This window comes from Canis aureus, chromosome 1, assembly GCF_053574225.1.
Source record: "Canis aureus isolate CA01 chromosome 1, VMU_Caureus_v.1.0, whole genome shotgun sequence".
In the NCBI taxonomy this organism is placed as follows: domain Eukaryota; kingdom Metazoa; phylum Chordata; class Mammalia; order Carnivora; family Canidae; genus Canis; species Canis aureus.
Window position 1 is genome coordinate 84,888,804 of NC_135611.1, and position 72,089 is coordinate 84,960,892.

At 35.4% G+C, this 72,089-nt stretch overlaps 1 long non-coding RNA gene and 1 pseudogene across 2 annotated transcripts; both read right to left on the bottom strand.

Annotated features, from left to right (window-relative positions):
• Window positions 1-22,364: 22,364 nt before the first annotated feature.
• On the bottom strand, window positions 22,365-39,804 carry LOC144319094 (uncharacterized). 2 transcript variants are annotated; one of them, XR_013385004.1, is made up of 4 exons: window positions 39,613-39,804; window positions 37,278-37,410; window positions 26,044-26,154; window positions 22,365-22,608 (listed from the first exon to the last, which is right to left on the bottom strand). It is a non-coding gene; the product is annotated as an uncharacterized LOC144319094 (long non-coding RNA). The 2 variants fall into 2 exon arrangements; XR_013385005.1 differs by having other exon boundaries at window positions 37,257-37,410.
• A 488-nt stretch (window positions 39,805-40,292) lies between these two features.
• On the bottom strand, window positions 40,293-40,359 carry LOC144289647 (U4 spliceosomal RNA; annotated as a pseudogene).
• Between the last annotated feature and the right edge of the window lie 31,730 nt (window positions 40,360-72,089).

A 72,089-nucleotide genomic window follows, 5' to 3' on the forward strand; every position in this document is an offset into this window, starting at 1 on the left:
GTGTCAGTAGTTCAGAAATGGAATAGAGCTAGATCCTGAGAAATGACTATAAATGAATACTCGACAGGGTTTCTGTGGTATGGGGGTTTATTCGTTTTAACTTTGGTAAAACAAGATTGGTTCTGATGCCAGTAAGAATTGGAAATGTACATGAGAACCTATCATTAAAACTTCATAAACGTTGGCTGGGAAATTGTCAAAAATTTGTTAGTTTTCTTCATAGAACTTTTCAGTACTTGTTATAGATAGATTCAGTAAAACTTATGTGCTTATTGCTGTCAGATTCTGGTACTCTGAGTGAGCAAACACCCTTATAAAATACTGTATTTTTCTTCCTTTGGTTGTCTGTTTATTTTGTTTTAACCCTTCTTTCAAGTATCACTTTGCATGGATATTCCATGTCTTATAATTGAGTTTGATCAATGTGAGTCATCACAAATGGTAGAAATTTCTTTTTTGTTATTTTCGCCTCATCAGCCCAACACTTGTTATGGAAAGATGGTAATGTAAGTGAAGAAGCTTATCTCTAATTCCTTAAAAATAGTGAAATGAAAAATAATTGGAAAATCAAAAGAAGGTTTGTATAAATATTAACCTGTCTAGTTTGACATCATTTGCTACCACTTTTATTTATTTATTTTTTGAAGATTTGTTTATTTATTTGAGAGAGAAAGAGAGAGATCATAAGCTGGGGGAGAGGCAGAAGAGGGATACAAGCAGACAACCCAATTGCAGGACCCTGAGATCAGGACCTGAGCCAAAATCCAGAATTAGATGCTTAGCCAACTGACCGACCCAGGCACCCCATTTGCTACCACTTTTAAAGGCAGCTGGTTGCAGGTGTAATTCTAAGTGCAGACACAGGCAAAATGAATACAAAGCCAGTCATTGCTTTGTTTTGACTGTAGTGCACATTTCAGAGAATTTTATGAAGTCAATTCTTGACATGGGATGTGCTTTTCTATTTCATCAATAAAAGAATAAATAAGGAACCGGGATGTATCCACTTGAGTGAAAGTCAGGATGAAAAATCAGTTGCAGAAATTGGCTGTGGTATAGAATTTGGATAATACTCAAAAGAATATCTTAATTGAATATTTCTGTTCTCCTTTATGCTACTGAATCATTTGAAAGTAATATGAAAGCTTATCATCCGGTTATTGAGCTTTATATTTGAGATGAGAATTCTAGTATCACATAGTTGATCAGTGACATGACCTGCAAAAAAGATTGACTCCTTTTTTTTTTTTTTGGTGCAAATTAAATACCACAAGATATTTCATCTCCCTTCAGGATGAATGACATTAATATAAAATAATGAAGTCTATGGAGGAGGTGCAATATAAAAGATGTAAATTTATATAACACTCAAAACATAAGGAAAAATAAACTTTTAAATAGGGTTTGTTAAATATAAATCATGTTCAGTTTATATTATCTCCTTTGTTTACTTAGTTAAATCAAAGAAAATATAAAAATTACAGAATAAAACTAAAAGGGGCTATCAGAAAGAAAGAAGAAAGGTACTAGAAAAATGGATGTAGCATAGTAGAATTAAGATAGCATCTCTTGGACTCAAGAGTTTGCATTGAAGAAGACTGAATCAGAAAGTATAGAACACACAGAAATTCTTCCAAAACATAAAAGTGAAAGACAAACAAAAGCTGTCAGAGAAAATAAGGCCCGACAGCAGCCACCAGCAACAACAACAAAAAAACTCAATACATCTAATATTATTCCTAATGAAGTTACTAGAACAAATAGAGATGGGTTCATGGTTAGCTACAATAGAGGGAAACTTGTGGAATGATAGAACTCCACATAAATTAGGTTCATGGTGAACAGAGAAGAGATAGAGAAGTGATAAATGTTAAGATACAACTTAGTGACATATTTGAATTTAACAGATAAGTTTTAAAAATCTTCAAACATCCAGAGGAAATATGGGGTAAATATTGAAAGAAAAAAAAAAAGGAAAAACAATTTTGTATCTACAGAAAATAATGAAACACAGTTTGTAGAATTTGAACAAAACAGAGGGTAATTTCTAAAATTTTACTCATGAAAGTCAATTATTCACATTTGGCTCCTAAATATACACAGGATGTCACCTGTATAATTAAAAATATACTTCAAGTGAGAAATGAATACAAATAAAAACACAAATGAAGAAATTACATGAAAGCTATGAAAAAATAATGAAAGAAATAGACACAACTATGTAAATATGGAATAAAATCTAAATGACTCATGCATATGGGTTACAAAACAATAAAGAATGTTAACAATTTCTGGAAATTAAAATACATAATTAAATAATAATGTAAAGATAAAAATGAAGATAAAGCTATGGGATATGTCAATAAAAACTTCAAGCCTGGGTTTAAATTACCTAACTTAACATAGGTTAGAGTTGAAAGGAGTTTTCTTATCATTTATATTGTGGGCAATAGAGAAATTTTAGCCCAGGGATTTTCTTTAAAATTACAGATCTTTACATCTAGAATTTAAAGCAGGCTGCATGTCTTTAAAATGACTAGCTAAAGGACAAGAAACCAGTTTATTTTGCATGTCATAGAAAACATGGGGGCAAAGTGAAGCCCCCAAAATGTAAAAATACAAAATAGGATAACAAGTAAACTATGAAGATAAAATAAAACTAAGCATATTCATTGTAAGAATACAAAAATGAGTTTATTGTACTAAAAGAGTAGGATATCAAATTTGGTCAGAAATAAAATCCAGCTCTACTAATTACAGGAAAGTTATTTAAAATAAGATTTTTAAAGAATTTTTTAAAGATTTTATTTATTAATTCCTGAGAGACACAGAGAGAAGCAGAGACATAGAGGGAGAAGCAGGCTTCTCACAGGGAGCCCGGTGTGGGACTTGATCCCCAGACTAGGATCACGCCCCTAGCCAAAGGCAGACAGCTCAAACACTGAGCCACCCAGACGTCACTTTAAGAATTTTTTTTTCAGTGTGAACAAAAATATTGGAGAAAGGTAAACAAGATGGGTAATTTGAATAGCAGAGCAAGATTTTAAAGAAACACCTTTTCATCAAGAGTAAATAATGTGAGATTTTTAAAGATGCAGAATTTTATATATCTTAAAAATATACATATATTCTGAAGAAACAATTTTATTTCTAGAAATAGCCCTAAGTCCTTTATGCTTTTAGAATATTATGTGGTGAGTATGCACTTAACTTTTTTAGGTATCATATTAGCAGTGTCAGCTGTAAGTCATCCTGTTATACCTTATATCCATACTACTCGCTTATCTTATAACTGTAAGTTTGTACCATTTGACCACCTTCATCCAAGTCCCCCTCCTCCCCGCTCCCTACCCAAATCTATCTCTTTTTTGATCATACTTTTAAAATGGTGAAAAAGTGTTAGTTTATAAATGTCCACAGTAGAGAATTGGTTATACTTCCATGTCTTGGACTATTCTATTGTTAATTAGAATGTACAAAAGTTTAATATTTTAATAATATTTGAAATATTTATGATTTATTTATAAGCTTCAGAAGTGACTAAGCTTTTTGTATATATGAATTCTGATGTAATAAGAACTCTACCTCTAAAAAAGAAAAGAAGGACTCTACTTCTAATAGTGAAGATAACCATAAGCATTTTTCTTTTCTATATGTCAGGATGTTTGGCTTGTTCCCTAAGACTACAATATCCTTAAAGAAAGAAACACAAACACAACTCTTACAAACTCAGAATCATATCCATTGTTACTTGTTCATGGTTTGTTGTTGTTGTTGTTGTTGTTTTGCGGGGTTTTGAGGGGGAGAGGCAGTGTGCAGTGGGGGAAGGAGAGACAGAATCTTAAGCAGGCTGCTCCACACCCCGTGTGGAGCCCCAGGTGGGGCTGTATCTTGTAACCCTGAGATCATGACCTGAGCCTAAATCAAGAGTTGGATGCTTAACCAACTGAGCCACTCAAGAGTCCTGGTTCATGGTTTTTAATACTAAAATTATAAGTGGAAAACTCGTTAATCAGATGCTGATTTTTTTCCTTTTTCTGTATTTCTGTCATTGTTGGCAAACTGGAAATCACCTACACTTTATGCTGTAGACAGAATGAGGTTCAAATCTACCTCCACTATTTACTGTTGGTATAGCCTTAAGAGAATTTATAAATTTCTTTGCTTCTCTGTTCAACATCTGCAACATAGGGACATTTTCCCATTGTCCTACTGGTCATTGTGTATATTAAATAAGTACTTAATGCAAAAGTGTCTGGTATACTGCAGAATCCATAATGGCTCCCTTGAAATATTAAGAACTTAAGTGGCCCAGCATAAGCAAATGCTGCAAACAGTTATCCTTCTCTGTCACTTTTCACTCTTTCCATTAAACTGTATGGGGATGAATTGAATCCTTGCCCTTTTGACAATATAGAAATGGCTGAGGAGGAAGATCATTTCTGGGAATAGACATATTTCCCAGTTGAGATAAACTGACAAGGAGGATGAAAGGTCATTCTAGAGAAACAATCCAAATGAGTTCTTGCTACCTAAGATGTCCCAAAAGATTCTATAGGAAATGAAAGTAAAAGTGACAGAAAGAGCAATGGTGTTAATATGTTTCTAAAGTAAAAGGGGTGTGCATTTCCTAATGTGTGCAAAATGGATACTCTCAGTGTAATGTCTAGCCCTCTGGTGGCTTTCAATAAGTGCTTAATAATGGCAAGGATAATGTGATTAGTTTTTCCCCCTCTGCCCTTTCAAGAGCTCTCTGAAGTGAGGGCAGTCTATAATCTCTTAATATCTCCAGGTGACTGTGTTAAGTAGCATTACCTGGACTAAGGAAAGACATGCAAACAGGAAGATCAAGGTCATGAATGGTTACCATTTGTGCTTGGGTATTTTGTCCCGCAATTTTGAATTCAGTGAGACCTCTTGTCACACAATCACCTAGAGAGCTAGGCCCAGGAGAAATAGAAGTAAGCAATTAAAATCCCGTTTGCTGCCCTAGGCTTGTTTTGAGTTCATTGTTCAGCAGATGAGCTAGTTCAAGAGTTTCACTTTCAGCAGTTCATCTGATTGAACTTGGGACCAATAAAAGCAAGAGACCAGATAAAGCAAGAGGAAATAGCTGTGGCTTGGGAACATAACTAAAACTGGTAGTGATAAAAAATAATCTATAAAGTGACAGCTCCCAGATTGCTTTATTTTCAAAATTGTTAGATGGTAGGAAGGTAGTAAGGTTTAACTTTGGCTCATCTTCATCACCTTTAACACCTTTAACCATTTTAACACAACACTTTGCAGAACACGGTGGCTCCAAGAATCGTCACGGTCTTTTCTTCCTTTCTTTCAAGCAGTGGTCTTGACAAATTGCCCCAAGATAAATCCTCTGCCAACTTTTCATGTTCTTTTTGATCTCTAATAGTCATGGTGAGCTCCTGACTTTCAGATGTGCATTTTATTGAAAAAAATATGAATAAATAAATTGGATTTGAGAAAGTGATGAGACTAAGACATATAGCATCTCATACCACAACTGCTTTATGATAGTTCAGAAGACCTACAGTACTTAAAATTTTGATGAAAAGGAAATATGGGAAGAAGATATATAAGAGAAGAAGACATTTGATATTTCTTTTTAAAAAATATTTATTTATTTATTTATTTATTTATTTATTTATTTATTTATATTTTAGAAAAAGAGAGAGAGAAAGTACATCCATGAGGGGAAGGAGGAGAGGGAGAGAGAAAATCTCAAGCAGACTCCCTGCTGAGGGAGCCTCACCTGGGGCTGGATCTCATGACCCTGAGATCATGACCTGAGCTGAAATCAAGAGTTGGATGCTTAACGGACTGAGCCACTCAGGCGCTCCTGACATGCTATTGAGTGAGTTTATGAAAAGAGACATGCTTGTTGGATAGCTCTCTTAGTATGATTCCTGGCTTGGTTTCTTGTTTTCTTATAATAATGTGTTCCTAGGTAGGACATATGATTTAATTTCATTATTTTATTATTTTAAGATTTTATTTGTTTATTCATGAGAGACACAGAAAGAGGCAGAGACATAGGCAGAGGGAGAAGCAGGCTCCATGCAGGGAGCCCAATGTGGGACTCATCCAGGGACTCCAGGAGCACACCCAAAGCCAAAGGCAGACACTTAACCGCTGAACCACCAAGGCATCCCTGATATTATTTTAAACTTGAAGAGTGGGTATGGTAGATAGCTTTCTGAGACAGCCCCGATGATATTCCACCTCCTGGCATCCACACCTTGGTAAACTCCCCTTCTCCAATAAATAGAGATGACCTGTGTAACCATCAGGATTTTGAGGAAATGATTTTGAAGTGTGACTTTGAAAGCTAGGTAATGAGAAAATATTGAGGCTTCCATCCTGCTTCCTCTTGAATGACTCACTCTGAGGGAAGCTAGCTGCCATGTGGTATCAACACTCAAGTAGCCCAATGCAGAGGTCCACATGGCAAGAGATTGGGGCATCCTGATAGCAAGTAGGTGAATGAACTAATTTGGAAGTGCATTCTTCAGCCCCAGTAAAACTTTCAGATGAGTGCTGCATTAGCCAACAACTTGATTGCAACCTCCTGAGAGACTCTGGGCTCAAACCACCCAACTAAGCCACTCCAAAATTCCTGAGCTGCAGAGAAAGTGAAATAATAAACATTTGTTCTTTTAAGGTGCTAATTTCTGGATGACTCCACAATAGATAAATACAATTGCTAATAGGAATTACAGCGTCATTTACTGAAAATAATTATAGTCACAGTTGCTTTGAAAATACTTTCATAAATTCAAGTCACTTAGCTTTATTTTTAATATACCTAACAGTTTTTTTTTGTTTGTTTGTTTTTTTTTTGTGAGATCTTTAATCCTGCTATTCCATTCTCCAGGGATGCTTTTGCAGTTTTCAAAATTCCAACTATCTTTCTTTGCTTGCTACAATTCCAAATTTCCTCTCTGTATAACCATCTGCCCAGTTCAAGGCAAGCTCATTCCTCAGAACTTTCACATGTTTCATTTTTGCATATATTATAGCCCATCATGGCTTTTAATGTTTTGTCTTCTCATCTTAGAAATAACCAGGTTAATATTCTTGAGACTTTGGACCTTGATCTCACTGGTCTTCTATGCATGGTGGTCACTAATCCTGAGAGTGCTGTTAGGTAAAAAGTAGACTCTGAAATGAGAACAAGCAAGCTAAAGCCCACTTACCATTTCAAAAATGTGAATTGCTTCATCTGTAGAATGAGCATAAAAGCAATGAGATGTCTGTGTTACTATGAAGATGTAATGGTTCAATTTAGGAATAGTACCTGGTACAGTGTTAACATAGTGTAAAGTGTTCAAAAGTAACTATAGTATTAAGCTGGGTTTTTTCCTACTTATGTAGTATATAATATCCAATATTGGCTATTTCTTGACTATATTTCTTATACATCAAACTATGTTTTAAACTTTTCATATTGATTATCCTATTTAATCCTCCCACAAATTGTATGTAATATCAGCATTCGTATGAAGAAATTAGAGCATAGAGTAGCTGCAAGGCTTACCTGAAATCATAAAACTGGTAAGTGGAAGTCTGGATTAATAACAGTTGTTCTGAGCCCATAGGCCAGAACCTAACCAATTTAACATCCCTCCCTTCTCATAAATATGAGTTAAACATGTGAACTTGCTGGGCAGATCCAAGAAGTGTGATTTACATAGATATATTTGTTGTTGTAAATCATTTATATTTTTTGTTTACTCATATTAAGTAGGAAACAAATCCATATAAAAACAAAAAAAATTAAAGATGGAGGTATAAACATCTCTTACATTTTTCTCTTGGGATAACTCTCTTGCAAATTTAGAGCAGCCAGATAGAGACTCATGGGAACAAGGTTGGTCTTTGGTGATATAGGAAATCCTTTTGTATTAGAAAGTATGAAACTATATCATTCAGTCTATTGATGGAACTCATCAGAAATGGAGTTGAGGAATGTACCACAGCAATTAATGTGTCAAAGCTGTATTGACAATCCATTTGTGAAACAGTGATAGTAATACCAACAGCTATATGGATTATTATAAAGAGTAGTTGACTAATCTTTCAAAAGCCTCTTACTAGGCTCAATCAATAAATGTTAATTATCTTATTTCCACACTGCCAATGGGCTTAGTCAGGATAGGATAGGTTATGCTTCAGTAACAAGAAACCTCAAAAATCTTAGTGGCTTAAAAATAATAAAGGTTTGTTTCTACCTCATTCAAAATCATCCACAGGTTTATGTGACTCTCTAAGCCAGCTATTGTCTATGTTATAATTTATTATTGCCCTTTTCTATAAACATATGCCTTTAGGATTACTGAGGTAGAGAAAGGAAAGTCCAACACCATCAATTAAATGTTTCTGCCTAGAAGCAACATATGCCACTTCCAATCTAATTCCATTAGTCAAGCAATGCATATAGCTATGCTTGACTTATAAGGATCTGGAATGTATAATACTTCTAAGTACCATGAAGGCAGAGAACCAAAATAAATAGTGAGTAGTTTTATCACTACCACATCATTATTGTTAAATTTGAACTTCTCCAAAAGATGATTTGCTCTATTGTTGACTCAAGGTCACCAATGGCTAGGCTCTAGCTGATACTCATTTTAACTCAATGTTTAAAATACAGTGAAAAGATCATTGCTAATTGTGTGTTTTGTTAATTAAGAAGTGAATCATTTGCTATAAATTATTGTTGCTTTTATGAGTGAAAATTTGCCTACAGTATGTGTGTAAATAAGTGCATGTGTACCCACATGCATGCATCCTCTCATTCCAAAAAGAAAAATGTCAAAGTGATGGATGAGCTTCTATAGTCTCTGCTTCCAGCTCCATAGTATTTATTAATAGTTGTCCTTTTAGAGAAAGAAAAAAAAATTTTTTTCAAGGTCATGTATAGAGATTCTCTTGCTAAATATCCATCAAAATTAGTTGGGATATCACAGATGAGTTCCTTTTCCACTGGACCAGATCTTCACTCTTTTGCTTTGCTATGTCAGAGGGCTCTACCTATGGAAGACACCTAACTGGAAAATAAATTCAACATATGTAATTGTCTCATAAAATAAAAACTAAAACATGATCTTCTATAGAATGTTAGTTTTGAATACAAGTTGGCTTCATTATGGCTTCAAACGAGCCAACATGCAAACTACATGTTAATAAATTGATGTCTTTAGAATAGGGTTTCATGTGCTTTTTATTATACATATATATATATAATTTAAATATTTATTTATTTATTTATTTATTTATTTATTTATTATTTATTTTAGAGAGAGAGCATGTGAGCAGGCAGAGGGGCCAATGGAGAAGGAGAGGGAATCTCCAGCAGACTCCCTGCCAAGTGCAGAGCCCGAAGGAGGGCTCTACCTCATGACACTGAGATCATGACCTGAGCCAAAATCAAGAGTCGGATGCTCAACCAGTTGATCCACCTAGGCACCCCTCATGTTATTTTTAATTTATTTTTTATAACTCCTATAAGCCATAATACTGTAGGGGACGAAACACTAGGAAAAATATATCCTATAACCAGCTGGTATATCCTCGACCAATGCTATTCTCTCTTGTTCCCATTACTATACTTTTCCCAGCTCTTAAAGAGCCAAACCATCTCTCATCCTTCACTTTGTTTTAGCATCTGAATGATGATGTATGAGTTGTAAGATAAAGATGAACACAAACACACATCTAGATGTATGAAGTGATTTCAATTTATATTTTATCTGGATAAAACATTGCATTTTATTTAAAGAGATTTACTTAACAAATCATATGAATTTTTTTAAGAACCCCAAGCAAATTTTTTTCATTACTCAAGTAATAAGTGTAATAAATGTGTATGTATTATATATACACACACACATATTTAATAAATGTATATGTATATATTATGTATATTAGTTGTTATATCAAATAAGTACCTTATTAAAAACAGTTGATTAATTATACTTTTAAAAGAAATTAGAGTATTGTACATCCATTATGCATGAATTACTAGTTTCTAAATAATATATAGTCATTAGGAGCAATGTGAAAATTTGACAAATTGAACTCTACTCATAGGCATTAATGACAATGCATTGTGAGTTACTTGTGCTGATTTTCTAGTGCTGTGCTTTGGAATGAAAGTTTTTTAAAGAATATTTTTGATACCCTGGTGTAAAGCTTCTGTGGGGTTATTTGACAGATGTCCTGTGAGTTCTTTCAAGGCAGGGGATAAAAGTACAGTGCTCCAAACAAGAAAGTGTGAGCAGAATGGCTTTTGGCATGTGGGTGGAGAGGCTGGCACTTTCTCAGTTCAATTAAATGGAATTTTAAATTGTGAATTTGCACAGAGCTGAAAAAAGGCAGCTATGTGGAAGTTTGTTTTCATTCTTAAAGTAGATCCTGTTCTGCCCTTGATATACTCATGCAGTACTCAGAGCTGCTAATGTAGAATCTTCCTATAATGTGAGATGTTGGGACACATGTTCACAAAGAAACATGTTTCCCTCTCAGACCGAGGTATAGAATAGCTAAAACAATTTGCTTCAACACGACAGAACTGACTTTCTAAAATAAATGATTTTTCTCTTGATGCATGGGAATTTAATATAAATGATTTTGACCAATGACTTTAGCTCTAGTCAAGATGGAGTAAGCACTTTCCACCACACCCCTCCCACTAGCTACAACTAAGATTTCGTCAGAACAAAACATGTAAAACAATTCTCAGAAGTCTCTAACAGGTAAATAGTAAAAAGTAGACTGGCTAGGGATGTCCAGTGAAGAGTTCCAGAGGGAAAATACATGCCCTTGGGTGCTAAAGCATCCCACGATTCAGAAATTTCAGTGAGCAAACACAAAACAAACAAAACAACAATAACAACAAGAAAATTCCTAGTCTCTCTGGCTAGAAGACTAAAAACAGGGGAGTCTTGAAGTACAGACCCTTTTGGTTATATAACCACGTTGGAAAAAAGCTAGGTAGATTCTCATGAAACTAAACATACATTTATTATATAATTTAGCATTACTGCTCTTGGCTATTTACTGTAAAGTAATGAAAACTTCTGTTCACACACTAAAAAATCTCATCACTATGAATGCTCATAGTAGCTTTATTTGTAAACAGTAAAAACTACTAACAAGTTTTAGTTAAAATAGAAATAATTCTACAATATTATTTTTGTGTGATATTACATTTGGACTTTACTCTTTCATAAACAATTGATTACAACAATTAAAAATATCTGAAATCTCATAGGAGATGATTTTATTATACTGGTATATTAATAAGCAACATTTTTGGATAGTGCTCAAATCTACTAAAAAATTGAAGACAGAAAAGCATTGAATCTGAAATATTGACATTTAATTAAAGTTGTAATCATCCTTTTATATTTTAGCCATCAGCATCACTGTCCAGGGCTACCCTTTGCAATAATGATATAAAATGAATAGTACTATAAAGTGTCTATTCCCTCCATATTTCTTTTTAATGGAGTTCAAAGTACATGCCAACTCAAAAGACTTATTGTCAATAAAAGGTTGTTTATGCAAAACCCCCAATACTATTAGCTTTATCATAGTTATGGCAAAAACATGCTACAAGAGATTCCCGGATGAGGAACACTGTCACAAGGAATTTTCTCCCTATAAAAAATAGCATTTATGTGCTTTCTAAAAGTATTTGCTCACTATTTATAAATGAATCTCAGCTCTTTTGTTATCTCAGTGTTACTAGTTTTGAAATGGTATGGTCAGATAGTTACTCTAGCTTGCTGTTGATAAAGTTAGTTCAGGGGGAAAGGAAGTCAAGCCAAGGGAATAGAGACAGTGCTGTAGAAATCATTGTGTTCATTTGAGAAAGCTACTACCTGCTTCCTCCTGTCTAGGACTGTTGGAAATGAATCACCAAAGTAAAATTACAGATACATTTGATTTAATTTTAAAATAAGCTGGGAAAGATATAAAGAAATGTCAGAAACCGCAACACCTGGCTAGGGTGAGGTGAGAAAGAAACTGATTTCCTTTAATAAAATTTTTTTTTCATTGCACACACACATCCCATTCACTGCATAGATTCAATCCAATGTCAGAGCGCCTGGGTGGCTCAGATGGTTAAGGGTCTGCCTTCGGCTCAGGTCATGATCCCAGGGTCCTGGGTTCCAGTCCTGCATGGGGCTCCTTGCTCAGTGGGGAGTCTGCTTCTCCCTCTCACGTTGCCCCTCTCCACCCCTCAGTTCTTGCTCTCTTTCACTCTCTCAAATAAATAAAATCTTAAAAAAAAGATTAAATCCAGTTTCATGCAAATAAATAGTTACAAAAGTCACAAGAAAACTAGTCTTCTGATGTCTAATCCAGGGCTACTGATACATAAATGTGCGATTTCTTAGATTGTTCTCACGTAACAATACTTCATTTTATATATTTTCTAAAGCATTCTTATGTTATTTTTCCTTACATTTGATCATGTCATTCTTTTATGGAAATCCTTCTAATGCCCCTCCCCTCTCATGTCATTAAAAATAAGCTCCCATATAAACGAGGTGTTACATTCCCTGCCAGCACATACTTCTCTACTCATTCCCTACCCTATGTGCTCCCTACTCATTTCCTGCCCATCTTGTCTATGCTCACTGGCCTCCTCACACCTGATAAATATGCTCTTACTTCATGGCCTTGCCACTCCTCTTGCCTAAATGCTCTTACGAACATATCCATGTTTCAGCCCTTGACTTCCTTCAAATCTTTTTAAGAATGCCACCATATCACAGGTTTCCCTCCAAAAGCATTGAGAAAGGAATGTAGACTGCTGATATTCATTTTAGTCTGGTGGGAGCTAGATCAGATTTTTGACCTGGAGAACAGGAAGATAATCAGCTCATGTTTATTTAAGCCACCAAGTTTGTGGAAATGTGTCATGACATCAATAGAAAACAAATCCAGGCCCCACACCAATCGACACATGGGCCTTTCACCAGTTGGCAAGTTATTGAAACTTTGTGGGATTTTTTTTTTTCTTACCCTCTGGCACTCATTTGTCTTACCGAGGATAAAATCAGGTTTCTAAAGTCCTGCTATCTAGTCTTCACCAAGTCCATATAAGAGCTTATCATCCATGAATGGACCAGTGTGGTATCCTGTGGACAGCAGGCAACTGATAACCTTGGAAATCAAAGTATGACAGGGCTGGTTTGCTGATATAGCTCTGAAGTAGGACTCTGGAGATGTACTGCTGGTCTTACCAAGTGAAATACAACAGCATCTGATTCAAAAGCAGAAATTCACCAGCTTGGTTCTATATCGATATATCAGATATTAGAGGAATGTGTTGATTTACTCAGGAAGCTACATGTGGAAGGACAGCTGAAATTGGAGCCACCAACTCTTTAAATTTACCCACCTATACAAAGCAATAAAAAAATTAAGTAAATAAGCAATGGGTTCAAGATATGAGAACAATATTGTTGAATTCTCAACATGGAGTCATCTAATTAGATGACATTCTTAAATGTCAGGTGGATAAGATGACCCATTGTGGCCCTTTTTTCTGCAACTGGTCATATGGTCATGGTCATTATTTACAACTTTTTTTTTTTTTTTCACACTGTCCCACATTCCTTTTGCTCTCAGCAAGCACCTACGTCGTATGTGATTTCTTGCCTGGTATGATGACCACATACTGGTCATTAATTTAGTGGATATTAACATCCTAAAGAATACCATCCCAGGGAATCCCTGGGTTGCTCAGCAGTTTGGCGCCTGCCTTCAGCCCAGGGTGTGATCCTGGAGACCTGGGATCGAGTCCCACATCGGGCTCCCTGCATGGAGCTTGCTTCTCTCTCTGCCAGTGTCTCTGCCTCCCTCTCTCTCCTCTGTGTCTTTCATGAATAAATAAATAAAATCTTTTTTTTTAAAAAAAAGAACACCATCCCAGCTTACAAGGAATTGACTCCCAGATGGTACTGTCACTGAATCTTTAAAAGCTCATTCCACACTTCTCTTAGCTCATCTACCTTATAGTGACGGACAACATAGCAGTATCAGTTAATCCTGTGGGTATTGCTGTGCTTCCTTTTTTATGTAAAATTCCTTGGTCAGAAAACAAATTTTTTCATCAGAAGTACTCCTGCGTGAAATACATGATAGTGACTAAGACAGTCAGTAAGTCTAAGGATAGTGGTTTTGCAAGAAAAAAATCTGGGCAAGGAAGACAAGTATTTATCCAGAAGGGTGTCTATTACAGAGAGAATAAAGTGTTGACCTTCCTATGATATAAGTGGTCTGATAAAATCAACTTACCACCAGATTCTGCCTGACCCCTTGGAGAATGGTTCCCTGTCAGACACTCATTGTGGATCTCCCCTGTTGGAAGTTTGGCAATTCCACAGTGGCTGCAACTAACATCACCTGGTAAGTGAAATTACCTGGTAAGTGAGTGACTTTCAGGAGAAGCTGGTGTGCTTCACCAGAGCTGAATATACTGGCTCAGGACATGGAGAAGGTGAAGGAAAGGTGGTGAGAACTGTAGAAGGTGTGGTTCTAGAAGCTGCCTCACACCAAATGAGAGCTAACAAATCAGTGACAACATGTGTATCATATGTGCCCCAGCTGTCATAGTGCCTGGGATCTTTTATCAACCAAAGCTGAAGAAATGTGGCTTCAGCTTCTGTGTTTCTAAAGTGTCTTTTGTAGCCAACACTAACTAGGAAAATGGAATTCTAGGAAATATGTTTTTGTGTTAAGTTGACAAATTAACACTATTTTACTAATTGTTTTTTACACTTACTATGCTATTTTTCCTCATTTGATGTGTCTGTTGAGAAAATAAAGAATGTCACTTTGGGTATAAAAATGATGGATTGAGTCCATTAAATGGATAGCAGTTTTTTTGGTCAGTGGCAGAAATGAGGGCCACTTTGGTAATATTTTTTTGATTCACAAAAATTATGGATTGCCACGACTGATTACTAAGATAGAGTAACAGTTTTGCCTTTGAGTAAAAAGTAAATTGTTGTGACGCCTAGATGGCTCAGCGGTTGAGCATCTGCCTTTGGCTCAGGTCCTGATCCCACATTGGGCTCCTTGCGGGGGGCCTGCTTCTCCCTCTGCTTATGTCTCTGCCTCTCTCTCTCTCTCATGAATAAATAAATAAAATATTAAAAAATAGATTGTCTTAAGGCAAGTTTTAGCAAGGTGCCTTATTTGGAAGAAACACAAGTCTGATACTTTGCCTAAGTCCTTGAATTTTATTATTTGTTATTTTTTTTTTTTAAGTTTTCTCATGAATAGATTGGAGACTATATTTTAGACATGGCTGAGATTCTGAGAAGGGGATTCTTGTGCAAGTACTTACTGAGGGAGGGAGTCTGGTGGTTTCTTATGAAACTAAATGTGTTCTGGCCAAGTGATCCGACAATTGCACTCCTTGGTATTTACCCAAAGGAGGTGAAAACTTATGTCCACACAAAAACCTGAACATAGATGTTCATAGCAGCTTTATTCATCTTTGCCAAAACCTGGAACAACCAAGATGTTCTTCAGTAGGTTAATGGATAAATAAACTGTGGTACATCCAAATGATGAAATACTGTTTAGCACTGAAAAGAAATGAGCTGTCAAGCTATGAAAAGACATGGACAAATCTTAAATTCATATTTCTAAGTGCAAATGCCAATTTGAAAAGGCTACATATTACATGAATCTAGCAATATAACATTCTGGAAAAGACGAAACTATGGACACAGTAAAAAGATAAATAATTTTTAGGAATTTGATTGGGGATGAATAGGCAGAGCACAGATGATCTTTAGAGCTGTTAAGATAATCTGTATGATACCATAATGGTAGACACGTGACATTTATACATTTTGTTTCAAACCCATAGAACACACAATGTGAAGAATGAACCCTAATGTAAACTATCGAATTACAATATATCAGTCTGTATTCATCAGTTGTAACATATGTACCCTCTGATAGGGGGTGTTGATAATGGGGGAATCTATGCATTCATGGGAACAGGGAGTATATGGGAAATCCCTGTACTTTTCTTTCAATTTTGCTATGAACCTAAAATGCCTTTTTAAAAAAATGAAGTCTTAATTAAAAACAAAGACCAAGACTCATAGACAATACTTCCACGTTCCTACATTTATAGTATCTGCTATAATTGTTTACCCCAATACACACACACACACACACACACACACCTCTTGTTGTCATGATGTTACTTATATTGTTAAAACTCTCACTTCACACCCTTTCCTCATTCCATATATTATTCATACTCTACCTAACCATTTTCAAGGCCTCAGATCCTGACATATGGTTCTACCCACTGTATCAAGTGTGCCTTGGGGAATGTGGTCAATTTTCTATTCTGACTGCTTTATTGTGTGAGGAGAACTTGCTTGGACTCTGGTAAATACTTCCCCTATCCTACTCAGTTCTAACTAAAGATTGTACTAATGCAAAGTGGGTTGAGAAGGATCTGGAAAGTCACTGGGTGTGTAGTGTTCTTAGCCACACTAATCTTCTTTCCCCTGTCATACCTCAAGAGGCCTGTCTGCATTATCTTCTTACTCTCCAACTTAGATAGAGCTTTGCATAAATATATAGCCAATCCATGTTTGTCAAATTGTCAGAACCCCTCAAACATGTAGAATCTCGAATACCATGGAGACTTAGCCTAACTTTGGCAAACTCTGATTTTTGTGCAGACTAAAAAGTGAACTGCTCCTTCTTTTGCCCAGATCTAGAGTGTTCTTTGGTTGCTGTTATGTTGGGGCAGAATCATGGTTAACCACTTTAAACAATGTGTAGGAAAAAAATAAATATTTCTTTGTGCCTATTTTGTTCCTGGTTTCTGTTTGAGAATAAGGAGACTTTCAGGATTTCCTGATTCCATGGTTATCGTCATTTTGAAGAACAGTGTCTTGTTTTGTTTTTCTTTTTTCCATCCAAAAGTTAAAAATATGCTCCTAAACTCATAATCCCCAATAATGTAATATGAACTGTGCTTCTAAGCTTCAAAATTGTTTTATTTTGTCATTTACAAAGTCATCCTGGAAATATTTGTTTCCTTGCCTTGCAAATATTGGCTAGTCATGTTGGGTTACTGTGAGATATAAGCAGAGAAAAGAGTATTTTGGAAAAAATAAATTTAAAAATAAGTAAACATAGTGATTTTACAGTATGTTTTTAGGGATTAGTTATTTGACTAGTTCTTTGAATAGTTTAAAACAGGATGAAAGTCCTTATAGGGGAGAATATGCTAACATTAAAACTACCCCCATATTTTAAAACATAAAAATATGACTTTTTGTGTGAAATTGTTATGAAATATTTAATTTTCAACATTTTAATGATGCCCTATATTGTATTTGAAAAAAATAATATTACCTTTAAGGTAAAAGGAACAATCCTTTGAAACAAATACCTTGATAGTGACATTTTGGAAAGGTCAACTTTCTTTGTAATGCATTGAAATAAATGCATTGCATGCATTTGGAAGGACTAACCTGTAGTTGCAGAAGAGGTTTTAAATTGATAGACGCTCTTCATCTAGGAAGAACATTTGGCCTACATGTCAAAAAGTATAACTCATTGCAACACAAAGGAGAACCATGCTTTACCTATGTCTATATTTTTGTTTTTTGCTCTCTCTTGTCTTTTCTCAACAGATTAATTTCCTTGACTTCAAGGGTCATGTCTACATGTTTAACAGACATAATGTAATTTCTCCTCCAATTCCCACTTCCAACTTTTCACCTCCATTTTGGGCATTTCCAGTGAATGTCCCCACCACTGCTTCAAATCCAGGATTTAATATCTTTCTCCATCAAACCATCACACGCTGTTCTTCTCATAATTTCTACTGATAATGATCATTAGTCACTGGTTATCTAAGACTGAAAAGTTTGAACAATTTTTTCCACATCTGATCACTCACCCTCGGTTCATCCTTCTCCCATTCTATTCTGTTTTTTCTGTTTTTTACTTTACTAATTTCTTACTTTCTGATCTCAGAACTACCATTCTTACTCTGATTTCTCACCTCACATCTGAACCTCATACTATACTTTCATTTCTAAAAATATAATCAATCTTCACATCATTGTGACATGAAAATCCTCAGTTTTATGTCCCATACCCTGTTGAGAAAGTTTTGAGGAATCCTATAATTTAAACTATGGGAAGAAACCAGATGCCTTAACTCAGCAGTTATAGCATTCCAAAACATGCCCCTTACTCACTTTTCCCACGTTACCTTTCACTTCTCTAATGAAAACCTTTCTACCTCCAGGAAGGCTAATTCTCTCACATCCCCTAAGCATTGTTTGCCAAAGCTCTATAGGTGTTTCCACCATTTCTGTTTCCTTCTGACCTATTTCACCCCAGTTTCCAACACAGAACAGAATTATGTAAATCACTTTTGTATTCTTCTAAACAAATCATTATGTTACCTTGCTCTATAATTTTTATCTTAGTAAAAGCATCCATAATAACTAGTTTTAATATATCACATCATTAGCTTCTAGGAAAGTGTATTTTAAATAGAGATGTTTATCCATTTTACATATAAAACAAATGACGATTATTGAAGTTTGCTGAATTTCTCAAAGACACACAGCCAAGAAACATTTTTTGATCTAATGGTTCTTTCTTTACAGTTATACTTCTCAATTATACTCCATTCCCAGGTAGCATTTCACAGCATTTACAACTGTTACTACCTGGCAATGTCTCTCAGTTCACAACCTTACTGACTGGTGTGGAGCAAGTTACATGCCTTTTTCACATCTAATCTAGCAAAGGGTTAGTACAATTCAGAGATTAAGAAGTAGGGCTATGGGATCAAATAATTCTGAGTTTAAATCTCAGCTCTATCACCTACTTGCCCTATAAACTTGGATAAATTATTTAATATTGTTAAATTCAAGTTTCCTTGTCTGTAAAATGGTGATGGTGATAATGCCTACCTTATAGCACTGGATTATAATGAGCGTTTGATGAGTTGATGCATGAAAACAACATAGTGTCTACCATCCAACAAATACTATTTTTATTACTACTTGCAACTAGTAATAGGGAGAGTGGTTCAGAGAGTAAAATCTATTTCTCAGGCAGATGTCTATGATCCAGAGGCATTTAGATTTCTTAAACCATAGATGATGTTTAATATAATGGGGAAAAAAGACATAATGATGAAATTTTAGTCACTTTGGCTAACTAAGATGACAATTTTGGATAATGATGTCTTTTTTACTAACCTTAAATTCTCATTTAAATCCATTATGTAACTGAGTTAATATTCTCAGCATATGTATAAAATCAGGCCACAGGTGATGGTTAATTTTATGTATCAACTTGACTGGACCATAGAATGTTGAGATATTTGGTCAAATATTATTCTGAATGTGAGTGTCTGTGAGTGTGTTTCTAGATGTGATTAACAGGGGAATCCTAGACTGAATAAAGCAGATTGCCCTCCCTAATGTGGGTGGGCATCTAATCAAATGAAGATCCAAATAAAACAAGGGGCACCTGGGTGGCTCACTTGGTTAGGCATCTGCCTTTTTCAGGTCATGATCCCAGGATACTACATTGAAGCCTCATGTTGGGCTTCTTGCTTACTGGGGAGTCTGCTTCTCCCTCTCTGTCTGCCCCTCTCCCTACTTGTGCTCTCTCAGTCTCAGTTTCTCTCTCTCAAATAAATAAAATCTTAAAAAAAAAAAAAAAAAGGATGAGAGGAAACTTTGCTTGCCTCACTATTTGAGCTGAGACTTAAGTCTTTTCCTGCCCTCAATCTGGAACTTATAACACCAGCTCTCCTAGGTTTCCAGTTTTCCAACTGTGAAACTTGGAGCTTCTCAGGTCAGCCTCCCTAATTGTGTGAACCAATTCCATCTCTCTCTCTCTCTCTCTCTCTCCTTCTAATGCCTGTTTTATACTAGGCATAGTGCTAGATATTACTAAAAAGGAACCCATAAGAGAGTATGTGAGTTTGTGGTGAGCCTGTTGAATGAGTGAGCAAAGGGCTTAATAGAAGCAGAAATTTAAAACAAACAAAAACCATAGCATTGAAAACAAAGCCACGGTCTGAATGGTCAGAACCAAGGGGACCCACTGCATAAAGAAAAAAAATAAATAAGGCTGAGAATTTGGCTCAACTTAGAAGCCAGGAAGACTCCCTTTATAAGGTTTGGAGCCTTCATTCTGATGATAACTAAAGGGAAAAGGAGCTAAGAGAAGAAAGGGGGACATTTTTAACCTCTAAAAAAAAATTCTTTGCTTTGAGTGATTATTTTTCTAAAAGCAGCTACTCCTACAGTTCTATCATGAAAAAAAAATGTCAAAATTAACTCTTATTTTTTGGATATTTTTGTGTTTTTATTTAATATTAATTTCATTTCATAAATCTTGTAAGTTCAAATAAAATATAGCTTTTACAAATCAAGGAAACATGTCTAAATATTAGCCTCTTCCCAAAGTATGGGATAATTAGTGAAAGTACTTGGCTTGAGTTCTTAGGTTTTAGTTTATAATTTGTTTATAGAATCTCTGTTCTTGAGTGGATTCATTTAAGCCTTTCCCCTCTCCCCTAATCTCTAGGGAGGTAAATTGGGGTTCCTAAAGGCAAAATAATGCCAAGAGCAGTTCTCTTGACATTTTCAAGGAAATGTTGGGCTATTCTGATGGAACTTTGGAGTTGTGTGTGGATCCCATCTAGTTCGACTAGTTCGGGAAGTGATATGAAATCCAGATAAAGCAGTTCAGGCAACCTGCTTGCCAGATGCTTAAGGAGCTTATGTGGCTTTGACTTGCCTGGGGAAGCAGAGAAGAAACAGAAACAAAGTGGCCAAATCCTTTCTCAAAACAGCCAAGAACATTCCATTCATCAGAGGCCAAAGCATGGGAGGACTTTTATTTTAGTATTGGTAAATTGTCTTACATTGCTGAGGTCATGTTATTCAATTTTATTTTATTTTATTTATTTTATTTTATTTTATTTTATTTTATTTTATTTTATTATTTTATTTTATTTTATTTTGGTCTGGTTGTTCAGGACACTATGTTTGTTTTTAGTTTATGATCCTCATTTTATCTCTTTTTAAAATAAACAACTATGTCTTAATAGAAACAAAAATCTAACATATTTTTGTGTTGGTAATGGCTTTTCATGTTGTGCCCCTATAAACTTTCCTTGGATAGTTAAATTAATCAAAACTCATCTATTTGTTATATATCAAATGCTGTCACTGTAGTTTATGAGTCAGGGGATCTATAAGGTTTACTTTTCTTGCTTTCACAATGCATAAAGTATTTAGTATGCCTTTCCTTCTTAAATTGATACTTTTAGGGGCTAAGCAGACATGATTCTCAAATTCCCAGCCGCAATGCAGAAAACGTTTTTATTAGGGACAGATCATAGATTGCCATCACTGGAGGGGTTTGTTAGTGTCTTCTGGATTTGTACAAACACCTTGGGAAAGTGGATGCTGTCCCTGACATTCATGAGATAATTCCGTCAAAATGACTTAGCATATACCTACTCTCAACCAAGAATAACTGAATTATATAAATATATATGTATATACATTCTGGAAATTCTATATAATTATATAATTATAAAATTAGATAATATATGTGTGTGTGTATATATATATATGTATATATATCTCAAAGCTACACACACACGGCTAGTTTTATAGCTAGTTTAAGTCCCTTAAGAATATGAGAAGTCTTGAGGATAGTTCTAATGATAAATTGTAGGAATAAGGACATGAACTATAAATATGTTAGTCCTAATCTCTAACTGTGCTGTTGTGGCAAGAATGTTTTCTTTATGCCTGGGCATTTTTTCCTTTTATGATAACCAGTTCCAGGTAAAAACTGAGGGTTTGTAATCAGGAAAGGGTAATGAACCCTATATATTTTCTTAGTGTTCTCTTGGGAGTAGGATGTCTTCTCCAGACCTACAAGATACAGTCTGTTTTCCTAGATAGTAAGAAAGTGGAGGAGTGCCTGGGTAGTCAGTAGGGTAAGTGTCTGACTCTTGATTTTGTTTCAGGTTATGATCTCTGGGCTGCAAGATGGAGCCCCAGGTCCAGCTCAGCACTGAGCATGGAGCTGGCTTAAGATTCTGTCTCTTTCCCTCTGCCCCTCCCACCCATCTACCAAACCCACACCCCACTTGTGCACGAGTACACTCTCCCCCTCAAAAAAAAAAAAAAAAGTGGAAAAAGGAAATGAAATTATAATTAAGAATTTTCAGTTAACAGCTTCCTACAAAGGGCACTGAAACACAATTAGTTAACCCAATGAAATATTGTAATCTTATTTGGCAGATATTTATTGAAGAATCAGTATGTTTTGGCATTGGGAAAACAGAAGTGTATTACTCAGGTCAAGTTCGTGTATGGATTTCAGAAAACCAAATATTGCAATAACTTAAGATAGATGTTTCCTTCTATCATCACATGTAAAAATCTCAGCTTCTTCTGTCTTGCTGCTCTGCTTCTCAGACCCTTGGCTGAAGAGCTTTACCCATGAAGACAGTATGTTGGCCAGCTGAAGGAAGGAAAGGAAAGGAAAATATGAGGGAAGGACAACTCTCCACCTCCTCCCTCATCTTTAGGAATGCTTTCCATAAGACATATAGCACACCTTTATTTTTATCCCACTGGCCAGAAGTTAATCATGTGCTTAAAGCAAGTTTAGGGAGAGCTGAGAAATGCTGTCTTTTCTGATTATTTACATTTATAGCTAATATTTCATAAAATCTTTGAAGAGTCAGCCTGTTTGATAGATGCTCATGAAAATCAGGGAAATGGGTTTTTGTGAATATGTCAGTGAGAAATTAAAAAAAAAAAAGAAAACTAAAGGGGATGGGAGGACTGGATGACTATAGCATATTTGTGGCAATTTAGATTCAAGAGTGATTGTAGGTGAGTGAAGGACCCTAACTGTGATAGCAAACTCCCCCGAGATATTTATCTTCTGGAGCTTATCTTCTTTCCTCAAAACTTGATGAATTTTTGAAGGTATGAGGGTTTTTTTTAGAGAGAATATATTTCCCTGTCATTACTACGACATCTTACCTCCGCCAAAGGACTGAGGTGAATATCTGCAAGAAAGGAGATGATCTAGGAAGCTAATTGAATTAGAGATCAGTTTGTTAAAGAGTATGGAAGAGGGCTTCTAGCTTTTTTAGTTAACTGATCTACATTGGATATTTTCAATGTAGTTAACCAATACTTTGAGTTAGAACAAAGCAATATTTCATTCCTTATATTTCAAAATGAGTGTAAGTTAAAGACAGAAAATTTTGGATTTTAAATTGAGGTTTACGTAAATACTATCTCAATATGAAACTGAGTTCAAGTGTGTCTTTGTGGATTGGGAACCTTACCATTTTCAAATAAATGAAACAACCCTATTTAAGTGACAATGCATATTTATCAGGCTCTGTATATCTTTTAATTTTTATTTCACACATTATCTGGATAAAGAGAGGAAATATTTTTTAGTTATCAAGCCATCATGTTTAGAGAATGTTGGATGTAATAAAATATTAGTGAAATATTGCATACTGGTCATATGAATATACTACCTTGTGGGTTAGAGCCATAAGTTGAAATAAACCATATTCTCTGTCAAAATGAAGCTTATAATTAAGCTGAACAGAAGGTAAGATCCAGGATAACTACTAATATAATGCAGTACCAGATAAATACCAACTTAGTAAAACCTATGATAAACAAGAAGAATGCAGAAGGATCCAGAGAAAGGAAGACTATTTTAAGTCTTTGCATTGATGCATTCACAGACAAAAAGTTTATCTTGATATATTTATTGGAATGTTGGTAGAATTTAAATAATTTTTCATGTATGCGGTCTTTTGAAAGCAGAAAAAAAATTTTCTTTAAAGCACTTTAGATATAACCATTCTTCAGGTACAATACTTGAAATCATGTTTATTTTTTGAAGCTAATTTATATTCCAAATCTTTTGCAAGTATACAGTGATCTAGAAGTTATGAAGCTCAGGATGAACTGAATGTGCAACTTCCATGCTGACTGTTGCTGCAATGAAGGGCCTAGGTTCCGATCCCCATAAAACACATTATTTCACTGAATCAGGTACAAGGTACCTAGCGCATAGTATCTAACAAGCATTATCAGCACAGAGTTTTATTATGATGCCTAATTAACAGAAAAGAGGCTATTACAATAAATGATTAGGTGAAAAATGAAACTGATGAACCAGTCCCTAACTCCACCAGATTTCTTTTGTTTTCACTTGTTTTTACCTTGGTCACACTGGCTGAATATGAGTTGGTTTATTTCTTCCTGAACCCATTGCAGAAGGATGAAGATGCTTTACTTATTATTCTATGCAATCTATAACCAGGTCATAGGTGTCTTCCATAATCCTAAATACATGTTTTTTCTCTTTCAATTATTTTGATATAATGCTGATCACAGGTAGAAGAGCCAGAATGACTTTTTCAAAGGGAATAACTCAGTTTTGATTCTGTGCTGACATCTTGCCTCCACAGTGTTATTTCTAGCCCTATTAAAATCTCATACTCTTACAATTAAAACACAAGCACCTTGTTTAGAGTACTTCTGGTGTCACATTAAGTCTACATTGTCAATTATACATGGTTAATTGCATGCTGAATCATAGTAAGTATGTAACCATTATATATTAAGAAGCTAAATAAGATATTTTTATTGTTAGATCCTGGAAAAGCAGAGATATATCTTTTTCTGCAGTGATGCATTTGGTCTAGGCAGATCATATCAGCATACCTTATTTGTCAAAATGGCTTGATCTTGCCTAATCAGGAAAGTAAAAACTTTTTTTTTCTTAGGCATATACATACTGACATACTTTAGTAATTTCAGTATGTTAAATGTCAAGTTACATGTGACTATCTGGTAATAAATAGACAAGAGATTGCATAGGAGTCATAGCACAGTTACACAGTGTGTGGAATATAGTGTATGGAACTGAAAATCAATTCTTTTAAATTCATAGGGTGAGGTCAGTATAACTTTTCTTTTGGTCATGCAAGGTGATACATATATCTTCAGAGCACAAAATCCTCAGTGATCACAAGCGAAGCTTAAAAGTAAATGAGGTCTTTTTTAAAACTGCAGAGTCACTTTTAACAAGACTAAGTTTATGTAAATTAGGTATTGAAATAAAGAGAAGCTAATATTTCAAGTATAAACCTTTGATGTGGAATTGTGCTTTTGTATTTAGTATTTTGAAATTCACATAATTTGTTTTATTCTATGGTGCTTTAACCAGCAAAATCTTCTCGGACCTTATCACTATCTTTATTTATTTATTTATTTATTTATTTATTTATTTATTTATTTATTTATTTTCTAAGAGAGGGAGGGAGAGGAAGAGGTGCAGCGGCAGGCAGAAGGAGAGAGAGAATCTTGAGCAGACTCTATCCAGTGCAGAGCCAGACACCGGGCTTGATCCCACAGCCCTGAGATCATGACCTGAGCTGATATCAGGAGTCAGATACTTTACCAACTGAGGTGTCAGTTGGTAAAATTAAGTAAAGATTAAGTCAGCTTAATTTTGACTTAAGTTTGTTATTGATGATTAAAGGGGATTTTAAAAAGTGAATCACAAAACACACTGGGATCAAAAACAGTATGCACGTGTCCATGGTCTGGTGAACACAGTCACCAAGGCTTTGGCATGTACCTCCTTGCACATGATTGAAGGTACAAGCTGGCTGGACTGCTGATCTGGAGGCAGCAGGTAAAGAACGGGATTTGCATCTTCACTGTGACATAGGTCAGGTATTCTGCAGCAGCAGGAGATGGAGTCAACCTTTGGAACTACAATAGGGCTTTCCCACTCAAGGAAATAAGCTAAACAACCCATTTCCCTGCTAGTCAATGCTACAATTTGGCAGAAAGCTTTGGACCCGAGAAGCCAAAAGCTAATGGATGAAGACATAACCCTACATACAGGAAGTGACTTGCTGACCAAATTGTTGATCTTCAAGATCTCCTTGGTGTAAGTGCTGATCTGCAAAATCATTCTGAGAAGTGGCCAGAGAGGAGGTGGCAGTTATAGGTACTGAAAACAAAAAGAAAACAAAACATTAGACCAGAAGGGTAAACACAAAAGATAGAAGGATAAGGGAAGGGGAGAGGGAATCACACAAACACACATACACGCACATGCACACATTATATAGTGTTAAAATTCAACTGAGTAAATTTTTATATCTAATTGGCTTTATTAAATGGTTCATGAATTAGGCATCATCCTATCTAGCAAGTAAAGAGGAGTCTCCAAAGAGTTGTACAAAATGGAAGGTTTTTATAAGCAGGAAAGTGTGGAAGAAAATTATTTGCGTATGCGTGCCTGCGTGCGTGCACGCGTGCGCGCGCGCACACACACACACACACAGACACTAGGATTCTTCCAAGCAAGTTCACTCTCCCTTAGTGGGGGAGAACAGAAGGTTTTATCATGCAGATTACCTCCTCTTCCTTTGGGGAATGGAGAGTACCCCTGTAATAGATTACCTTAGTGGTACTTCATGAGAAAATTCCTGACTGACCAGTTAAAATTTATATTTCTGGGGAGATCCAAACTGCAGTTAGATTAGGCACTAAGTCCTGGTTTGGTGACCGCCTAAATGATGCCATTTGAGCCTGTGGCTTTCTTTCTAACAATAGTTATAATATATATATATATATCATGTATCTAATACACATACAATATATATATTATAATATATAATACATATGAATATATATATCCAACAAACTACAGTTTCTGTATTTGAGAAGCTAAATGGAGACATTAAACTAAAGTTATAAATGTAAGGGAATCATATGCACAGTGATTTTATTTGAATCCTTACTACTACTGGATTTACTATGAAGTAAATATAAAGAGATTTGGCTAAAAATGGGAAACCAGAAGAGAATGTTACAGTGAGTGTATCAAGAAGAAAATCAGTACATAGTAGAAAAATCAGGAAAATAAAGTTGCACAGTTCTTGGTTCACAGTATTCAGAAAATGTTTAGAGAAAAGATATAATTTTGTATAAAAAATCTCCTTAGAGCTAATTGTGCATGCCATTCACTTTGATCATAATTATTCCTTAGCCACAGAAACGTATCAACAAAAAAATAATCAAATTGCCAAAAAACATAAGGAATCTCAAATAAGCCCTGTTGGTTGACTAAAATTATCCACTTTTTAAGAAGCAAAAAAAAAAAAAAAAAAGTAAGAATACAGTTTACCAAAACTCAAAGACTTCCACAAATGGTGTACCTAAATATACACATATTATTTATGAATAGAAGAAAGGAAAATGTAGACTGTCCTTTTATAAAATAACAAATTATAAAAAAAAACAAGGAAGCAGAAATAGAAAAATATATTTAGTAATGCTACAAAATATCTCAAAAAGCAGCCCCATTATGTAGCTTTTTTTTAATATCAGCAACAAAAATACATTAGATAAAACTCTGGAAAATCTATTCTTAGAAAATGGAAAACATTTATAATAACTAATGTATTTTTTAATATTTGGAAAAATTATAAATGTTTATTTGAAATATGAAGAAAATCCTTATAAATAGCTAAAGAAAATAGATTAAATATAAAATGGAAAACTCTTACATTTACTAAATATGCAAATACTGTTACTGATAATATTTAGTAATCTTTTTAAAAAATTTTTATTTATTTATGATAGTCACACAGAGAGAGAGAGAGAGAGAGGCAGAGACACAGGCAGAGGGAGAAGCAGGCTCCATGCACCGGGAGCCCGATGTGGGACTCGATCCTCGGTCTACAGGATCACGCCCTGGGCCAAAGGCAGGCGCCAAACCGCTGCGTCACCCAGGGATCCCAATATTTAGTAATCTTAAGGCAGTTACTCTCAAATACTGGTAGTCATGTAAATAGATAAGAGTTTACTGGACTACAAATTTACAATATATATGAAAGACTGAGTATTATATGATAAAAATATAAAGTGTTTATGTAGGTAGGGGAAATATTCAAACAAGCCTATTATTATTATATTATTATTATACTATTATTCATCATACTTGCAAATCAAAAACACCACATAAAGATATCATGATGAAGTGGTTAATTGCACTATGGTATATCTGCATTATTTAGTTAGTGAAAGCAATGTTATAAAAAACTATTTAAAAAATAAACTATAGGGATCCCTGGGTGGCGCAGTGGTTTAGCGCCTGCCTTTGGCCCAGGGCGCAATCCTGGAGACCCGGGATCAAATCCCACGTCAGGCTCCCGGTGCATGGAGCCTGCTTCTCCCTCTGCCTGTGTCTCTGCCTCTCTCTCTCTCTCTCTCTGTGACTATCATAAATAAATAAAAATTAAAAAAAATTTAAAAAAAATAAATTAATAAACACATAATTAAATTTTATAGTATTATTTAGTTAAGTGAAAATAATTCATAGGATTGTATACATAAAATATTAACTATGTAAAGGGAATATACCATATGTATACCATACCAACATGCAAATCATTGTAAATCCTAATTAAAGCCAGTAATTGTTTTCTCTGCATAAGTTTATACATGATATTTGTGTAATGCTTTTTATCACTGTATATAAAGAACATATATCTAAATTCAGAAATAAACACAATTATATTAAAGATTTTAGACAGAAGAAAGGTGAGTTGATTTTGGAAGAGCAAACCAATATGTGAAGTTCAGTAACTTTATGAGCAAGAAAATAAATTCAATATGATCTGTGTAAGATTTTTAAATGGGTTGAAGCTCATTTCAATGGATCTTTGAAGGTAAAATGTTGGAGCAGTGTTTTAACATTTTCTCCCACGACACTGATAATGATCTCACAAAGTTGTTTATAATCATTTTATTGCATTCATCAGCTGAGACTAATTATAACTCAGATGAAAATCATCCTTGCAGAGTGCATTCTAAATATTAATAAACATAAATAATGCAAGTTTACTATTAAAGCAATTCAAAACAACAAACAGAACCCACAGGGAGTTCCTTAAAATTAATCTGGTTCCACATAAATTCTGTCTTAAAATGTTCAAAGCAACAATATCCCATATCACAGGATATATTAACTTTCTCCTTTCTTTTTGTTCTGTTTTCTAATTTTGTAGGACAAAGTAATAGATGTGAGTGGTTGGCAGGTCAGGAAGAGTTTAGTGGTAACTTCTAACAAGGAAAATAGAATAACTTAAATATGAATTGGCTAAGAAAGAACTGAGAACAAGCTCCTCTTGTTGCTTTGCTTTTCTAAAATTCTGGAATGTTATTCATACCTTTTATCTTCATTTCCTGGACTGTCAAAAATCGCAGCTATTGAGGATATGGAAATGTATTTGTAACTTCAAATATCTATTTTAAATAAATGGCCTTCAAATCTCAGATAAATTGACACATTCGATTTTAAAACTTGTAGCTTTTAACAGTATCGCTATTGAATTTTAAGGGGTCTTATTTCGATTGTTTCAGAATGAAAATATATCACACAAGCAAAATGATTAGCTTTACGACCTTGACAAATTAATTAACATTTTATAGTTGCCATCTGATCATTGATGATAAGTTTTTCTCCTTCACAAAATTGTTATTAGCATGAAATGAGATATGATTTGTAAAACACAGAACACAAACTCTATTAATGTCTATCCCTATTATTACTGTCATGTTTCCTTCCTGGTTCTGCATGCCATTACAGTTTATTGCCATTCCTTTCCTGGTACTGGACTCCTTGAATTTGAAGAGATGTGTCAATACCAATTTTAACTCTGCCACTTAATATGTGGTCTCAGTTTTCTCAATCTCACTTTTCATGTGTTAAATGGCATTAGCAGTACCTGAGGTAACCTATAGTCAGCTATAGCCACTCCAAATACATGGGAGAGGAAAAAAATAAAACAGACATGTGAAAATACTTGTAAAGTCTAAAATGCTATTCAGAGAGTAACTCAGGTTATAAAGCTGCACATTTGTGCTGATTCTGAAATTATACAATGTCAAAAACTTTAGTTACAATCTGGCATACAATGAGCAAGTGCTTCCAAACATATATAAAGATAACTTCTAGAATTTTGTGGTGATTGAGCGTGTTTATTTAAAAAGACACAAATTAAAAAAGAAAACCATGATGCTTTTTCAAGGTTTCCCTTTTGTCATTCAGAACACTTGGTGTTCTGTAGACAAAATTTATGTTTCCTTGGATAATGTCAAAAAGTTTGTTTTCATTAAGAGATTTTTAATCAACCAAATACAAGAAATCTTAACACTCTACTTTGTTGTTTTTTTTCCCCCACAAACCTTCTTATCATAATTTCTAACATGACTTTAGTAAAGATCTTTCATTTCTTCCCTCTCTATAAAAGAAATGTTTTATTTTAAAAAAAGAAAAACCTATTTAGTAAATATGACTACAGTCATACCATGTGAAAGTTAAAAGCGTATCAAGTTCAATGACGGTAATGAATAAAGAAATTCCCAAAACAGAAAGTTTGACTTAAAACATTTGCTGCATTTTAATGCTTTAGATTAAAGATGCAAGTGGTAAACTCTCAGCAAACTTCCAAATCACAAGGTCAGTAAGAACGGAGTTGCTAAAGGTCATATTTCAAGACAAGAGGAGAAATATCTAGATTCAGTGTTTATATATTTGGTTAAATCATTTAGATTTGCATAGTAGAAAACAGAAGAGTGACCAATTTACATGATGATTTCATTTAATCATTAATGTCACTAAAATTCTGAAGGTGTTGTTATCCTTTTTCATATTTGCAGATTTTTCTGCTGACTCTGGATTGATATGGTGGAATGAACATCTCTATAAACAGTTCATATTGAGAACAAGTTTCCCATAAGTGGTGAAATTGAAAAATTTTGTCTTTAGTCCCTTCAGATCCAGACAATTGTACAGGCGAATTAAATCAAAACTTAAAGGAACAGATCAACTATGTTCTGTAGAAAGTCTTCTTTGAAATATAAGGCTCCCAAACTCATATGATAAACTCTAAAATAAGTTTGATGGTCAAACTGGACAAGAATAATATAATAAAAGAAAACTGGAGTCAGTCTCATTGATGAACATAATTACTAAGATCTTTGGTGGTAAAAACAATACATGATGATGAAGTAAATTGTAGCATAGGAAGGCAAGGCTTAAGTGATTTAGTTCACAGCATTAACATCTTCCAGAAGGAAAATGCTAATGCTCTTCTCAAATTGCTGCATTTTCTTCATCATTATCTTTCTTTTCTTCCCTGTCCTCCTTTTCTCTTCCCTCTAACCTCTGCTCCAACCTCTAACAAATACTTAATTTCTCATATGCCTAAATTAATTTAGCCTTCTGTCTCAGAGTAAAGGTATCTCAAAAAACTTATTCAGACTTATGTGTCACATTCATAGAAACATTTATGTTAGAGACTATATATGGGATTAAGGCAGCCAGTGCCATGAGTTAAAGAGCCATAGATAGTAGTACAAGAACCACTTTGGATTTGGAATGGGGGTGATTGACTTTGTATCTATTTAAGCTCATCTCTGAGCTCACCACAACTCTCCCCATGGGAAAGGTGATGGGCGACCTTACTATTACATGCAAGCTGAGTTGCTCTTTGCTGCTGATTACCTTTGACTCCAGAACATGATAACTTCCCCTCTTTGACTTCCACCACATGATGCAGTGTTGATGTGGTCTTTCACCCCTTAGCTAGTAATGAATGATAAAATCATTTGGTCTTATCCTTTAATCTGCCCTTAGGATATGCCTTTCAACTTTTTTTTCATGCAAAAGACTCTTCTTCAGTACACACCAAAGGATTACTTGTCATGCTCTGGATCAAAAATTCAATACCCAGGGATAATTCCTTCTAATAAATGTATCCCTCATCTTCATTTATATGGAACTTCAAAAAATAGTCGTTTTCATCATTATTATATTTATGTAATAACTCTACTCCACCATTAAATCTACTAAAAGCACTTAGAAATTAAAATACAGTAAGAGGGACGACTGGGTGGCTCCATGGTTGAGCATCTGTCTTTGGCTCAGGTCGTGATCCAGGGGTCCTGGGACTGAGTCCCGCATCAGGCTCCTCACAGGGAGCCTGCTTCTCTCTCTACCTCTCTCTCTGTGTCTCTTATGAATAAATAAATAAAATCTTTAAAAATAAAAATAAAATAAAATACAGTAAGAGTAGGACATTTAGGAGCGTGTGGGTGGCTCAATCAGTCTCAGGGTCCTGGAATCCAGCCCCCTTTCAGACTCCCTGCTCTGTGGTGATTCTGCTTCTCTCTCTCACTCTGCCCCTCCCCTTCACTCAAGCTCTTTTTCAAATAAATAAAGTCTTAAAAAAAAAAGAATAGGACATTAATAAGTTTAAAAATGAGTCGGTGAAGGTAGATGCTGTCAAATATTTGGAATGACTAAAATCAGGCATTAAATTTAGCAACCAAGGCAAAATGGGAATTTATGAGATATAATTTTCTACCCCCACCCCCACCCAATGTATGGCTTTCCATACATGAAAGCCATAGTAATACAAAAGAATAGAAGATAGTCTAAAATAAATACATTTCTATTGCTCCCATCTTTTTGAAAAAGAGATATAAAAGAATATATGCACAGTGATTTTCCTGTAGATAGAGAAAATAAAGGAAGGCTAATACAATCATTCCTACATTTCCATCATTCTATTCTGCCCAACAATAAGGAAATATTGTATTGAAGGTACATTTGCCAATTTATAATATTTTGAACTTAAATGTCAGCATGTAATTTTCCTAAAATTTCCTAACACAAAGATAATGAAGCTGGAAAATACTTGAGAGATAATTTCTCTTGGGTTGAACAGTTCAGAACAGATAGTTATCTTTCCTTTTTGTAAGAATTTACATAACTATCTATGATGATTTTATAACCTTGGGTGGTCAAGAATGAGCTAAACCCTATCTGTTCTCATTTAACAGAAAAAAAAAGTGCAAAAATAAACCAAAAAGGCTAAAATATCAAAATGTTCTGTTAGATAATATTTGAAACATTTTAACAAAGCATTTTGTGTTTTGGTGTAGATATGATGAAAGCCTAATTTTCTCAAATGCAATGAGGTACTCTACAGTTCCTAAAATATTTCATGGATTTTGTTTAAAATATATATAAGAAATTAGTAATTTAAAAAAATAATTTTCATGCTCAGGGCCTTCATAGAGGGATTAATATGTAAACATCAATTTTGACAATCCAAAAGAAGAATAACACATATAATGCATATGCTGAACTTTTTTTTTTTTTTTTCTCCATGTGCTTGTGAAATCTTGAGTTGATAGAGCCCTGTAGGATAAAAATGTGGATACCTTGGTCTGCAGCCTCTCCTTTTCATTATAGGAAGGTGTATAGTTTTTCCACAAAGTAGAATAGAAATAATGGAGTTTAACTTCTGCGGCCAACTTATAAAAAGCAATGTAGTTTTTTCCTGTGTATGTGTTTATGTGCACACATATAATTATTTATTAGTATTTTAAATCATTGCAATATTTTTTATGAGATTATATGTACATTTTCCACCTTGAAAGCATGAATAGAATACATGACTAATAATGACCAAAAGCCAAATTGCAAATTCTAAGCACTTCTTCTCCTTCTACATAATTTTCTTTTCTCTCTCTTTCTCTCTCTTTTTCCCTCCATAAATGATGGTTAAATGATCTTGAAATTGGGTTTGAATAGCACTAAAAATAATCACAATTACCCAGGTACTTAGTACTCATATTTCAAACCAGATTTTATTTTTCATTCTTCCCATTTCCAAAGTTTCTGCAGAAAATTTATTCACATTTTTTATTGGAATTTCTGGATTTTGTGCCTAGCTTGATGAAATAAAATAGCAGAATTTATCTGTTTAAATGGGCTCTTTACTTTTAATTGTGAATTTAAAACATAATAAGAAAATTTATTCTAATGCTTGACAAATCTTTTTTTTTTTTTTTAAGATTTTATTTATTTGAGAGAGAGTGAGTGAGAGAGAGCATGAGAAGGGGAAAGGTCAGAGGGAGAAGTCAACTCCCCACTGAGCAAGGAGCCTGAAGCCCAGCTCAATCCCAAGACTCTGGGCTCTTGATCTGAAGTCTAAGGCAGATGCTAACTGCCTGAAGCACCCAGGCACCTCTAGTGCTTGACAAATCTCAATGAGTGTTACAAACTTGGGCCTAAATGAATAGATTAAAGAAAAAGTATGTCTTCCCTACTCCAAACTTTTATTAATATTAACCATTTTTTGACTTTATTCTTCTATATTTTCATAATTAGGAAAAACCTAGATTATTCATTCGAGGCATGCTAAGTCTTGTTTTATAAAATGTTGTGTTTTTAAGGACAGTTACTCATCTTTTTTCATAGAATCAGGAAGATGTGACTTGGAAGGGAACATGTAGATACTCTTACAGTATTTTCATTTCATTGGGAAAGCCACAAGCACAAGTTGCATGGTTGGCTGTGACAATGTGAACCTGAGAGTTGGTTCCTAACCCACCAGTTGGGTGATTTTTCCATTAACTTATTTTCTCATTTTTCCAACTGAATTCAATTTTGACAAAAATTCTTCATAGTTTCCTCGCCGTGCCTTTTTTATAAAGACTCGAGTAGAAAATCAAACCAAACCTCCCAAGAAAAAATAAACAATCAAATGAACAAAACAAATTAACAGGCAAATTAATCATAAACATGTCCACAAAACAGAATAAAGAGGATTAAAGGGGGGGGGAACCCAACAACATTAAACTTCTGCCTTATTTTTCTTTGAAGAGGATTAAATTTTCTACAGAAAACTGAGTGTGATAGATTATTTTCTTAAAGTGCTGTATGGCCTTGGTTCTGCTGTAAAATTCTCAGTGATCTGTAGAATCAAATGCTTGTTTGGAGGCTGACTTTTGATCATCTGTAAAACTTGTGTGGGAACCAAATCAGTCGCAAGATCCCTTTCAACTCCAAAAATCTTATTAAAATAAACAAATAACCAAAAAAGAAACCCACATTTTTTTTTCAATATGGTCTGTCAAGTAGTTGTCAAATGGACAGCTACAAAATGTCACTTCCTAAATATTACAGCAATGATTGCTTTAAGAAGCATCACTTGTAGGAGGTTGCACAAAGAAAGCAAATGCCAGCACAACTTCATGTTGAAAATTGAGTGATCATTAAATCAAAAAAAGAGATTTGGATAACGAACTTACTTTTAGATCTCAATCATTCATTCATAAATTTATTCTCGAAATTACACCTATCATTGACATTTTCTTTCTCTGTAAAATAAACTTGATATCTAATTAGAAATTTGACTATGCTCAGTAAACTTTAGCAAGCCTCATTTAAAATATCAGAGCTTTGGGATCCCTGGGTGGCGCAGCGGTTTGGCGCCTGCCTTTGGCCCAGGGCGCGATTCTGGAGACCCGGGATCAAATCCCACATCAGGCTCCTGGTGCATGGAGCCTGCTTTTCCCTCTGCCTATGTCTCTGCCTCTCTCTCTCTCTCTCTCTCTCTATGTGACTATCATAAATAAATAAAATTAAAAAAAAAATATCAGAGCTTATTATTATGCTCAGTATATTTTAATACTTTTTGAGATGTCAATGGAATCTCGCTCAAGAGACAGGATCCTGCCTAAAGTTGCATAGTGAAAATATGGTCACAACATTGGTTTCTTGACATACATTCCTTTAAACAATTATTTAAATTCTAAACGGTCTCTCAGATTTCAGTTAAGCTTTAAACTGAAAATGAAAATAAAACTTGTAGTGTGGACGGATGGGTGATAGAAACTGAGTGGCTAATTTCATTAGTACCTAGTGCTGTATGTTCCTGGGCGATTCAGTAAAAAACAAATAGATTTGCAAAACAATACCATTTAATTTAAAATTTAATTTTCCTCTAAATTTCTGTTTGGAAGTCTAAGCATTACTAATTTACGTGAAAAAAGGTAGCAGGACAACTGTTTTCTTCCTAAATCCAGGCCCCCCCACCCCCACCCCCACCCCCGCTTTCTCTGCATGTACTAAAAAGCCTCTACTGGTACCAATTTCTACCTTTACATAGATCTTCTAGGTTGCATTTTACCAATTTACTTTCCATTAATCTTTATGTAGTAACAAATTGGCAGGATGACAAATAAACAGGCAAAGAGGAGAGAATGCCAAAATGTTTTCATTCCACTACTAAGCAGTAAAAAAGAGGAAGACACCACTTTCATCTTTTTGATATGAATACTTCATTTTCACTCCTAGAATGAGAGAATACATTCTGCTTTATTTGGAAAAAAAAAAAAAAAAAGTTTCCCTGAGGTGTAAAAGAATTGTAGATAAAGGAAAATACATTGCACTCCATAGCACTTACAGCTAGTTCACTCTAGCTACTTCTTCTTCTAAAACTGGTTTTCCAAAAATCTAAAGTAAATTTACTGAAAGCCAGGACTATTCTTTTGGTACAGAAAACATATCTAATTTATTAACTTTTTTTTTTACATTCTTAATTAGTATTTTTTTCTAAGAAATGTCACAAAATGAGTTACATTGTAAATATTTCCAAGGTTTGGAAGAATGGTGACTTATTTTGGGATTGTAAAATGAAATGGCCTACATTTGAGTGTATGGTTAAGTTTGAATTGGTTATCAGATTACTGTAATATTTTTAAAGTGTTAGGATTATGAAATTTGTATTAATGTGATGCATCATGTATCTCTTTATTGTAATTTCCAAGATATCAGAATGGGTCAGGTTCATGGTTCTTTTCTGTTTTATTATCTAACCCTTCTTATGACCTAAGATAACATAAATTACGTATAATATAAAAGTATTCCATATATTATGTGTGTGTGTGTGTGTGTGTGTGTGTAATCCGCAAAACAGTAGAAATCCACAGACCAAAGGTTAGTTTCCCCTTTTCTCCTGTAGGAGACAGTTTGCCCAAACAGATTTTACAAAATGGGAATTGGAAGTACACTACATTGCCTCTGCATTTGCTCCTGAGTTGAGCATGCTTGCTTCTTTGCCATGGGCCACCAGTCTCATCACAGATCAAGAACATGGCTTGACATACTTGGGCTGCTCTCCATAGAAAGAGATTTTTCTTTAATAGAAATATTATTTTTCTTAATATTCCTCATATGCCTACCTTGCAGGAAAACATACACACCTATTCACATAATTCGTTCATCTCCAAATCCATCCTTCAGAGTACATTAACCAAATAGGTGTTTTTTTAGTCTAGAATAAAAATCCTACAGGACTCCACAGGATATTAGATGTTGAAAGGTTTTCACAATAGTCTAGGAAGAATAAAGATATAGTAATTCTGGTCATCTTTCTATTTTTCTCAGAAATATGAATAGTGAATATACTTTTTTTTTACCCCTTGTTTGTCATTGGGTATCATTTGTTTTCTAAGTATATAGTTGGTTTAAATCACACTGTATAAATCACATTTATACATATAACACACACATACATACACACAAATACATAAATCTCATGGATAAAAACAAGTTCTCAGAGACACTTTAAATCATAGTGCAAGGCAGCCCGGGTGGCTCAGCGGTTTAGCGCTGCCTTCAGCCCAGGGCCTGATCCTGGAGACCTGGGATCTAGTTCCACATCGGGCTCCCTGCAGGGAGCCTGCTTCTCCCTCTGCCTGTGTCTCTGCCTCTCTGTCTCTGTCTCTCTCTCTCTCCCCCCACCCTGTGTCTCTCATAAATAAATAAATAAAATCTTTAAAAATAAATAAATAAATAAATAAATAAATATGCAAAGGACCAAGCTATTTGTGAACTGTAAAGATGTTTTCTTTAACTTCATATAATTTCTTAATAAATAAAAGTTTACAAATCAGGAAATTCCACATAAAGTTCAGGATACTGACAATTATTAAAGTTTATACTATCTTGCTACATTGGGATGGCATCCCGAAATGGCAACAGTAGGATGAATCTGATTAGTGGTGCACCCTTTCGATTGAGCATAAGCTCTCCATCTTGACATTCTCTCTATCACACACACAATGTATGTATATGCCCTTACAGCCAGCCACTTGTCACTTTTTTACCTTCCAGGATCCTAAAATACGTGTTTGTAATTGTGTTAGAGTTCTCCAGAGAAACAGAATTAATAACATGTACAAATATATACTTATATACACATATATGTATGTGTATGTGTGTGTGTGCATGTGTATATATATAAATGGCCCATGCAATCATGTAGGCCTCCATAATTGCATATATTATATATATATATATATATATATATATATATATATATATATATATATAATCTCCCATTTGCAATCTGGAGACCCAGGAGAGCCTGTAGTATAGTTTTAATCCAAGGCCTAAGGTATGAGAACCAGAAATGATTGTGTAAGTTCCAGTCCAAGTGGAGAAGATTGATGTCTCAGCTTGAAACCAGTCAGATAGAGAAAGCAAATTTTCCATTACCTCTTTTTTGTTCTATTCAGATCTCCAGTAGAACATATGAGGCCCATTCACATTGGGGAGGACAACCTGTTTTATTTAGTGTACCAATTCAAAGATTAATTGTATCCAGAAACACTCTTGATCCACAGGCAGAATAATGTTTGACCAATATCTGGGCAACCAGTGGCCCCAAGCTAACATATTAAATTAACCACCCCAAGTCCACATCTTGTTAACTTGACACTCATACACATATCTTTAAACCACTCTTAATTTCCAGTAAAGACAATGATAAGGTCATAATTCCACCTCACTTGATACAGCTATGTTTTGTCCAAAGAAAAACACACTAACCCCATTCCCAGAAGAGGGGATAAAGTCCTCAAGTAAATTTATTCTCCTTAACTTAAATGTTATAACATCCCCAAACTTAAATACTATGATATAAAATGTATAATACGTAAATATTTTAAGTCAGCACATAATATCATTAAATTATTAATTATGAAAATAAGTCAGTGCATCTTATGTTATATGATAAGGGAATAAAACAGGGAGGAAAAACAAAGATACCTGCTTAATATATGTCACTACAGTATATACTAATAAGATATGCCCCTATGTATTATACAATATTAACATATTATATTGTTGGTTATATTAATGCATGATTAATATAAATCATATATATTAAAATATATAGGAAAACATTCATAACAAAATAAGGACAAGGATTTGACAATTACTGTACGAATTTCCATAACTGGGCACGTAACTGTATCTGGTATTTATAATGACTTCTTCTACTACCCATTCTGCATCTTCTTTGCTTTCAGGAAGCCCTTTAGCTGCTCCTTGGTTCTTTACCAAGCAAAGTGACCTAAACCTTCATTTTTGAAGGATTTGTGCCAGTGATAGTCCTGCCTGGCCTGAGTCGTTATTTTGGTTTTTGTTTGTTTGTTTGTTTTTTCCTTGTTTTTTTTTTATACCTTTTTTACCTCAATCAGTGGGCATGGTAATATTAAGAGACACCCTAAGAGGGGCTCCTATATTCCTTACTTTCATTGTGGAGTGGCAGTCCAGTTTCCCCAGGGTGCTCTGGATTATCCCATCCTGCACTTGACTTCTCTCTTTGCTTGTTTAGTCAAAGGCCTGAGCAACCTAAAGTGGACAGACAGAAGTCTTAATTTCCAGTTCAACAGACTAACTGTTTTTTCTCCTGGTGGAAGTAGCCTTCTATTTGGAACTCTGTCCTCTAGGCCAACAGAGCAAAGGTCGTGGGAACAGGAAGTAAACATTTTGTTAGCGGGTCACTAGGAGTGATGATAGTAAGTGATGACACTCGCATTTCCACTCCTTGATTCCTGGACCCATGAATCCTGGCTATGGGATAAACAACAGCATATATTGGACTCTCATTCAGAGACTCTCATATGCAGCTTTCTGAAGAAAATTGCTGTAGCCTACAAAGTATTCCCATGTAGCTGGGGCTGTAACTGAGTCTTCAAAAGGTCATTCCAAACTTCTATTAAGCCAGCTGTTTCAGGTTGATAAAATAAATGAATTTCATGAGCATGAGCCAAAGCCAGACTTCTTTTACTATGATGTAAGTTCTTTGATCAGAAGCAATGCTGTGTGGAGTACCATGACAGAAGCATTCTGTAAGTCCATGGATAGTAGTTTTAGCAGAAGCACTGCATGTAGGGAAGGAAAATCCAAATCCAGAGTAAAAGTGTCTATCTTAATTAACAGTAATCACGCCTCGGATAAACCTCATTGGCTATGATACTGCCACTGTGCAAAGCTTAAAAAGTGTCTATTTTACTAAGACCAAAATTCTCCCATTCTGTAATGGAAGCAGTCTAATGTAATCAGCCTGCCACCAGATAGGAGAATGACCACTCTGGAGAATGGTGTCATATTGGAGACTCAGTGTTGGTTGGTCTCTGTCCTGGCAGTTTGGGCACTCAGCAGAGGCTGCAGCCAGGTTGGCCTTATTAAGTTGAAATTCAGGTTGTTGAGCCCATGCATAAACTTCCATCTATGCCATCATGGCCAACTTGAGATCATTGGGCAATGATAGGAGTGGCAGACAAAATGACCTATTTTGTCTACTTATTGAAATTTATCTCAGCTAAGATCACCATTTGACCATTCACAAAGGACACAAATATCTTCACATTTTCTTGCCAATGCAGCAAGGTCTGTCTACATACCTCTTCCTCAGATTTTCTTGTCACTGGTTTTCCAGGCATGTTCCTTCTAGGCCCCTGACCTTTCAGCCAAACCATTTCCCATGGCCTATAAATTAGTCTATAATCACCTATCTGGTCATTTCTCCTTCCCAGTAGTCCACAACCAAGTGTACCACTCCAAGTTCTGCCCACTGAGAGAATTACCTTTTGCTCCTGTCATTCATTGTTGTCCCAGAAAGCTATAGCGCTCACTGCAGTCGTCCAACATTATAAAGTGGTGTCTACCTATCCTGTAATGTCATTTGTAAACCAGGCCTGAATCTTCTCTTCCTCGGTCAACTGGTCATAGGGAACACCCCATCACAGCATAGGTACAGGCCAGAAGAGAAGAGGCAGTGTAGCAAGATGGTATCTATGGGCATTTGGGGCATTTCATGTAACTTACTTGCACCTTCAGAACCTACTTGTGTTGAATCCTATATGTATCACTCCCATTTGATGATGCAGTTTTGTTGTGCACACCCTACTGGATGGCTTGGAGGGACAGGTAGCAGTACCCAGTACATAACAGGAAGCTTAAGTCACATGGTAACTTAGTGGCTTTTTGTTCAAGCATTTTGTCTCTATTGAAGCCCAGTAGCTGGCCAATAGCTGTTTCTCAATTGGAAAATATTTGTGTAGGATGGTAGGGCTTTGCTCTAAAACACTGATGGTCTGTGCTATGAGTCACCTGTAGGGATTTACCTAAGGCTTCAAAAAGCATCCCTATCACCACTAAAACTTCAAGCACCATTGGATCTGTGGATCATATGTCGATCATATGGCCCAAGTGGCAGAAGCAGCTTTCACAGCAGTTTGGATATGTTTCAGAGCCTTCTCCTTTTCTGAGCATCACTCAAAAGCAGTTACTTTTCACATCACTGGTAATTGATCCAGAATAACATTCAAATAAGGACTAGTTGCCTTCAAAATCCAGAGTGCCAGTAAGTATGGTACCTCTTTTTTATTGTCAGGGGGGTCAGATGCAACAACCTATTCTTCACCATAGAAGGAATACCTTGACATCCCCCATGTGAGAGGGATCAAATCAATGGATCTGAGCAGTGGTGTACTCTCTTGACTGAACTTAAGCTCTCCATTTTACACCTTTTCTACCATTCACATGATGTACATGTATGGCATTCCAACCAGCAACTTGTCTCTTTTAACTTCGAGGTACTTAGAACATATGTTTGCAGTCAGGTCTTAATCTATAAGGAAAATAAAATCTTCTTATCTGCACCATAATTGGTATATTGACTTTTCCACGGTGAAATTAATCCTTTGCATCATTCCGTAATTAGGTTCTCTCTTTCTTTTCCCTGTCCATCTATGCCTAGACCAAGCGATAATAGTGCCTTTACTAAGGGAGACTCCTGGGCAGCCTGGGTGGCTCAGCAGTTTAGCACCGCCTTCAGCCCAGGGTCTGATTCTGGAGACCCTGGATCAATCAAGTCCCGCACCTGCAGGACCCTGCATGGAGCCTGCTTCTCCCTCTGCCTATGTCTCTACCTCTGTGTGTGTGTGTGTGTGTGTCTCTTATGAATAAATAAATAAATAAAATCTTTAAAAAATAAAAACTAAGGGAGACTCCTCTTAATTGTTATACCCTAAAACTACAAGAAAGCTGCAGTTTTGAAATGACTTCTTTTAAACTTGATTTGAGTCTTAGATAAGTCCACTCTCTTGTAGAAATCCTCTTCATATTTGCGGGGAAAGAGGAGCAAATTTCTTTAATTCTTCTATTTATACATACTCAAGTAAGTTGCCTCATAAATGTAATTCATTTTGCTTACCTCAGTAGCAATGATTATGAAGAATATGCTTTAAAGTTTTTTAAGCTTTATCTAAATGTAATTATACTCTCTGTAAAGAGATACCAGGACTAACAGGACCTTTGTTTTTATATCATACTTTTTAGAATTGTAGTACCAGTCAGAATAAAGGGTGAACGTAATTACTCATGTTAGATTTGAATTATGAAAGCTGAATACATGGGTGCAAAGAAGACAGGGAAGAGAAAGTGATGTAAGGCACGTAGTAGGGCAGCCTTAGTGCCTCAGCAGTTTAGCGCCTGTCTTTGGCCTGGGGTGTGATCCTGGAGACCTGGGATTGAGTCCCATGTCGGGTTCCCAGCATGGAGCCTGCTTCTCCCTCTGCCTGTGTCTCTGCCTTTCTCTCTCTCTCTCTCTCTCTCTCTGTCTCTCATGAATAAATAAATAAAGTATTTTTTTAAAGAAACAAAGGCAGGTAGTAGGAGCATGTGCACAGGCATCATGATGTGAAAGGGTATGTTGTGTCTGGAAGAGAAAGTACTTCAATAATGACTAATGTAAATGGTAACGGAAGAGTGATGGGTGAATGTTCAGTGAGGAAACAGAGGGTCCAGAGGTATAGCTGCTATTAAAATAATCCTAGCATGTTTTGCTGAGGATACAAAACACTGTCTTTAAAGCTTGCTGGTAATGGTTGGCCAAACGGGTTTATGGAGTAGTAACATAATACAAATTGTGTTAAAACAAGTATACTCCATGAGCAATATGTATATTAGACACTGCAGAAGAAGACACCAGGATTCATGACATAGAGTAATGAATCTATTTGAATATTTCAGACAAGAATGATAAATATGTTGTATAAGGATTTAGGAATGGGAACGAAGTATACAAGAGAGATTCAACAGTGTTTTATAGTTAAAATTTGCTCACTGGATATGAAAAGCTTAGAAGTGGCAAACAGAACTGATCAACTAGATGACACAGGGAGGATGAGTTAAAAAAATAACTTGAGCCAGTGTATGGACAGGATTATCACTGAAATAAGATCTATTTTAAAGCCCACACATACACATCCAAACACACATACACACACACACACATACACACGTGCACACACACAATCTCACACACAAACAAGTATGGCATCTTTCTTTCTAAAAAAACTTTATTTGATTCTTTAATTAATCAATCCCTCTTTATTAAAAGAATGACCCTATCCTATTCCAAAAGATACTAGGAATTTGTCTCAGAATTGCTTTGGCACACAGATGAATTGTTCCACCTAAATTACCAGTTTATTCAATGGCTGCTTTTACCTCCAACCTTTGCCTACCTTTCTCATTTTGAGGTTAAATTGAGCTGAAAGTTTTCACTGACCAGTGAATACATGTTGAGAAATTGAGTGACATCCTTTCAGTTACATAGAAACTCTAAATCAGAGTTAAAGAAAGCAGTCTTTTGAATCATCAGAGTCACTGACAACATATCCACATCTTATTTTATCATCAAAAAACCATTCTTTGGTTCTCTCTTATTGACTGCATTCTGCATAGTAGAGGCAAAAAGCCATTTATGACTATGGAGGAAATATTCAGATGAGAATGATGTCCTTCATGGAAAAAATGTGTATTATATCCACATGAAAATAATGAGTTGATAATAAAAAAGAGAAGTTGAGAGCCCCAAAGCATCAAAGGGTCTGCCTTCAATCTAGGAATTGTGCCCATAGAGATGGCAATGAAAACTGGGGTGGTGCTTGGGATTTCCCAAGGAGATAACCATACAAAAAAGAGAGAAGGCCACTAGGGGTGAGCCCGTGTGTTTCAAGCTTTAAAAGAATATTATTATAAAGGGATGAGGATAATTTTAAGGTGATTAAAGATGGAAAGGAAAACAGGTATCCCAAAAAACTAAGAAGGAGAGAATTTCAGTGGACAAGTGATGCATGATAACACATGGAGCTAAAAGAAGATGAGTTCTTTAAATGATCCACCAAACATGCCAACTGGAGACCATTACTAGTCCAAAGATGACTTGTGTAGGGAAAGCCTTTTGAAGATATCTTTGAGAGCAGTCTTTGCATTTCCAAACTCTCTCATCTAATACGTTGCTGTGGAAATGAGTTACGTGGATTATAAAATCATAAAAGTTTATGCAAAGTAAGTTAGGAAATCCCTTATAAAATCTGATGTAGAGGCACCGGGTGGCTCAGTTGTTTACACATCTGCCTTTGCTCAGGTCATGATCCCAGGGTCCTGGGATCCAGTTCCGCATCAGGCTCCCTGCTCAGTGGGGAGTCTGCTTCCTCCTCTCCCTCTGCCTGCTGCTGCTCCCACTTGTGCTCTCTCTCTCAAATAAATAAATAAAGTTTGACATAAACCTTTACCCAATCATCCAGTAATTTCGCTCCTAACAATTTATCCAAGTAACATAAAAACATACTTTCACACACAACAACAACAACAACAAAAACGTGGTCGCACACATTCATAGTAGCTTTATTCGTAATAGCTAAAACTGAGAGCAGCCCCCGTGTCTGTCAACTGGAGAGTGGATAAACTGTGGTATATTTATACAACAGAGTGATAATACTCAGTCATTGATAGGGGTACTGAGACAGGCAACAGCATGACTGAATCTCAAAAACATTACATGAAGTGAAAATAGCCACACACAAAAGAGCAGCTATTGTGTGATTTCACATAGGTGAAGTTTAATACAAACTCACCTAAATGTTGGTCATAGAAATAAGTACAGTGTTGGTGTGTGAGAGCGTGAGGGATTGACTGGGAAGAGATACTGCTGCATTTTCTAAGGATGTAATTGTTCGATATTTTGGTAGGAATGTGGGTTATACAAGTATATGCATTTGTGAAAATCATGCAGTTGTATACTTAACATTTGATTGTATGTAAATTATTCTTTAATCAAAGGGATGAAGAAACCAAAGTGGAAGGGGAGAATTCACATGGAAAATGATAATACAGAAGCTTACCTATTTGAGAAGGATAAAGAGAAATGTCTAGAGACGAGAGACAAGACGGATGTAGAATTGTTTTAAAATAGTGTGGAAAACTTGTACATATTCATATAAAAAAAGAACAATACTGGGAGAAATGTTAGTTTTAAAGAGAGAGTATTGATAGAGCAATATCCCACAGTAGGCAGAGGAAATTGGATTAAAGTTACCAAACATGTTTTACTTTTCTTCTCTGAAAGGCCACAAAAGAGACAGAGCAGACTCAGATTTAGGGACTTAGTCCAATTAATTTATAGTGGGTTACATAACCAGTCATGAGAACAGACTAAACATAAAAATTTCATTATTTGGGCCCCACGTTGTCCTCACAAGGATAAGAGTATCTCTTGGGCTCTGTAATTGACTTCTAACAAGGCAGATTATTTTGATCATGTTAGAGACATATCTGAAATGGACTCTACCCTGAACTACTGTCTTGGTAAGGACTAAGCAATGGCAATGCTCCTCTAAAATTGTTTTTATAGAGGAAAAGTCAAGCACTGCCAGAAGCTTTGCAAGAATTACAGTGGATTATAAAGCCTGATACAAACCAAAATTGCCAGATGCATTTGGAAAGAGCTGACAGATCAGAATATGAAATGTTAACTCAAGCATGAACACTTTTCATCTGAGTTTAATGAAAAAACACTGAGTATCTGTGAAACAACAGAAAATAAATGGTAAATACCTCGACAATCAGTGAAACATTTTGGCAAAGTGACTTCACTTTGCCATTAATTTTGGACTCTAATAGAATATGTTGGCCAGAATTATTAGGAACAAACGAATGGGTAAAAAGCAATCCATGTATGTTTGTGCAGTGCTATTAGGAATTTGAGAATGTCTGAGAATGATTAGAAAATCTTAAAGAACAATACTGGTTTAAATAATGACAAACAGTCCAATGCTCCAAAAACAAAGCTCCGAAGTGGCTTCACTGAAAATTACTTATATTTGAAACTATGGATTAAGAAACTTCAGTAAATAAACCAAATGGAAACCATCTGAGAGGAGAATGACAGAAATAGGAAATACCCTCAAAATCACCCCACAAAAATATAGTAGGAAAAAAACTCACATGCTTATATTATGCATTTGGTCTCATTGGGAATAAATCTCTCCATATTGTTTAAAAACTCTGGCTGTGTTACTGTGTAAAATTTCATTTTTTAATAAGTACCTATTTAAATTTTATTATTATTTATTGTTATTATTTTAAATTCTCCCATTTTCTCCCAATAAAATAAACTTATTAAAATTCTGTCAAATATTTGATTCTATTTTTTTTCCTATTGTTTGTGACCTATCAAGCAGTTTTTTTTTTTAATTTTTATTTATTTATGATAGTCAAACAGAGAGAGAGAGAGAGGCAGAGACACAGGCAGAGGGAGAAACAGGCTCCATGCACCGGGAGCCCGACGTGGGACTCGATCCCGGGTCTCCAGGATCGCGCCCTGGGCCAAAGGCAGGCGCTAAACCACTGTGCCACCCAGGGTTCCCTATCAAGCAGTTTTTTAAAAATGGATATAAATAATACAAAGACACAGGATTTTCATTATTTTTTAATAGAGGATACTACAGTATATAAACAGCATATCTTTCCCAAGCCACCATGAATCTAGGGGAGGTTGTCTTAGTTTGCCATAACATAATACTAAAGACTGGGAGGTTTAAATCACAGAAATTTATTTCTGAAAGTTCTAAAGTTTCGAATACAAGAGCAAAGTGTCAGAAAGTTTGGATTCTCCTAAAGCCTGTCTTCTTGGCTTGCAGATAGCCATCTTCTCTCTGTGGCCTCACGTGGTATTTTATCTATATGAGTGATCCCTGATGTTCTTTGTTCTTCTTGTGTTCATAAGGAAACCAGTCCTACTGGGTTAGGGTCCCACTCTTATGTTTTCATTTAACCTTGATACCCTTTTATAGGCTCTATTCCTAAATGCACAAGCAATGGGGATTAGGGCTTCTACAGATGAATTGTGAGGGGTGACATAATTTAGTCTGTAACAGGGATCCAATCTTGGGGGCCCTATAAGATGAACAACTGGACTAACAATAGTTAACTATTTCCAGTCACCATTAAGGAAGAGTTATTTCATCCAACTAATATTGAGATAAGACCTCAGTTCCTAGACTTGAAGGATTAGCCAGTGTGCCTCCATTTCATCCCTAACCCCATCTCATCCCTAACCCCATGAAAATAGATCATGTCAGATTATCTATTTCTCCTCCTAGAGAGCTGACCTTTGTGATTTCTCCAGATGAGATTATATGAAAATGAACTTTCACAACTTAAGTGCCTCCTAATTAGAGAAGGAGATTCTCATAAAGCAAGAAAGCCAGCCCTACATGTTTTGCCTTGTTGCCTTTTGAACTGTAGGCTCCTAATAAGATTGGGGGTGTCTTATGACTGTGATATTGGGGGGTCAGGGGAGATTCAATCAGGCTGATTTTTTTTATTAGGTTTAGGCTGGTTTTTGTTTTGTCCTTGTAGCAGATGAGCACAGATACTCTGCGTGTTCCAACCTCCTGAACAATTAGCAAGACCAACCCAATTGAAGAAGGGCAGGGGAGAGAAGGAAGGAAAAATTCCAGATTAGTCTGGCTTGAGATCTGAATGGAAGGTGAAATGAATCGTAGTCTTTGAGAAGGTTGGCTCTAAAGCACGGTGTTTTTCAGTCTCGGCACTGGTGACATCTTGGGCCAGATAATAGTGTGTTGTGGAGAGCCTGTTCTATGCATTCTAGGATATTTAGCAGCATGCCTGGTTTCTACTCACCAAGTGCCAGTGGCGTTTTCTGTCATGACAACTAAAAATGTCTCTAGACATTGCTAAATATCCCTTTGGGAACAAAATTGCCCCTAGTTGAGAACCAATGCTGTAAGGAAAGAAGAGAAATTGAGCAATATCACAAGAAGGGTGTAATGTCCTGTGAAGTGTTGTTTTTTCAAGTTGTTTTGTTTTGCTCTAGGATGGAAGATGCTTAGGCATTTTAAAGTTGGCTAAGTAACTTCTCATTATCCATGGAAGGTTAACTGTATGTAATTATCTCTTTACTCTCCTGAAGCCTTGCCAAAATTACAGTGATAATAAAGGGTCAAAAGAGATACATACTAAGAATGACAAAGGAAAAAGAAGAGTAGACATGAACAGATGAGCAATTTAAATAGATTTTTATTTTTTAAGCCAGAAGGAGAGGGAGTGATCACTGAGCAGATCAGAGGAAACCATCACTTAAGTTCTCAAAGAAATATGACTAATTTATCATCAAAACACCAAAAAGGTTAAAATTACCTCAGAAAGAATGTGTGATACAAAAAGATAAAAGTGTGAGAATTGATTAAAAGTTTGAATCTAGAGTGGTTGGATTTCGAGGTCCTCTTCCCACTTGTGCTTAACCACTTGCACTCAACCAGGGGGTTACTCCCTAAATTCCAACCTGAGGATGAGAGTCCTTCTGCTATGCCTGGAGCAAATGACTCAGTTGAAACAGCTCTAGCTTTGAACATATGAGGCTTAGCAGAAGGCTCAGATTTGCAAACACAGGGATACATAATAATATTCACACTCTATGTTGCAACCATAGTTACCTTCTTCATCCAACATCTAGGAATACTGTGTCTGGAATTTATCTCTTCAGGCAGAAGTTGGACAGTTACAATACTGATTTCATTAGTCAAACTGTTGTAAACCTAGATTGAAAAATAATTAGTCAAAAACAATAGAAGTTGTTTCTCCCTTATGCAAATAGTTCAGAGGAGTCCAGAGTCACTGGTATGCTTTGTTCTACACAGTAAACCCAAGACACAAACTGATGCATTCTGACATCTCCAACATGTGGCTTCCAAGTTTGCTGTGGTCCCTGGCATCTTGACATAAGGGCAAAAACTATAGAGAGTACATTAGGACATTCTGTGAAGTTAGATGGGAAGTGGTACATATCATAGCTAGTGTCCCCTTATAATCACAGGGCCACACCTAGATCAAGAATGTGACATATGTAGTCTTGCTATGCATTTCCAGAAAGAATTGAAAACTAGTCTGCATAAAAAGATAGTTTTTCTTTCATCCTGATATTTTTTTAATCAATAAAAATAGTGAATGAATTATCACACAATTCATGCTATCATTGATTCATTTATTTATTTAGAAAATTGTCCTGAACTCCACCTATGTATCAGTTTCCATGGTGATTCATGGATGAACAGGTCACAATCCTGTTTTTATGGAACTTGTACTCTGTTGGAGGAGACAGAAAAATAAACAAGCAAACAAATATCATGCTTTCAGGTAGTATGTTCAAGAGAGAAAATAAAATAAGACCAAAGGATAAAGAAGGCCAAATTGAATAATTTTTTAGATAGGATCATCAGAAAGGCTGCCCTGTGGAAAGGACATTTGAGCAAAGATAGAGTGTAAAGGAGAGCATTGTGTGACTATTTGAACAAAGAAAACTTCAGAAAGAAGGAACAGCCAGTTTAGAATCCCTGAAGTAGAAATAAGAATGATGACTTTAAGGGATGAAAGAGCAAGAGAGAGAATGCTAAGACTGGCCAGTGGGTAAGCAAGGGATGCCTTCTAACTCATAAAGAATTTGACAGTCTAAATGTGTAGAGAACTACTAAAGGGTGTGAGCAGGTTGTGAAATGATTTGCTTTCTTTTGAAGAATAATTGTGGCTACTACAATAGGGCAAATGTAGGAAAAGTAGGGATAGAAGAGAATTTTGTAGTAATCCGGTCAAGATCTAACTGAGATTTGGACTGAAGCCCAAAGGTTTGGACTGAAATCCAAAGTCCAAAGAGGTATTGAGAAAAGTTTAGAATTCTCTTAATCTTTCAAGGTAGAGCTGTCAGGATTTACTCATGGATTTAGGGCAAGAAGGAAAGAGAAGAATCAAGAATGTGTACTGTAGGTTTATAGCCTGAACATCTAATCGGATAGAATCATATTTTACTAAAAAGGTAGAGACTAGAGAAATTTATTTTTTGTGGGAAATAGAGTGTTTGGCTAGGGGTAGAGATACAGGGTTGGAAGTCATTATCATACTGATAATAGGGGAAACCAAAGAACCCATAAATTTACAAAGGAAGGATTTACTTGGAGAGCAAAGACTTCATTCAGCTGGGACACTTTGGCATTCATTTTTGTTCAGAAGTGGTGGAGGAAGCTGCAATGTCAACTTCAAGGAAGATATAGGAGGCAGGAAGAAAACAAAAGCATCCCAGGATCCAAGTAGGGAAAAATAAAATCTGTCAAGGAGGAAGGAGTTTTCAATTGTGTTAAGAGTTTGTGTAAATTGTGGATAGGTAAATAGCCTTTAGAGTCAGCAATATGGATGTCAAATAAGAGTTGCTTTAATATACTGGTGTGACTAGCTGGAGCTAGTTCAAAAGAGGAAGAAATAGGACCCCTGGGTAGCTCAGCTGTTTAGCGCCTGCCTTCAGCCCAGGGCGTGATCCTGGAGTCCCTGAATCGAGTCCCACGTCGAGCTCCCTGCATGGAGCCTGCTCTTCCCTCTGCCTGTGTTTCTGCCTCTCCCTCTCTCAAGAATAAATAAATAAAATCTTAAAAAAAAAAATAAGAGGAAGAAATTTAAAAATGGAGATTTGCTACAAAGGGGCTCAGCAAAATGTAGAAGCAGCTGGTGGTTAGCAAGATGTGGAATCACGGAAGAGTGTGTGTGTGTTTTTTCTAGTGAGAGAAAATATAGAGTACTTCCAGGCATTTGGGTCATAATCTAACCAAAGGGGGATGATATTTAATCCAAGAGGGAGTATTTGTAGTATCAAACTTCCAGAGCATGCAGGAGAGGATGGGATCCAGTAACAGGCAAACTAGTTTCATGTAGAGACAGAGACAAATAAATCACAGTTTTATATACCTATGAGAAGATGCTATTATTTCCTATTTTGCTTATACTTTGTAATTGTGTACCTCAGGTAAACAGATGGATTAACTGTAAGTATTGGTTTATCCCTCACTTCATTGTTGGTCCATGCATAACCGTCTTGATTTGTTGCTGTTGTTGTTGTTGTTGTTGTTGTTGTTAAATTATTCATTAAAGCAAATGGGAGTAAGAACTTGGACCAAGCCAAGAGGGCACCTAACACCAGAAAGAGTTTAAAGAAATTTCCAAGCTTAGAGAGCTAACATCTAATTTAAAGCATAAAGTAAAAAGACTCTAAGAAAGAAAATGGAATTGATAGATTATCTGATATACTTCTACCTCATTTAGACTGTTGTCATCAAAGATGTACCCACATTGTACTTAATACATTTGCTTGCATTTCAAAGCAAGAGGCCAACTCCTTTAGTGAGTTTGGAATCTGAATTATATTGCCTTTGTCTCTTGATAAATTTTATTTTTTAATTCATTGGCAGGTGAAGAGGTGTCTCTAAAAATGGTATTGGGGATCATTGTGGGATCAATGTCAGTTCTGTAGACCTTGGATGCCAAGCAACAGTAACCATATTTGTTACATTCCACAAATGATTCTCTAACATAATCCATCCCCAATGGGGATGTGGCTCTATGTAGAATGTACTTTCAAAAGTGGATTGGCTTTGCTGCAATTAAAATAATAATATGTAGATATATTGAAAAGGTATTTGTGGATTAAAAAGGTTTTCCAACAATATGCTGGTAAGGAACTCTGAAAAATAAATCAAAAGCAGATATTTAGGAAGTGACCTGAAACTTTTTTGAATTTGAAAAAGAGTTAGAAAAAATGATTGTAACATGGTAACACACCTAATTGTAGAAAACCTTGAACAAAGTAGAGGCAATTATGGCTTTTGTCATTCATAAGATCCCATATATCTGAAATTTAGCAATCTAAATCTATACTGAAATCTGATAGCAAAAATAAAGCATAATTCTCAAAATTTAACAAATCTCTTATCTCAGTCTCTGAATGTATTGCCAGTGAGTGTACAGCAAACTCAAATCATAATTGAAAGTACTTGAGCAAAAAGAGCTTTTAAATGAAACTCATGCATTTAGCCAGACATTTTTATTTAAAGAATTCAGAAAATTACAAATAATTTCAGGGTCTCTATTGTATCATTTATTCTGTAGACAAAAGCATGAAGCTTCTTATAATATTGCTAACATGAGTGTATATATTATAATACTACTACTAGTAATAATACACATTTGGTAAGTCTCTAGACATTTGGCATCATCTAAGGCAGATCTCAGAAGAACAGGGAAGCATTACACTGAGTTTTGGTCATCTGTTTTAAATAACTTACAATTTAATTTGACTTAACCAAAACAACATTTCAATCCTGTCATTAACAAGGAAAAGAGACAAATATAACACAGAACGACATCTGTGTAATTCTTGATAGTGGTTAAGAAACTTAATTAAAATTCTTAACCATACAAAAATTAAGATCATAGAAACAATAGAAATCACAGAGAAACAATATGTGTGCAAAAAAATTATTTGGATCTTTTCGCCTTGCTAATAATGTTTTGGTGTATTATAATGATGATGTTCTACTCATGCTTTCTCTGTCTCAGAATTGTGACTCTACTATGTCTACCCCTCAACAATTGTTTCTTTCATTTCCACTAAATGGAACTAATATGTATTATTTGTATGTACCTACAACATATGTGCATCTGGGATTAGTAGTTGTTTATCCATCTTTTGAAGAATTGTTTACAAACTTTATAATTGTAATACTATAAAAAATATTTAAGTTGTCAAAGGTACATAGGATAATGCTGCACAAATAGGAAATGATAAACTAAGAATAGTTCAGATGTAATAGTATATTTTATTTGGCTTTATTTCTTACAGAATAAGAAGAGACTCATTTTGGAAAAATAATAGATCAATAGATACTACATTTGTACTACTGATAGGTCATTTAAAACATGCATTTGGAAGGTAGGTTTAATGCATCTACTAATAACCAAATATGAAATAATGGGACATGGCAATATCTTCTTAAGTAAAAACAAAACACTGCTTGATTGCAACTGTAAAATGGTAGCTCCCTAAATAACGTGTTAAAAATATTTCATTACTAAAATAATCTATTAAGAGAGAGAAAAAATAAATAGGATCTCTTTTTGAGATCCATTTACCTTTCCTTAAGTTTACTTCAATGAAACAGACATGGTTAAATGTTCTCAGTTTTAGTTGATCTTCTCCTTATTTTGCAATATAATATATTCAGTTGTTTGGAAATACTCGTGGAGAGAATAGCAGTATTGTAAGCTCTAGCAAGGTGGCAAGCTTCAGATGGTCAGTAAAATGATGAATATATCAATGGTTCTCTATATTGGCTGCATATTAGAACTGGCTGTGCCTGGTATGATTTGTAAAGCCCAATTGCCTGGGTTCGACCCCTAGGAATTCTGACATAATTGGATTGGGAACCGGCCAAGACAAATATGTTCTGCATGCTGGGTTAGTCACTGGCAAGTAGCTACTTTTAATAACCCCATTTTTTTCAAGAAAAAATAAAATTTAAAAAAGAACCCTTAAATCATTTTAGAATTGGAAAACTCATAACATGTTTTAACAAGGGAACAGCATTAGAAAACAGATCTATTAAATCTATTAAATGTTTTTTATTTAGGTAAACACACAAATTGTTAAAAAGAAAACCGTAGGTATCTCTTTTATACTGTGATCTAAAATGATCACATCAAAGGTTTTACAATATGCTTGTAAGAAATTTATGTAGATGTCAAATTAAAAACTTCCCAAACGGTCCCAAACCATAATTTAATATGGTTAAATTATTATTTTATTTTGCCTTCTTAAATACCTGCTCCAAAACCCAACTACTTAAACTGACCTAATTCTCTTGCCATAATTCTACCTTTCTCCATGTAAAGTTGTCTTTGAAGGTAATTGTACAGATGAGTCCCAGAAGGCTTACTGAACTGTTTCCCCACTTTGCCCATCAAATGAGGTTCAATTACACTCAACAGGAGGAATAGGTATGTGTGTGGTTTGGTACCCAAGCAAACAATACTTACGACATCAATTGCTCCCTTGGCTTGGGCAAATGGTGGGCAAAAGTATGCAAAATAGCTATCAGCTTTCAGTGAACTGGGAGGCCTAGCATTTGCTCAGTCATCTTGTCATTTACCTATTTCCAGAGTAACTAGATGATAATGTATTTAAAGAGCCATGCCTCTAACCTTTTTCTCTACATCAGATTCTCAACAGAGTAGATGTGAAGGTGGATCTATCAAAATCACTTGAATAAAGATCTCCTTTTTTTTTTTAATACAAACTCAAAGTCCCCTTTAGCAGACATCTACTTATCCTTAAGCTTGTCACCCTTGTTTCTTAGGCAGCAATGTTGTGAGGGATAAGATGATAACAACTGTACCACAACATTTAAATCACTCTGTGAATTCTAGTGACCGGATATTTTAATGTGAGTTCTGAATGAGTTTTCTTGTATAATAAATAGGTTTGGGAGTTAGACAGTGTCTATATTCTAATCATGATTTGATCTACATGAACCCCAGTCCTTTATTGCAGTAATGGAGAAAACGGTATCTGCCACTTAGGAATGTTTTAAGAACCGAATATGAAATATTAGGTCCACAATACTTACTTAGAATTTATTAGTTCTCAATTCTTTCACTTCCCACTAAATTCTAGGGAAATGTATGGGGAACCTGGACATGGACATGAGTGGAATAAGATCTACTGAGGACATTATTGTGTCTTACAGCAAAGCAGAATCATACAAGTTGAAAGGTCTGATTACAAATTATTCGTGACTGGTCCCATTTTCCAGAGTAGGGATTAAAAGCATAGTTAGAACAAGAGTTCAAGTCTCTTGTCTGTTATGAGATTCAGAAAAAATATTCTTGACACCAAAATGTATCTTTTATAAATATGTAATGATTTATTGAGTTGTAGGAAAATTATTAAAGTATTACCATATCTAAGTCTATCACCTCTACTAAATAAAGCCAAAACATTACATTAGCAAGGTTGGTCTGGACATAGGTTGGTACAAAGATGTTTTCATGACTCTAGACTCAAGATGTAACCAACCTGTGGTTGCTTCTTTTACTGTTAATGATCCTTTTCTAAATTGTAACTGAGAAAAATATTAATGCTTTACACAGAAGTAGTAACACTAAAATTTCTGAAAACTTTTTTTCAGAATTATTAAGATACAAAAGGAAAATATTGGAAACATATATCCCTGTGATCAAGAATTAACAGTCATATTTGTATACTTTTCTAGTCTTTTTAAATAGAAAGATAGACAGATGGAGTATATCTAAATCTCCTTTTATTGCCACCCTAAATCCAAATCCCCTCCCTTCTTTCCAAAGAATTCTTACCGTAAGCATAATTTAAACCCTTCCAATCCATTCTAAGTACTATAAACATGCATATTTTACATGTATATTTATGTGTGCATACTCAAAGTAATGTTATTGTTTTTGTATGTGTTTGCATATTTATGTTACATGAATAGCTTCAACCTTCAACTATCATTCCACATATTGTTTAACTCAATGTTACAACTTGAAATGTCTAACATGGATTGAATTGACTGCTTGTATGTGCTGTATACTATTCCATATTACATGTACTAAATTTTATTTATGCATTTATCTAATGATGAGGATTTAATTTGTTTATTATTAAAGATTATATTCCTGGTACTATCCTTCAATGATACAGATCTCCTTGTTCACATGTGTGAGGATTTCTTAATAATATAAGTTCTGAAATAGAATTAGTAAGTTATTCAGAGAGCTACGAACTCCATGATATTATTTCATTGTCTTTGAAAATTTGCTACAAATAAATTTGAATTATACTTCTTTGTAATATATAAAACTTAGATTTCTATTTTACTGAATTTAGCTAAAATGTCACCCAAAGATTCCTGTGGATAGTAGCATGTACTTCAGAAATAATAGGAATCTTCTTGAATCTTCACTAACTTTCCTTGTTCCATTCACAAGGTCATGCATAATTTTTTGACTTTATTTCTAACAATGATGGTACGTCCTTATACTTTGACTTTGGAAAGCAATACACATAACTACGTTTCAAGGTTAAGTGTATAAGACTCTTCAGCTTATTTCAAAATAGAGATTGGAAATCTAAGAACAAATTAATGCTTCTAAACATGCACAAAGCCTGTAACATTGAGAAAAAGTAAGCTTCCGTGTTTATCCATTTCAGAAATCATTAGGCTTTAGATCTTAGTTAAAATATTAAAATTACACTGAGCCTCAGTCTGCTAATTATTCTTATTATTTAAAATTTTAGAATATTTTTACCCTATTTAGTCTTCAAACCACTGAGGATGCATTGCAGACAATTATTATGCCAGAATCTGAGTAGGCAGTAGAACTATTGCTAGGATGTGGTCACTGACCTTAATGAAACTTATTGTCAAAAAGAGAAGAGAGATGCATATATAAATAAATAAATTCAGGGAGGTTTAAAAAAAAAAAAAAAACATTTAGTGTAGGTGGAGGATGAAATTATCCTGAACAGGCAAAAGCAAACGAGAGCCATGCAACTGTGTATCCTACACTTTGATTTTATATGAGAAGTCCTTACTTAGTCTCTAACAGATGCAAAAACAGGTATACCAGTTTCCTGGGACAGGAATAGTATAAGAAATGTGCTCTTTAACAAAGTGCCAGCTGAGATTTTTAAAAATAATAAAAAAAATAGCTCAAAGGTGCCTATTTACAGCTTGGCATTTTAGGGAATGTAGCACAACAATGGTGATGGTGGTTTTTCCATGAGATCCAAAGGAGATTTAAAGACTATTAATCCCTTGACTTTAGCTGCCTGTTTCTGGAACCCTAACTTAAAATAATTCAATTCTGTGCTTCTGTGTTCTTATGATTGAAAATTTTAAATAATCTTTATGGGTAGATCATGCTAATTGAAATGATTCATAATTATAAGGGGATACGGGTTTCCATAGGCTTTCTATCACCCAAATCACCAGACTATGGTTTCAGGTAGTAAAATTACTCTTTACCTTAATATTCCAGATGCTACAGGATGGTATTTGTGCCAATATACAAGATGGATTGGTGGATATTGTTAGGGCAGATGCATTTTGCATTCAGTTAACATCAAAGAAAGGAAAAGAGTGATTTACTTTACACATACATGAACACTTACGGAAGACCATGTGACATGGCTGAACATAGAATGAATAGCAAATGATTTTATAATGAGAAGACCCTAAACATTATTTGGGCTAATTCTGTTATAATACTATGAGTGTTTATCAATAGTATCTGTATACTGGATGCCATAGAGCAAATTTTGTGATTTTTAAAGTAGATTATGAGATATACTTCTATGCTCTGAGGTTGTGACTGCAAAGCTAGTATTTCTGTGCACATTTGATTCATACTCTAGGAAACAAAGGGCAATTATATAGCAGGATTGATTAGAATGAACATATCCCAACATTTCCGTAATTTTGACAACAGTGCAGTATAATTTTATATTGCCTAATGCCTTCATCCTATCAACCATTCTGTACTGTTGTTTTATTTTGGAGAACATTTCTTTCACTATTTTGCCCCCTCTCTTTAGTTTTAAAATAATTTGATAGAGAAAGAGTGGAGTGAAGATTTTATGAGTTAAGAAAATATAGGATAGAAAATTAACTGAAATCTAGAGGAGTTGTCTCAGTGATGAAAAAATAAGTATAAAGTATTTACTAGAAGAGCACACAAATGATTGAGACAAGTAGAGAAGCCAATAAAAAAAGAGTATATGAATGGAGTTTCAAAACACTCGTAACTGCCTCAGCTTGGTTATCCCTTTGTCATCAAAGCAAATTAGATAACAGGCATAAAAATAGTTTGAAAAATAGCAGAAACTTTCTGTAGGTTAGTAATTACTAAGTTCTGCTTTCAAATAAGAAAGAAAATATCAACCTTTCATTTAAACAGCGTATTAGAACAAACCTTAGGGGCACCTGGGTGGCTCAGTCAGCTAAGCATCTGCCTTTGACTCACGTCATAATCCTGGGGTCTCAGGATGGAGCCCTGTATCCAACCCTGTGTTGGGCTCCCTGCTTAGTGGGGACTCTGCTTCTCCTTCTCCTTCTGCCTCTCCCTCTGCTTGTGCACTCTCAGTATCTCTCTCTCTCAAATAAATGACTAAAAATATTTTTAAAAAAAGAACAAATCTTACTTAGGCTTTAAACTTTTCAAATTCTACACACTCCATACTTTTATTTATTTTTGTTTCACAATATGCAAGAACTTGGTTTCCAGGTTCCCTTCCTAGTACAGAGATGCTCATGGGAAGAATTAAATGAGATAATGTGTAAGAACGCAGCACAATGTATATGAGGATACTTCACTGACACACTGGTATGTGACACACGCACACACAGAATTACTTCACATTGACTATAATCTTGTTATGAATTTATCGTGGAATGATAAGTTAAATATAATTAAGTCACATGAGCAGAAGATAGTAATTTGGGATAGCCTGCGTTATCATGATGTGATTTCATTACTTTGGGCAAGTTACTGAATTTTTCGGGGCGTCAGTCACCTCATTTGTAATGGTAACATGTTATTCTAAACAGGCTGCATAACTGGCAACCTATAAGCTTTATCATGGCTGTAAATAAATTCATCTTGTTTGCTTTGTTCAGCACTCACAATGTTTCGCTTTTTAATTAACTGCTAATTTTTAAGATATAAGTCATTTCACACAGAATCTAATTTCCTTTTATCAGAAATTGAATGTGTTGACCATACTGAGCTGGCATTTCTGTACAGTGACAATTAACTAGCTAGATGTTGCCCCTTGAGAAAGGCATGAACTCTCCTGTTTGCCACAGCCCCCTACTTTTCCATGTAGTAGGGCTTATCTCACGCTGATGTGCCACTTAGATCTGAGCCCTCTCCCTCTTAAATGTGTTTCTCATGGTCAAAATGATGTGTGAAGTGTCCATGAATGCTAGCAATCTATGTCTACTCACTACCCATGCGAGTGCTCTTTTAAGGGTTAGCTGCTAAGATTCATGAAAAATATTACATTTATTATTTTAATGCCCCATGCTTTTTTGGCTATGCATGCAAAAATAAAAACCTACTAGAGTTAAGGAGGTAATCGGTGCCATGACAAAAATCTATTCATTTATTTTTCATGACAAAAATTTAACTGAAAAATTTAAACTGCTTTGACTCTCAAATTTACTGATTACCTTTAGAGTATGATTATTTTCAGCTTATTTTAGTTTGCCTGATACGCATTGACAATGATAGTGTTTCATACCACCTGACAAGGTATCTACTAATGCTAAAATAAGCTTTCTACCTCCATTTTATATGTTAACAAAGATCCTGCCCAAGCAGTAACTCCAACCATAATTTATCAGCTGCAGACTTCAGCAGCAGCACCCGGTGACCACGAAAATATAAGATGATGCCAACAAGGTCAGAATATATAAAGAGGTATGCCAAATTTGGTTGGCTAATGTGCTATTGTGAAGAAAAGCCTTAAGATAATGAGTTTCCAGGTCTGTAAATCTCACTGTAGAAAAACCCCATTATAATGTTACCTCTAAGAATTCTGTTCCATGGCATATAATGCAATGAGAAAAATGTCATGAAATACTAGATTTTGGTGAGAAAAAGAAATTAAAAACCACACACACACACACACACACACAAATTATTAAATTATGTATGCAAACTAAAACCATCTAAAACAAGATCATATCTTTGTTTAGATGGAATAGGGCATATTAACAATGACTTTTGAGGTTTTTAAAAATATGTATGTTTTGCAGCATTATTTTTTTAAGATTTTATTTATTTATTTGACAGAGAGAGAGGAGCACAAGTAGGTAGAGTGGCAGGCAGAGGGGAAAATCAGGCTCCCCAATGAGAAGAGAGCACAATGTGAGGCTTGATCCCAGGACCCTGGGATCACGATCTGAGCCAAAGAAAGATGCTTAACTAACTGAGTCACCCAGGTGCCCCAATTTTTGAGTTTATGGGGTTTAAAAAAATATATGTATATATATCATTTTATTTAGAATGATGCAAATGACTACTGAACAATTACGTTTATATGTGTTCATATCAATCATGAAATAAAAACACTAAAAAAGAGTAATATACATATATGAGATATTTGCTCAGCATATTCCCATGAGGATGTTATTGATTTGTTTTAAAGTAGTGTTTTATGGTCTTCATTCAGCCAGGTAAAGGATAGCAGAATCAACTATCCTGCTGAGTCAGGGACAAAGTGAGAATCAAGGTCATTTTTCAGCCTGTGTTTCCTAGCATGTCAATTACTCTTTTGCTTTGACACAAAGCAGTCAGAGCTCTACTGCACAGCCTGGGATCACAGGCACCCACTCAGTCATAGCCTGCAGGCTGCTGTCTGGAAAACCGTCTCTCTTTACCCTGTTTGCAGTCAATATAACCCGCGAGCAATTTTTAATTAGAAAATGAAATATTTAAATTTAAGTTACTCTCCATTGTTTTTATTATGCTGAAAATGTGGTTTTTAAAAGTCTAGGAATCTGAAGGGTACGTGTTTACTATCTCCCAAAGTTACCATTTATTGGTGAATAAATAGCATCCTGGATTCTTATTTGAGGACCATACCAAAATATTACATTCAGGTCAAGTGACAATAGTAATCGTGAGGATCTCCTGAACATTATCCTGTGTCAGGCTCTGTTTTAAGAGCTTGATACATACATACATACATACATACATACATACATATATGTAATATATATGTATGTATATATTTAATATTTATATTATGTATTTTATATGATATTTTGATTATATTATACAGTATAATATTCTATATATAATAACTAATAAGTTATACTCTCAAATATAATTTAATCTTCAAAACAGCTTAAATGTAGTCACAATTTAAATCCCCATTTTACATACAAGACCAGTAAACAATGGAAAAGTTACTATAACTTGAATTCAAGTCACACTGCTGCTAAGTGATGGAATTGAATTACCCATCCTGTCTTACACTAAGAAGCAAGGCTTCCCCGCTACACAACATTGCATCTTTTTTTCCCCAGGAACAAGAACAAACAAACAAACAAACAATACTGAAATGCTAATTAATGAGCTCAGGTGAGCAGTGTAAAGAACAGCCCATTAAAAAAAAAAAAAAAAAAGAGAACAGCCCAAAGCCACCATTGGGAATTGTATGTTAGATTTAGGATCCCACGACAATTTGCATTCCCTTCCCTTCCCTTCCATTCCCTTCCCTTCCCTTCCCTTCCCTTCCCTTCCCTTCCCTTTCCTTACCTTCCCTTCCCTTTCCTCTCCTTCCTTCCTCTTTCTCTTTCTTTTCTTTTCTTTTTTCTTTTCTTTTCTTTTCTTTTCTCTTCTTTTCTTTTCTTTTCTTTTTTCTTTTCTTCTTTTCTTTTCTTTTCTTTTCTTTTCTTTTTTCTTTTCTTTCTTTCTTTTTTCTTTTCTTTTCTTTTCTTCTTTTCTTTTCTTTTCTTTTCTTTTCTTTCTTTTGTTTTTTTCTTTCTTTTCTCTTTTCTTTTCTTTTCTTTTCTTTTGTTTCTCCCCCCCCCCCCCCCCCCCGAGGAAAAGTCATTTGCAAATTCTTCCTCCCAGCATGCTTTTGCATTTCAGGTCCAGTGTATAGTGCACCACAGAAATAAAAAGTCAACTCTATATTTTCAATTATTGTATTTAAATATATCTGTTCTGGGGGATCCCTGGGTGGCGCAGCGGTTTGGCGCCTGCCTTTGGCCCAGGGCGCGATCCTGGAGACCCGGGATCGAATCCCACGTCGGGCTCCCGGTGCATGGAGCCTGCTTCTCCCTCTGCCTATGTCTCTGCCTCTCTCTCTCTCTCTCTGTGACTATCATAAATAAATAAAAATTTAAAAAAAAAAAGATAAATAAATAAATATATCTGTTCTGAATTCCACTAGAATCCCTGCCGCGTTGTGAATTATAGAGGAGCTTTTTACTAGAGGGGAGAAAATCCACCTGAAACTTGTATTAGTATAGTGTTTCCTATTTACTTTGTTCTAGGGTTTTCACAGTAGGATACATCAGGGAAGAGAATGTTTTGTCCCTCTCCTCATTTCCATGCAAAATTTCTAACATGTAATAACACTGGAGGAGTTTTGATTCTAAAATAAAGTTACCAGTAAAAAGGATGATAGTGGGAGCACGTGACAGATTCTGATCTAAGACTATTAAGGCTTAAGATTTTGCTCACCTGCATAAACTGCTGAATGTTTCGGTGCCTCAGTTTCCCCATCACATGTACAATGACAAAAATAGCATCTGTCCTTAAGGATTCTTAGGAAGATTAATGAGCTAATCCATGTGCAGTGTTATGGTGGCACTTAGTAGATAGACTCTTTTTTAGGGTTCATTGTCATTATCAACATAGTCATCACCATCTAGTTCTTTTCTCTCACTTTTGTTCATATTATCCATTTTTCTTTGGAAATCAGAAAGCAACTTCAAATAATTATTATAATCATGTTCTTTACAATAAAAGTGATTTGATATCAAAATTGCAGTTATTTTTCAATTACAAAAATATAGTGCCCTTTTACCAAATCTTTAACATTGATAGTTAATTTTAAAAGATGCCCTTGCCTTTGAATTTGGTAATAAAATCTGTTCTCCAAACTAGTTTCAGAGTTTTAAAAATGGCAGAGTGGGGATGGATCACTTGGGTAATTCATTTTGTGGTGAACACAGGTACGGGTTCCCTAGATGCAAAAGACATCTTTGAAAACCACAATCATCTGAGAGGTTTGAACTGCCTTAACAAGCCTGACATCTTTTTTTTTAATAATTTTTAATTATTTATGATAGTCACACAGAGAGAGAGAGAGAGGCAGAGACACAGGCAGAGGGAGAAGCAGGCTCCATGCACCGAGAGCCTGACGTGGGATTCGATCCCAGGTCTCCAGGATCGCGCCCTGGGCCAAAGGCAGGCACCAAGCCGCTGCGCCACCCAGGGATCCCCACAAGGCTGACATCTTAACTTAAACCTTGCCTCTTGCTTTTCACTCCTGGCATGCAGAGCTCAAGACGTAAGTCTGTCTCTAAGTGGTCAGTTCTGACTAAGAATCCTGTACTTAACAACGAAACTCTGGCATCATCTTCTGGATATTTTACATTTAGATCACATCAAACCAGTAAGCCGCTGATGGGGCTGTGGGCTTGCTCACACGTGGACCCATGAGAGACTCCTTGCCTGCTACCCTTTCATGTGAATGTGATGTACTAAATGCTTTCCACTGTTTTCCAGTAGATTGATTTAATTTCTTATAAGAACAATTAGAAGAATGAAATTAGATTAATATTGAGTTTAATGTTTTCAAAGCCAGGTGTGATCCGATTTGCCATTTGCCATTTAAAAGAATGAGAGAAAATGAGTCTGGCAGATAAGTGAGGAGTTTATTTTATTTTATACTTTTTTACATATAATGTTCCCTGACTCAGAGAACTATAACACTCTCCATCCATGCTACCAAATCAGAAAACAAGGCATGCACTGTTTCCTCACTGTCTATAACTATAACCCACCAACAGGTTGCAACAATTTGACATCCTGATTATCTTCATAGTTTTAACTTACCTTTGACTACAGTAGTACCATCCTGTTCTACAGCATCATCACGTCATACCTGGAAAAAGCCTCCTGTAGGTCTCCTCACAGTCACTGCTGACCCTTCCAATCAATTCTCCACAAGGTGGCTTATTATCCTTAGAAAATACATCTACCTCTACCCTTCCCAACTCCATTCTCTTCTGTTCATACCCACTCCTTATGCTGCTCTCATCCCTGTTTAAAGCCTTTCAGCAGGGGCATCTGGGTGGCTCAGTGGTTGAGTGTCTGCCTTTGGCTCAGGTCATGATCCCAGAGTCCTGGAATCGAGTCCCACATTGGGCTGCCGGCGAGGAGCCTGCTTTTCCCTCTGCCCATGTCTCTGCCTCTCTCTCTGTGTGTCTCTCATAAATAAATAAATAAAATCTTTTTTAAAAAAAAAGAAGTTCCTCAAAACCTGCTCCATACCTACATTCCTCTTGCCTTTCCTGGAGGACTAAATTGCTCTAGTAGGACTCTACAGGTTTTACGTCTCTTCCTGCCACGGGGCTCTAGTGCAGTCTTTTCCCTCTACCAGAAGTGCATCCTCCCTTTCCCCTCTGTCTAGGAAAGTCTTAAATTAAGCCACTCTGACATTAAGCTCCATCATTATTTCCTCAGTCATGCCTTTCCTGGCCAACCCTGGTAAGATCAAATCCCATCAGTAAGTGTTCTACAGCATCATGAGTCTCCACATGAAGGTGTTAAGCAATGTTACTCTTTTTCACTGAATTAATTGACTTTTTCAATAACATCATCTTCCACTTCCACTAAACTGTTCGTTCTTTGAGGTCAAGAACTAGGGTATTATTTTTGTTTTTGGGGGGATTTGTTTTTTTTTAAGATTTGTTTTATTTTATTTATTTGAGAGAGAGAGAGCATGCACACATGCAAGTGAGCTGAGCAAGGGGCAAAGGCAGAGGGAGAAGCAGACTCCTCACTGAGCAGGGAGCCCCACTGGGAGTTGGATCCCAGGATCCTAGCATCATGATCTGAGTGAGCCCTGAGCTGAAGGCAGGCACTTAACCCACTGAGCCACCCGGGCACCCCTTATTTTTTTTTTTTTTTTGTTCACCTCTTTTACCATAGTCTCTCACACAATACCTGGTATAAAATACAAAATCAATGACTGGTTTTTAATTGATTCTTGAATGAGTGAAAAAATGAAGTTTTCCTCTTTTAACTATCATATAGCTCTCAGGTTAGAAATGTTAGCATAAGATGGTAATGTGTCATCCTCCTTCTTAGTGGAAAATAGTAAACAACAGTTCTCTTCATATTTTCTACACTTCCCAGTTCAGGTGGAGTTCTCACTCTATTCATATTTGAATCTCAACACTTGAAGTAGTGCTTCTCTCATGATAGGCTTTGAAGCTGTATTAGGTGAATAAATAAATGGATATTGTATGAACTTCATAATTTTCTAAGAGTATCGTAAAAATAGAACTTCATAATTTTTTGTGCCAGTTAGTGAAGCATATTAATTGTCCTGCTCTGAGTTTTATGTCTAAGAGAAGCCCTGAACATTCTTTGCAAAATTCTACCCTCCAGGAGCTGTTATCCTGATTCCAGGGAAGGGAGCCATATGAAACAAAGGCGTAGGTCCAAGTTGGTGATAGCTCTAATTAGACCACATAATCACTCAATTACATAACCATGAAGGCATGCTATGCTTCTAAATCTGTAATTGCAATGTATCCATTGCAATTGGATCTAGAGGAAATTGAAACTGCAGTGCTATTTGTTGAGAGACAGAAGTTATGAGAAAAACTAGTTGGAACATTTTTTTAAAGAACAGGCTTACTGTAAGAGTGTTTCAAAATTTAATTCCCAATCAGACTATAATGTAATTATAAGAAAGAAAAAGTACAGGTAGAGGCATGATCAGAGATCAGGCAGATATTCATCCTGAAGGCAGTGAGGAGTCATGGAAGAAGGACAGAGTGGAGTATGCCCAGCATTACCTTTTGGAGAGGCAGTCTGGGTGCCAAAGTGGAGAATGTATCAGAAGCTCAGAAAAATTATTATTTTTTAAATGTCCAGATAAAACAAGTGATCTATACATTTAATGCAATCCCTATCAAAATTCAAATGGCACTTTTCACCAAAACAAAACAAAACAAACAAAAAACAGTTCTAAAACTTGTGTGGTACCTCAAAAGACTGAATAGCCAAAATAATCTTGAGAAACAAGAACAAAGCCACAGACATCACACTTTCTGCTTTCAAAGTATATTACAAAGCTACAGTGATCAAAAAAGTATGATATTGACATAAAAGGAAACACATAGATCAATAGAGCAAAATAGAGAGCTCAGAAATAAACACAGGCACATATAGTCAATAAAAGTTGAACAAAGGGCCAAGAATATACAATGGGAAAAGGACAATCTCTTCATACTTGGTGTTGGGAAAACTGGATGACCAAAGACAAGAAAGTAAGAAAGAAAGACAGAAAGCAAAAAGAAAGAAATAAACTGGACCCCCTTCTAAACCATACACAAAAATCAACTCAAATAGATTAAAGACTTGAACATAAGACCTGAATGTCAAACTCATCCAAGCAGAAAGTAGAAAAGTGGTTGTCAGGAGCTGGGGGTGTGGTGGAAGAAACAGAGATCACTAAAAACTACAAACTTTCAACAATAAGATGAATAAGGAGTGGAGATCCCTCTAACACAGTGACCATAGCTTCTAACACTGTATTTATAACTGAAATTTTCTAAGACAGTAGAATGTAAATGTTCTGAAAAAAGAAAAGAAAAGAGAAAAGAAAGAAAAAGAAACAAAGAAAGAAACAAAGAAAGAAACAAAGAAAGAAAAACATGAAGTAAGGTATGTTTGAAATAACAGGAGTAGTTTTTTCACAATGTATACTTACATCATCACATGGTACACTTTAAACATCTTAACTTTGTATTCGTCAACTTCAATAAAGTGGGGTGGGGGGAGAAAGAGTTCACTTTGAAGAAGATATATATGCCTATTTTATTTATCAAGGGAGAGAAATTATAAATAGAATTAAGGATCTTGAGTTGAAGTGAAGGAGGATCAAATAATCTTTAAGAGATAAAATTGGTAGAATGTGGTTTGTGGTTGGATGTTGTAGCTTTCTGCTTTGGTCAGCTGGGTGACAGTGCCACCCCTAACTCGGATGCCAACTGAAGCAGAGAAGACCTTGAATGAAGGATGTGGTTGGATTGTGTTCTGCCTGGAATGCTTATGCAGTGATCAATTAAAAAAGTCCTCCTTGTGTGCTCCCCCAGGAGTTCAAACTTTGGCAAAATAACACGCCTTTTTTATTGTAACTGTTACTCATTACTAAGTCTTCCTCACTAACCTGAATTATTTGAAGAATTCCACTCCCTGTTTTACAAGTGTAGGGCAGAGTTTCTTGCATATAGTTGGCATTCAGTAAATATTTTTTGAATGACTGAATGGATGCCCCTTGAATGAATGATATGGCAAGCAAACATGAAATCATGAAGCTTAAGGCCGAAGTGAGGGCTAGAAATTGTTTGTTTCTAACTCATCAGCAGACAAATGCTCATTAAAGCAATTATGTAAGTTCAAAGAATTTTTTAGAAATGGAAAAAGAAACAGTTGAATCAGAGAGATAAAAATAAAAAAAATAATAAATGGGGAAATTTGGATTGAAGATGTTAATTGTAAATGTCAGCTGAAGAGGAAAACCATAAGTAAATACATAGCTATTTCAAACTCTGTATTTTAACTTAAAAATAGACTATATTTTTATTTGCCAACCTTTTGAAGTGGGGTCAAGGCCTTCTCTACTGAAATTTAATTTTGTTCACTGAAACCACACTTAGAAAGGCAGTGTTTATCATTTCCAAATTTGATTTCTTTAAATAAAGTAAAACTTTTTTAATATTCCAGAGCAATCTGAGTGGAAAATTGAAAATTCTTTATATTCTCCCTCAAAGTTTCATTCCACAGTGCTTGTGCTCACCAAATTTGCCATAGTGTTTTCTTTTTGCACTTATTTCGACTTTATTTCAAAACATGTTGCATTGTTATACACTCACACAAACACAACCCACATCATGTTTTTTTTCAGCTAATATTTAATTAAATTACATAATTGTTAGGAAACATGCCACTAACTTAAATAAGTTACTTCTAAACACAACTGAAGCTTGGTAAGCATGCAACCCAGTTCGTAGGAAATAGAAATGCACAGGTGCATTAGAAACTTGCTCACTTGCCTGTTAGCAGTGAGATCCAGTTGCACTAAAAAAATGCAAAACTTGGATAATTCAAGTCACATAAGTGGCTCTTGGTTAAGAGGGCCTCTGCTGTGTTTCTTAAGTGTTATTTGACTGACCTGAGACCGAGGAAGTCAAATGAAAACATGTTTTTAGCAGAGAAGAAAGGAAACCAGTAGCTATAGTAAGTTGATATAAGGGAAAAAGAAAAACCAACTGATGAGCCATTCAGTGGGATCTTCTTAATACAGATGAGAACATTCAAGAATAGAATTGTTTTAGCTTTGTATTTTGTAGACTTAGTGTCAAAAATTCCAAAAATTCAGAACAATGTTTTAAAAATTAAAATTCTCCTTTTCTTCCCCATATCCCATTTTCTAAAGCTTACTGAATTTTTTAATCTTTTCAAAAGAACTTGCAAAAGCTTATTTGTATGTGTATTTATCTCTCGAATGTCTCTTCTAGGTTTAAAAAATTAACATGTAATATTTTATTAATTTCAGGTGTTACAAAATGATCTCCGTGATACATCTAGTTACCATTTGTCACCATTCTAAGTTATTGAAAGGTAACTGCCTATATTCCCTATGCTGTACATTACATTTTCATGGCTTATTTATAGATACCTGGAAATTATGTGTCTGTCTCCAATTGGAATTTTAAGAAGGCAGTCTTTGTGAAGATAAATTGTACTTAGTTACAAAGGTCATTTTATAGCTATATAGTACTCTGCTATTTAGATATAGTATAATTCCTATATAATATATAGGAATATATATATTATATATATTATATAATACATAACCAATTGGTTATATTATATAATATATAACCAATTTTGCATTGATGGGAAGCATTTCTGTTTTCCTTGGCCAATTCTGGTTTATGCATGATATCCTGGCATCATTGTTAACAACTCTTTCATTCATTCTCAAGAATTGTCTCAATTGTCCCAATTCAGATGATAAATTGTACAGTCACCTACCTACAAATAAACAGATTATTCCTATTTTATTATTCCTATTATTATTATTGCCCACATTACTGAAATATAATTTTTTCATAAACATTTCACACTTTTGAGAATATAGCTGAGAATAAATATTTATACCTGGAACTGCTGAATCAGAGAACCAGTGCCTTTTAATTCTGATGACTATTATTACCAAATGACGTCTCAAGAGTTTGTATCCATGTATACTCCATTTAAGATGTAAATCTCAGAGGAATCCAAATTAAATATAAGTTCATTATCATGTCCTTCATGACCTGCCACTTTCCTTGTTCTCTGATCCCATCAAATACTATCCTCCCTGTTCATTTTGCTATAACTACACTATTGTCAATAGGCCAAAAATACTGCTGCCTCAGGACATTTGCACTTGTGGTCCTGGCTGCCTGGGACACTCTGACCCAAATTTTATATGACTTGCTCTCTCACTTAATTTGGGCTTCTGTTTTTAGAGGTATAGGCTGACCACCTTATAAGAAAATATTGTTCTATCAATCATTACCTATCCTTTTACTTTGATACATTTATTTTTACTAATATATGACATATATTAGTAAACGTGTTTATTTTCCTTCTCCCTGCTAAAATATTAACTTCTTGAGCCAGAGACATCTCCTATCTTGGTTCCTGCTATTTTTTTCACTGCCTAGAAATGTGCCTGGCATGTGAAGGAAATTCAGTAAATGTGTGTTATCAAGTGAATAAACAAAAAGTGTTAAGACTGTGCTTGTTTCCCACACCAGATATCATCAAATATTATTGTCTTTTGCCAATTTGATAACAAAGGTATCTTGTAATTTTAATTTGCTTGTCTTTAATCAGGAGGAGATTGTGCAGTTTAGTATATTATTAGCAATTTTAATTTATTTTGTTCTGTGAGTTTTCCCTGCATGTATTTTGTTAGCCAGTCCGCTTGAGTTAGTGACTAAAATTTAAAGTGAGACTGGCAGGGGGTAGGTAAGATGGTGGAGGAAGGTGACCCAAAGTTGGCTTCCTCATTTGAACACAGCTAGAGAAATACCAAATCATTCTGAACACCTAAAGGGAGAGCGAGAAGCATGTTTGTGTGCCTTCTGCATTGTATTCAGCTGTCTGGGTACAGAAATGCAGTAGACAGATTTGGATGTAACCTGCTAGATGAATACAAAGAAAGGGCAGTTGGGTAAGTGGATCCAGTGGGGTGTCTACAGTGATGAACATACAATATTTTGTAGGTAAAAATGAAAGTGAGGGATTTGGAAGAGAGGATTTTGAGCACAGTAAGGTTTGTAAGATCAATGAATTTTAGGTCTCAGTAGAGTCAAATAATTGTTCTAATGTTTTTTCAGATGGTCTGCCGAGAAATCAAATAAAACCACAAAGATAATTCTATAAAATACATGCCAATAGGAAGACTCAGTTTTACAGATGGGTGGTGTGATTTTAGAGAGGCTTAAACAATCTAAAGATTAATCTGGAACTACTCAGTTTTTACATATTCATGACCACTCTGATCTAGTAACTAGTTCTATATAAAGTAACATTTTCAACGTGGCATGTGGTGGCAGATAGTTGGGGGCGATTAAAAAGAGTCAGTGGGTAAATTCATAGGTGAAATATGGTGGATGCACATCCGTATATAGATCACGTCCCCATTAGGGTTTACACATCTCATGCTGTTATGTACCTCTTAATGCCTCGGCTGCACTCCCATTCCTCAGGAATTTTCTCTGGGATGCTGTAGCTAGGATGCTACAAAGGACTTTCCTCAGAAAGGCATCTTTCATTCTCAGATTCTGCTAATAGGAGGCGCTAGAAGCAATTACCAGGCAGGAATGAAAGGAAGATGAAAAGTTCTCCCATCCTGTTTTCCTGATTGGCCTACAGTTGTCAAAGTTGCTGCCACAACAGCAGTTGGGTTGGTTTCCAGCGTCTGGCAGCATCTTCTTTATCTGAGTTCTCCCGGAGGTATCAGCAGTGGCTGGATGGCACCCCCACCCGGGAGGTCTGAGCCCCAGTTCTGGGAGAGCCTTTCCTCTAAGTTCCTAGATTTCTCATCCCTGTTGTTGCCTCAGCCCTAAATTTTCATAGCTTCTTGCTATAGCTCATTTACGTGGATTACTTTTATTTTTCTCCCTATTTTTTTTTTTTAGCCTTCCAAAAGGGTTGCAGCTAACTTCCTTTATTAGATCCCCTCTGCATGAAATGATTCTTGTAGTACTTCCTGAAATAAATGTATTTTCAAAACTGGACTGACTGGGGACGCCTTGGTGGCTCAGTGGTTGAGCATCTGCCTTTCGCTCAGGTCGTGATCCTGGGGTCCTGAGGTCAAGTCCTTCCTCTTCTGCCTATGTCTCTGCCTCTGTGTGTCTTGCGTGAATAAATAAATTAATAAAATCTTAAAAAAAAAACTGGACTAACTGAATTTGACTAGTCTGGGTACGTTGTGTCAGTGGAATTATACAGTTGCAATGTGAATATACTTGATGCCACACGTACACTGAATGGTAGTTACAATGGTAGATTTTATGTTATTGATATTTTGCCACAACAAAAAAATCTGAATGGGGAAGAAAAGAAACAAATTTAAATCACAACAATACATTTCTATAAGTTAAAAATATAACTGCACAAAATCACTCCGCCTAACT